Genomic DNA, 72,089 nt, shown 5'->3' with positions numbered 1-72,089 from the left:
AAATGGAATACATATACTAAGCGAGGAAGGATAATCGTAAAAAAATGATGGACCCTCAAAAGAGTTCATTACAAATGGTATCAGAGCCATGATCTTGCCATCCTGTGGAAAATAGTAAATGATCACAGAAGATAAAAGATACAAAAAACTTCAGAGCTTGCAATCTAACTACATTGGCATTGGTATTTAAAAAAGAATTTTTATATTACCATGGCGCTGCGCAAAGGCTTTTTGGTTAAGAATTTTAAGAGACAACGTGAGGTAAGAGCTTAGTTAACTAATATCAGTACAAAAGTTGTTTTAATGAACCATAAATTTAAACAGTATTATAACAATAAAGAAGATTAAAATTTGTAGACAAAATAAATACAAATCTGACTATATCTATATGCTATATACACAAAATAACCAGAAATGACTAAAAAGTTGATTAACTCCAAAATAGTGAAGGACCCATAGCAGATATGTTCTGAGAGCTTAAATTATATGTTCAACGCAGGAAAGTAATAAATATTCATATTCAAATTTAAGCTCTACTTGAAAAAGTTGTCAAACATCTTATCATGATGCTATTATTAACGGTTGGGCGCTCAGAACTGTAGGTTTCATTCTTACCTTTCTTTTTTGAACTGCTATTCTTTTTTAGAGTAACTCCAATCAATAAAAATAAGGCACCTTGATCATCGCCCATACAAAAAAGAAAAAGAAAAAAGTATCATGTACAGTGCTTTCAGAGAATTACCCTATTTTGGCAGCACCCTATTCAATAGGATTAAAAACTTTAGTTTAAGAAAGAAAGACCTATGCATTGTACCTCATCCAAAACCATGGAACCAGCAAAAAGATTATCTGGAACATATATACATTTGTACAGAATCAAGGAAATACAACTTGAGTGGTAGATTTCATCAAATCACTTCCTGTACATGAAATATCCACTATAATGAAAATTGCTTTTAGAACATCAATTTAAAGCATCAAAGTTACCCTAGTAGAATAAAACGTTGAAGATTTTTTTGGCATATGATCACAAAATCGTGATAGTGTACATAACTAAAGGGAAATATAAGATGTTTGCAAATCGATCTCCTCCCATCAATTTTTTAAAATAAAAACTCACAATCGCAATCCCTCTGCAAAGGTTCATATAAAGATCAAAGGCTGGATAGAGTGCTGACAACATTCATAAGAAGTTGTATTTCATTGGTCTGAAAAACAAAGTAAAATTTCTACATAATGATACAGCTACAAGCTTGAGAATGCTCATCTTTTTCATCATCGAAGTCCGAGTCAGTAACCAAAAAATGAAAAACAGACATTAGTGCCAAATGGTTACGTCTGAGATGAGAAAATGGAAGCACTACGCAGACTGTTTTGTAAGTTAATATTTTATGACAATTTATAACAAGATTTTTATCAATTACAATTTTGTTTAAAGTTTCCAAATGTTGAAAAGAGTGGAATAATGTGGCAACAATCTAAATGAACATTTAAGTTGCATTAAAATGATTTTTAAGTTGTTCTAAGCATCTATGTTGAAGATCAAACCCTAGAGGCCAATGATTGTAGCTTCGATGTTGTTTGTGCATAGTTAGTGTCCAATACCTTCAGCAGCTAGAGAAAGTTTTTGCAGAGATTTATCACATCCTTAGACCTGCTTGTGGTGCAGTATTTTCAATGTGTCACAGGCTTCAGTCACCCAGAGAGTTATTTGGGGAATGTTTTTGTGAATGAGCAAAAGACCAAAAATATAGGAAGAAGATGCATAAAAAGATAGTGAAACAATATTACTCCCAAAACTTGTTGCCTTAACAAACACAAGGAGAGAAGTCTTTATCATGTAGGAATGAAAACAAGCATTACTGTGGAAAATGGGCATGTCAAATACTCAAACTTATCAAGCATTGTGAATCGGTACTCTTAGTGCTGACAATGTGATTAACAGGGAACTATGAACATTCAAGGTATCTTTATATCTAAAGCCGACATAAGTAATATAGCATTTAAAGAAAAATCCCTTACATCCATGGCAAATCTACAATTGCTTTGGATTGATGGAGAACGTGTTGATGGGCACTACCTAAATTTAGGTCCCAGTTGAGTTGGAATTCATGTTCATTAAAATGTTTGCCATCGGAATGGTCTACAAAATGTCTCACTGTAGTGGATTTGAATCCCAATATAAAGGGATCTCTTAGTGAGTTAAGAGAATACTGAAGTGGAGAGGGAAGCCAATGGAGCTTTGAGGGAGTTCAACCATAGTTAAAATATGAAATTGTAAGTTTTCTTAATTAATGTAATCATAAAGGTGTAAAATTGATTATTTAAGAAATGATTTAGGGATTTCAAGTAGCTTTCCTATGGAGTCTACGATCAAGGAAGGTCTATAAGATGTCTTATTGTAGTACTAGTTAAGGGAAAGACTATATAGAAACCCTACTATATATAACTTTCCTATGGAGTCTGCAATTAAGGGAGGTCTGTTACGACACCTTATTGTAGTGCTAGTTAAGGGAAAAGCCATATTTAACTTTCCTATGGAGTTTACAATTAAGGGAGGTCTGTTACGACACCTTATTGTAGTGCTAGTTAAGGGAAAGGCCATATTTAACTTTCCTATGGAGTTTGCAATTAAGGGAGGTCTGTTAAGACACCTTATTGTAGTACTAGTTAAAGGAAAGACTATAAGGGCATCTATCCTTCCTATGGGGTCTACAATTGGGGAAGAGCTGCTATGATACCCTATTGCAATACTAGTTAAGGGGAAGATAGTAAGGGAATCCTACCACTTTCCTATGGAGTTTGCAATCAGGGGAGAACACCCTATTGTAGTACTAGTTAAGGGGAAGATAGTAAGGGCACCCTACCAACTTTCCTATGGAGTCTGCAATCAAGGGAGAGCGGTTAGGACACCCTATTGTAGTGCTAGTTAAGGGAAAGATATTAATGGCTCCTTTTCACAATAACATTTCTAGCCAAACAAGCAATCCACTAAGTAGACCACCTCGTGTGGATTCCTAACACCTACCACTGGGGCCAAGGGGGCCAAAGTCTGCTCTTGGGCTTAGTATGGAATTGGCTTGGATTGACTTATTATTATTCGAATTTCTTTGAAGTTTATATATATTTATATGCATGTACTGATGCTCATTTTGTGGTTGCAAGGTTCATAAGCCTAATGAAGAAGTATAGTCATTGTGCATTGTCAATTTTAGGATCTAATCAAGGTTATGTATGATGTTTCTACATCGTGTCTACTTTGTGTCTTCATGCATCAATGTGTATGCCTCATGTTTTCTTTGTGTCTTCATACATTCATATGTATACTTTGCATTCAAATGCATACTACATGTGTGGCTCTTTTATAGAATAGAATGAAGTAATATTACAAGTAAAAAATTGAATGGGATCTAGTAGTCAATTTCGTTATATAAAGTGAAACAAATATGAAAATGTTTATTGCTTGAGGACAAGCAAATTCGAGAGGGGTGGACTGTCATGACCCCTCCTAAAGAGAATCCTATAATTATAATTGGATAGGATTTAATAATAATTCATATACTATTATCAATTATTTCCATAAGAAATAATATTGATATAGATCAATATCTATGATCTATTTTTAATAATATAAATTATTATTATTCATAATAACTCTACTTAATTATTCACAATAGTATAAATTACCATTCATAATAAGTTATTATCATTCATAATTATTTATATTATTCATTATCATTCATAATAATATATATGAATTTATTACTATATATGAATTTATTATTATATATATATGAATTCATAATAATAATATATATATGAATTTACTTATTATCATCCATAATAATAGTATACATATCTAACCGATGAGACTTACATATAGGTATTTAAATATAAATTTAATAAAATACTTATAATTCATTTATTTATAATTATTCATAACAATAATTATATTTCATCACTAATATTATTCACAATAAAAATATTTGATTAAATACATTAGTTATGTAACATAAATACATAAATATTGATACAATTAGTTTAATTATAATAATCAAACTTATTTAATTATAAATTGATCAAATTAATATTGATCATCTTTCCTTATAAATAACTTATAAGAATATACTAGTTATTAACTACAAATACTTTTAACTCTTATATAATTATATTATAAACACCCTTATATTCAAACACACATATATACATATGCAGCAAGTATATTAATAAATCGATGAAACATTACATAATATAAATTGCCATAAATCGTGTGAAGGAACATGTTTGATCGCGTGCAAAGCAATGGTATTTATGGAAGGATCGAGTGGCTTTGGAAGGCAACAGGAAATGGATTACATATACCAAGCGAGGAAGGATAAGTTTATACACCATCAAATTGCACTAAAGGAGAAGATGTGTTGTGAAAGAGCAGATAAAAGGAAAGTCGTAAAAAAATGATGGACCCTAAAAGGGTTCATTACAAAAGGAGTTCCTACTCAACAACAAGCACATGAAATGGGTAGAATATCTACAAGCCTACACTTTTAACATCAAGCACAAGAAAGGAGTGCAGAATAAGATAGTTAATGCCCTAAGTAGGAGACTCCTAATAGTGCAAGAGGTTTAGTTGTACATAGAATTAGGATTGATAGCTTTAAGGACCTATATGTTGATGATGAAGATTTTGCAAACATCTACAAGGTACGCAAGAAGTATAAGAATAATTTCCATGGTGAGTTTTATGAATACACTGCAAAATGATATGTTGTTTAAGGGCAGTCAACTATGTGTTCCTAAGGGATCAATGAGGGATAACTCGATTCAAGAAAAGCATAATATGTGTTCCTTTATTGATTTTATATGATATTTCAAGCCTCTAATCAGATTTTTAAGATCAAACAACCAATCTTTCAAAGATCCACCAATTTCTCAATAAACCCCAAATCGGGTATGTCCGAAATAGTGCCAAAAACTTCACAACTTCACATATTCTTAATAAATCTGAAAATGAACATTTTTACAAAAATTTCAGCAGCATAACGGCCTGCAAAATGACATTTCTTGATATGTATAGCATCTACAGAATAGCTCACAAACATAGGACAAAAACTATGCTCATCAGACTCTCGAAAACAACACAAAAATGCCCGAAAACACCACAAAAACACTAATAAACTATCTCAAAAGTTTAACCACGTCCCAATACATATATTCAGCTCTATTTTAACATCTCAAAGTCTGAAATACAGCAGCAACCCAAACTGATATGAAATACTCAACTGAAAACACCAAACTGAAATGGACCATGTTGGACCTACTTGGAAAGTTCCACTTGTGATAAATGTCCAAGATTACAAAAATGCAAAAGTTGTTATCAACTTTGAAAAGTTGCATGACAACATTTAAGTAGTAATTGGACATGTCATGAATATGAGGTTGATGGTTACTTTAATTGTCTGAAACCTCTTGGGAAACATATAAAACCATGAAATGAACCCATTCCAAGGGTTGGAGTTGGTAAGAAGTGAAGTTTTGATAATAAAGCCATGAAATACAATTGTAGAGTTACAATTTTGTGTCTACTTGATTGCAAGAATGCATTGATGGATTGAAAATCTCATTTTTGCTTTGGATTCTTATAATTCTTGCTATTTCAATACTTTTTAGTTTAGATTTCAGGTTTTTTAGAATTCATTTGTTCATAATTTTTAAATCTTTTGTTTCTAGTTTGTTCGTTGGTTCAATTTTGACAACTTTTGGAAGAATGGCTCCCCCATTAATCCTCACTGTGGAATCATCATGGTTCTTAGGGATATGGAAGAGGAGCCCTTGCACAATATACATAGCAATGGAGAAGCCTAGGAAATAATGGTTGTTAGTTTTAATGTGATGCCCTAGGAGAGCCTTTGGTGCATGACTAGGTGATCATAGTGCTAGCATGTTGATTTGGGTGGATTCACTATGTTAAGTAGTTCAATATAAGTGTTGGAGAAGGAGGAGGGATGTGTGTGGAAACCACATGCGAGAGGAGAGGTTCCCAAGAAAATATTTTCTAGGGTATTCACTAAACCCTTATTGATGCTAACAAGAATGATTCAAAACTCTTTTTTTTAGACACCTATATAGGAAGGAAGTGTACAGACAGGTTGAGGACCTAAGACCCACAAAATATTATAGGATTTCCAAAAGGGTATCCATAATGGAGGTTATTGTAACACCTTGTTAAGTAAAATTTGGAATTGTGGCCAAAAAACCAACTTTGGAGGCCTAATTCTACTAGGTCTAATTAGGACAATTTTGTCAAGTTTGAATAAAATGATAAATGAATCTTGAGTCCAAGAGGTAAGGGGAGGATTAAAATCCATCAAGTTACATTCCTCACTCCATGTTGAAGGCATAATGTCCATTTTTGGTACAGTTGTGATCTTCATGAGGAATAGGTGGGAATATCCTTAGGATGAGTGCAAGTTGTAAAATTAGTAGTGTAGTTGGATGGTGAAGTGTGGAGGGTAGGATAGATATCCTCTTGAAGTTAGGGTGAAAAATGGGAACTCTAATAGGCTAAAAGAGAGCCTAGGTGAGTCCTTAGACAAGGAAAAGACTAGTAAGGAATCCAACTTACATCAAAAGGTAAGCATGGAAAATTTTATACTATCTAGTTGGGCCCTTATCTAATCCATGACATGTGGGGACAAGAGGACTACTTAAATGATGAAGAAACAAGTTTTGATCAAGACCAAGATTCCTTTATCCCCTTTAAAATCTTCCAAGATCTCGTGCCTCCATCTCAAGAGCACATAGTCCTCCATCTCCCATGTCATGCACCTCTACTAAGCAAGATAAAGATATTCCTTCCACCATCCCTAAGAAGATTATTAAAGACCAAGAGAAGGATACTTTTCCTATGCTACCTAAAATTCCTTTTGAGAATAAAAGTGTTCCCTCACCCTCTTGTTCTACCTCACTACATTAACTTCAAAACTATGCTCAAGCTTTAAATACTCTTGTCAAAAGTATTGCTTATATAACAGTTACTCATAAATCTATTAATGACTTTGGTCATGTTGCTCACTCTAAAGATGCTAATATCCCTACTCATGGTCCATTCACATCTTTAAAATATATCCTTGGTCCCTATCCATCTAAGTTAAAACCTTCAAGTCTTCCATCCATATTGGGACCTTATGTTCCTCTATCTCCTACTTCCACTCTCAGCTCATTACACGTTCCTCCTACCCTGCCTCAAGATCAACAAAGATACACATACTTGAACTCTTCACATTCACCTTTCCATCTAAAGCAGTCATACTGGCCTCATTCATCCACAAGTCCCAAGTCCTTTGGAAGCAATTTGGATGATCAACTCAACCACAAGTGCATGAATCCATCTTCAAAAGTTTACTATGTCTCCTTTAATCGACATGTGAATGTTTGGAAGAAAAATATGCAAAAGAGACCACAAAGGTCCACTATTCAAAGAGCTCAACCAAAGAAAGTGTGGGTTCTTAAATCTGTTATTGAAGAAATGTGTTCCACAACATCTAATGAAAAATTAAAAGCTATATGGATTCCCAAGTATCTTTTGAAGGACTTGAATATTGAAAACAACTCAAATTTGACATTCAAGCTTCCAAAGGCTTCCACTCCATCTTCTTCCCAACATCTTCCTAAAAAGGTTTCAAAACCTTCTACTCCACCTTCCTCCAAAATGGCTCTACTGCCTCATATATCTAAGCCTCAATCTATTTTGTCCATGATTTCCCCATCATTCCATCACCCTTTAAGGTTTATGTCAATGTTGATCTTGCCTAATATCTCATCCACCCTCATGAAATCCTCTAAATCTTATGCCTACTTGCTATCCTTTCTTGTTTCAGTCTTCCAAAACCAACAACCTTATCCTCTATCTACCTCTTATTTGCCTTGGCTTATCATAACTCATCTTTCTTATAGGCATGTTGTCTAACTTGAGAAAGCTTGAGCTCTTTCTGAAAATAAAGAAGAAGAAGAAATGCCTTGGTGAAAAGCACTTCTTATGGCACCTTGGTAGTAAAAGTAAAAGAAAAATAAATCCATCCTATGGTAAAAACACTTCTTGTGGCACCTTGGATAAATACCCTGATGAAAACCTAGTAAAATAGCTTCATGTGTAGTTCTTCCATCCATGAAATCCTATCATGATCTTGCTTATCCTTTAGATGTCCTCGTTCCCAAAGTCATTCACTCATAACCTCCATAACAAACTTTGCTATCATATTTAGTAACCCTTTGGTCTTGATCAATGAAAAAAAGAAGACAACTCAGTTCTTAGCAATCTCTTGACATGGTCATTTTCTTGGATTACATATGTGATATCCTTCATTACACCATGAGCTTATATTTCTATAGCCTTTTTCCCTAGCTTGGGTACTTTTGGAGAGCTAGTTCTTGAGGATCACTTTCACTCACTTCATACTCCTTGCCTTTCCATCTCTACTTATCTACCAACTTGCTACTACATCTTTTCCTACACCTTGCTAGACACTAGAACAAAATGATATGATCCTACTTGAGAGCTAGTAATCTCTAAAAAAGTTCTAAAATTTTGAAAATATCCTGAAAAAGTCTAAAAATTGCAAAAAGTCCTGAAAAAATCCATTATCTTGGTGAAAACCTAGCAATAGGTGCCTTGGTAATACCAAAAACATTCAAAGATGTCAAAAATACCAAAAAAAAAAAAGAGAAAAATGCAAAAAAATCAAAAAGAGAAAAATACAAAAAAATTGAAAAAGAAAAAAAGTGCCATTGATGAAAACCTGGCAAATGGGCATCATGGTAGCAAAAAAAAAATCTCTGCCAAGAAGGTGAAAACTTGGTAAACAGGTGCCTCTTGTTTCCAATGCTATATCTTCCAGTGCATCTTCTAGCTCCTGTACAGTTGCTTTCCTACTTTAGTTTGTTTCTTTTGCTCATGTATCCATGGATTGAATCTTTTCATAACTTAGGGGCAACACCTTACAATATCATAAGAATCTCTTAAGCTCCAGTCACCAATTGTTCTAACTGTGTCTGCCTACTATTGCTCATGTCACTTTTTAGATTCCTTTGATAGAAGATCTCTTGCGTCAGTCACCAGTTGTTCTATCTATGTTTTCCTATTGTCGCTTGTGTCACTTTTGAGATTCCACTCACAGAAGATCTCTCACATCAGTCATTAGTTGTTCTAACTGTGTCTGCCTATTGTTGCTTGTGACACTTTTCAAATTCCTCTCATAGAAGATCTCTCATGTTACTCACCAATTGTTCTAACTACATCTACCTACTATTGCTCATGTCACTTTTTGAGATCCCTCTCATGGAGGATCTCTCTCACACCAATCACCAATTGTCCTATCTATGTTTGTCTACTATCACTTAGTTTCCTGCTAAGGTTCTTCTTACTGAATATTCCTCTTTGACTTCACTCACCAATTTTTCTAACTGCATCTTTCTACTATTGTCACCCTACTAAAGAGATTTCTTTCATATATGTTCTGAACATTGACACTTGAAATCAATCTTATAAAACAAAAAAAGAACTCAAAACGATGAATTTGTTTGGGATATGCTAAGCTTTTTCTTTGTTTGTTTTTCTTTTGCTTTATCATGTCTCTTTGAGAAACTTGATGATGTCACTTTCAACTAGAGAAGCAAGGACTAAGGGCATGATCTTTTCTTTGTTTTTTGTTTGATGGTTTAGTTCCAATGATATGAAGCATCCATATAAAAGGGGTGTCCACTATAAGAGCCTCTATCTCGTATTGGATGGTTGTGTGTACCTTGATTCATTTTATATGGACTCTTCATTGAGGTTGGTTCTTCTCCTTGCTTTTTGGAGTTAACTCTTTATGCTACAGTAAATACTGATAGTCATCCTGCTAAGTGAACGTACGGTCACTATGAGTATACCTAGCACACTTGTGTCATTGTAGACAAAATAATTATTGATTACTTAACATAAGAAGGATATATTGTGTGTCTGGTGTGTCTACATGCAAGAAACATTATGGCCATCCTAGCATTTATGCTCTTATGCTTATGTTAGCTTGCTACATTAAAGGGACAAATGTTCTGGTCATTCTGACTTCTTGTGCCTTGAATGCTTACATTTAAGCTTGACAAAACTAGAACAGGTGTCATATTCATTTTCCCATGATTGCAATGTTAGTGGGAATTGTACAACACTTGGGATTTAGCTAAATGCTCAGTAATGATAATTTTCAAAGCTTGGTAACCAGACTTAAGGTTGCATCTAGCTTAGGGCTACATTGCATAAGCACATGATTTGATCATTGACTTACTTGCATCCTTTGTAATGAGGGATTGTTGGTTTCTTCAAAGTATCACATTTCTTCATGACTGCACATGCATTCAATTCTTTGATTCATCCTCTTAATCTTCATGGGATACCTGTCACTATCAACAAAATAGAACACTACATGAGATGTTAGTTCATTCATATTTTTCATTTCACATACATAATTTCTTGATTCATCTCATCTATACTACATTCATACATCATATCAAATTTGCATTCATACTCATAAGCATAAACATCTCATATACAACAAACTATAAAGAAAGAAAGATGACACGTGAAGATACTCAAACCAAAAATCTCATATATATATATATATATATATGTGTGTGTGTGTGTAGAGTCAACTATGTACATCAGTACAAAATTGCACGCTACTCAAGCATTGTTGATCTCAATATGATACAAAATAGTGCTGGCACACCAATCAATACATAGCCAGAGCAAAATTTGAACAAAGTAAGCTAACTCTATCACTCTCCCTCCTCTCTAGCTGGCAAAGGAGGAGGAGAAGGAGGCATATATGGTCTCGTCAGAGGCCATGCACCTCTTGATTCTCTAGCCTACTAAGAAAATTGAGGCACCTACTCTACCTCATCTGGTACTATTGCAACATATGCTACATAATAGTATGATGCTCTCGCTAACTACAATTGAATCTTGTCCTACTATTGCTCTGAATTGCGAGCCTCTCGCTCCAACTACTCTCATAAGTCATGGATCTCTCGCTCTTGCTCTGATATCCTAGTATCTCTCATAGAAAGCTACATAGTCATCTCTCCCAGCTATCACTATGCAGTCCTAACTCACTTTTAGGATCTCCTCAAGTCATCTTGGGTTTGTGCCAGGATATCTCCACCCTGTGGCTTAGAAACAAGTTGATCTTGCATCTCCACATCTCCCGTTACCTGCTCTTCCTGCTAGCCTAGCTGCTCCTCTGTATAAGACCTCTGTGTGTCTCCTCCAATGGCTCTTAGGGATCCCATCTCACTATGAGGGTGTATGTGTCTTGTCCCATTACAACCAACATCTGGATCTAATCCCATCTGTCGAGTCCTCTGTCTTAATCTCTCCTACTGTGGTTGCTATAGTGGTAGTTGTGGTGCCTACACTAGCTGTATGGGTATGACCATCCCCATTGGGTTTGAATTGAGGGCAAGGATGACTCAAAAAGTGTGCTTGATATGTTGGAGTCATCCCCCCATCTACTATAGTTGGCACGTAGTCCCATTGGGTCACCACTAGGGTACGCACATCAATCATCGAATGACCCTGGTCTAATCAAAGTGACACCCACAATCTAAATATGTCACGAACCTCGCATATGAGCAGTTCTCCTATGAGATATCCTATGGTCGACCATACTATCACCAGACTCATGTTAGTGGGAATCTCTTAATGACTTGCATGGAGTGATCAATTAGTGGTCGAGATGCAAACATGTGTCCCAACTCTGTGGGTGCATCATCCCAGGCCTCTGTCTCCCTCCATGGTCTCCACACCACTTCTACTAAGTCATCTAGCCGACCTCTCCACTGCTCAGTCTTCCCTGGAGCTACCTAGGTCAATTGGCCTCGATATATATATGTGTGTGTGTGTGTGTGTGTGTGTGTGTGTTTGTGTGTGTGTGTGTGTGTGTGTGTGTGTGTGTGTGTGGCTCTAGAGGTAGTCTCTCATCTACAAAAATGGGTCTCGTAATGGGAAAATGCTCCCATGCCCACACTTGAAGAACATAGACCCTAGTGGCCATGCTCCTCCTCTCATGATATACGATCTCATGAATCTCTTGGAACATATGGGAGAGCATGCACTAACCCCATTAGTAGCACACTAGCTCATCTAGCATTTGCTACAACATCCAACCCCATCCACACTCAAGTTTGTGTTGGCCTTTATTCAACATCAGAAAGTAGCTGATAAATATGCCCAATACTGATGGCAACCTATGAGTGGGTCCGTATGTATGTACCATCTCATCCCATGTGATGGCTCTACCTATGATGAGGTCCTCCTGGAATATAGCCTCAATGTTGTTGTGCCTATCCATGGCACTGTGTCTTACACTACCCATGACCCATGGAACAAGATCTATAGTATCCTGTAAATGTCCTCTCGAGCGATATTCATCTCTCCCTGTGGCAAATGGAAGGCGTCTGTCTCCAAATGGAAATGCTCAACTAGTGCTATCAATAGGCTGTGATTCCCCAACAATGTGGGAATTTGACAAAGATATGATAGTCCAAGAGTGTCAATATGTGCCACGTTGACATCATCTAGCTATCATAGCAAGGTTTTGTAAGGTGAGTAATGTGATTTGAATCTAACATTCAGAAAGCTAACCTGCATACATGAAAACAACATGCACACAATCAGTCTCAAATAAGCAAAAATGAAAAATGAAAGCACAAAATATCGACAAATCAAATTTCCAACATTTAATTTTGCAAATTACACTAGATTATCAAATGAGATTTTATCATCTCACGTGAGCTTGCACTTTTTCATGTGAGGAAACACATTCTCACACAAGAAAGTTAAAAAGACTAAGTAAAAAACTTGCCAAGTTTAGGGTTTCTCACACGAAAAATGAGTATCTACCATGTGAGGAAACCCATTGTACCCAACAAAGAAGTACTAGTTTGGTACTTCTTCGTGTGAGGAACAACATCCTCACATGAAAAATGACATGACAATGTTGAAACGTCCTAAAAAAATGCTAAAAAGACTTGAAATGCATGAAATTTGAAATGAGAAGCTAGATTATTGATGACTCACTGCAAGTCCATACTCTACTAGTTGACTGTGTCATTTGGAGTGCTCGAATCAATGCATATGCACTGGGACCACCATCTTTTCCTCAGAGCTCTCTTCTTCACAAAGACAAATGCATAAATGAATTGAAAATGAACCTTTGGGCCCTTATATAGGTTTTGACCTAATTTTTCAAAGTGCTCTGATTGATGTGAAATCATCCCCCTAGCTAATTTGGCTGCTCTGAACCCATTTTTGATATCCAATTCGAAATCTAACACACAAACAACTTAAAATTGCATTTTAAAATTTTGGGACTGATGTGATTGAACGCTTGTGTAGTCTATTTTTCTAATACTTTGTGAATCTCGAAATCTTTTCAAATCATATTTTCTTTAAATTTACCAAAAATTTTGGAAAAAGTCAACTTTGGTCAAATTTGGTCAAACTCGGTATTTTGGACCTCGAAATCACTTCAAATCAACTCCAAATTTTCTTCAGACTCTTCTGATCTATCCTACATTCTTTTAAATCTTAGATTTCTTCAATATCTATCAATATACTACTCTACATCACTGTTTTGGTGTGTCATCTTTTGGTTTTGCTCCCGATGGGGCAGGATGATTACACCATTGAATCTTTGAAAATTGGCTTCAACTTTACCTAGATCTTATATCCTTATCACTCAGGGCATCTCATTAATCGAGGGATCTTTTTTCTCTCTATTTGACATCTATGTCATCTATCTCATCTTTTGATCAGCTGATTAATCTTATAATAGTTCTTGTCAGAGTTTGATGGACAGGTATCGAGACAGTCTAACCCTGACTCCTGAGGATCAAGCCTCATTTTGGGAATGATTCTACGACTCATGATAGGTTGTGTTATCTCTTTCATGGACCATTATTCAGGTGTTCTATCTGGACTCTAGGGGATTAAGCTTCATTCTTGAGATAATTCAAAATTCTTGATGAGGATTAAGCTCCATTCTAGAGATAATCCTAACTCTTGCTAAGAATTAAACTTCGTTCTAGAGATAATTCTAAGTTCTTACTTTCAATTACTATTCAACGGACATGTATCAAGATAATTTAACCCTAATTCCTAAGGATTAAGCCTCATTCTTGGGATAATTGTATGAATTGTGATTAATCTTGTCATCTTCTAATGGACATGTTTTGGGACAATCTAACCCCAACTCCTGAGAATTGAGTCTTGTTCTGGGAAAAATTCTATGAAGTTTGATAATATTTGTCCTTTCATATCGGTATCTAGGTGTTCTATCTAGATTCCCTAAGGTTAAGCTTTGTTCTGGAAATAACCTTTAAAAACTTATCAATCTCGGTATCTAGGTGTTCTATCTAGATTCCCTAAGGTTAAGCTCCATTCTGGAGATAACCTTAAAAAATCTTATTAATCTCAATATCTAGGTGTTCTATCTGGATTCCTAAGGTTAAGCTTCATTATGGAGATAACCTTAAAAAGCTTATCAATTGGTCTTTGTATCATCAATTTCGGGACCAATCTCATTTCTTGATCTATGCTTCATACTTCTGATTTCTTTGAATCAAATGTGTTGCTCGCACATTCATTCAAAGAGGAGCGAATGTAATACCCCAAAATTGGCACATTGCCATGCTAAACCAATTTTGGTCTATTTAATCAATCCTAAGTCCTATTTTACTAGGCAATTCTAATTTTGATAATCACTACTTGACCTAAGTGTCAAATGCAGAAAATCCCTAATCTATATTAATTACACTCTTTATTTAATTCCTAAGAATTGACTCAAATTAGCTATATTAAACCTATTAATCAAGTTTAATTTAATTATAAGTCTTCATACTTTAATTAAATTAAAATTACCTTTTTAGCTAATGTACAAGGGAATTAAATGTATTTGATTTAATAAGATATATTCTCATTTTAATTTATTGAATTTTATTACTCAATCAATTAAGATTATGCATTTATGAGATCATATTTAATTTCTTTAAATCAAATATCTTCTCCAATATCTTCTCTTTAGTTTAGAAATGGAAACTTTGAATGAACTAGAATTGGAAATGGAATTAACTCAGTTAACTCTTTCTCACACTTAGAAGTGAATCAATTAACTTCATTTGCACAAGGAAATTTCCACTCTAACTAAATGTCATTTCTAATCTCGGTCGTTCATTCCAATTGATCTTGGCCATTGATCAATTTTTGGGATTCTATTTAAAAAGCCTTCAATTCCTCGTTAAGAGGTTGAAAAAGTGAATTATATCAAATTTATGTTGAATTGTTGACTCAATTATTCGTGCATTCTTAGTTATTACATACATATTATATCTTTCATAGTAGATTAATATGCATTCATATAGATTAATTGCTCTCTTTTATTTCTAGATTAATTGCATACATTTAGCTGTAATATTGCATCTCATTTAGCTTTACAAAATCCTTCATTCTAGATGTCTAGTTGCTAGCTTCTTGATTTGAGAGCAATAACATAATCATTCTAGTTAGAAGGCAACGGATCAGCTTGTTGAATTGTTTTCGATAAACAACACAATATTCATTCTGGGATGATTCTGCATATAATGATTGTGTTGAAGTGTGTGTGAAGATTGAGGCCCACATTTTCTGTATACAGGGACAAGATTATATATCATCAGAGAACTATTAGAAGGTATTCTAGAATTTCTAGTTCATGGAAAATTCTTGAAGAAGTACTTCTACTGAAGGTACTTTTCTTTCCATGGCAATAATCTAGGGTTTTCTATACAACATATGTAGATACTATACATTTTCTAAATATGTCATGTTTTTCCTATTATTTGATCAGATATTTTTCTCTAAGTTGTAATTTTGTCAAGTGTGTGGTCTGTTCTTCTAGAATTTCTAGATCCTTATATGGATGCAAGCTATCCATTTTCCCTAGACAGAGCCACTAATGGTGTACATTTTCACCATTCTGAATTTTCTAGAAATTAGTGTGAAAATCCAGATGAAATGTGTGAGATTGGAGCTTGCATTCTTGTTGTAGAGATTTTGGTAGAAAAACCCTAGAAAAATTTCACCTGTGCCCTAACTTGGGTATGTTTCTAAATCATCTTTTGTAAACCCATGATTATTATGAAAATGCTTTAAAAGATTACAAGACTTAATCAAATTTTTTTTGTCCATGGTATGATTATAACTCTCCTAAGTCTCATGTCCTAGCAAGAGTTTTTAAACCAAGTAAGAATATTCTATATTCTCTCCCAATCTCATGATCAAAGGTTGAGCATAGTGTTGTAGAAGAACTTTCAAACTATTTTGATCTTATGCCTACATTTGAAATTGTAAGATCGCAAGGATATGTGCTTGAAGTTAAAATGTGTCCCAAACATACATTTTAAGTGTTGAACGTAAATCTGTAAGATTATTCCTCAAACTTCAATTTTCCTCCTGATCTTACATTTTCAAGGTCAAGCGTATGTTTGTAAGATAAAATGCTAATGGTTCATAAGGAGTTACGATGATATTCTAAAAGGGGAAATCATAAAGGTGAAAGGTATGTTGAAAAGTCATTCAGAGATATGACCAAAGCATTGAGCATAAGTTCATAAAGGATTTTATGTTAAGGTTTTTCTCTCCCAAACTTACATCCTAAAGGAAAGCATATGATCACAAGTGTAACTTAAGGGTTGTCATGATGTTACATCTAAAGGGGAAGCATAAAGGCACAAGTCCATTTTCAAAGATGTTTGATGGAGAGTTAAGCATAACATCGAAGGGTCAATTCTAAAGCTCTCTAGAGTTATGGTTGAAGATCAAAGTATGGGTGGAGGATTATTTCAAAAGGGTTACGATGTAACAACAAAGTTTAAAAACTACCAAGTGTAAGAGCGAAAATCTCCAGTAGTTAAGCTTGTGAACCTACAGTCCAAGTGGAATTCAATTGAGCATAAAGACATATCCCTAAAAGATTAAAAAAATGCAAAAATAGAATTCACACAGATGTATAAAGGATAAGAGATTTGACCAATCAGAATTTTTACATAAAATAAGAATTGCTAAGCTGGATGCTAATGTCACCAAATTTTTGAAATGACATCCTGACTATAAATTTGAATCCTCGTGCATGCAAGCATTAAATGGAATAAGTGAAGTTGATGGGGTGTATTCTTACATAAAGACATTCTTTGTAATAAAAAGTACCAGTAGCCAAAAGCCAAAAGAGTCATTGAGTTGCAGAGCGCTTGAATTTCTAGATTTACAAAGATTTTCTTGGTATTTCCAGAGTTTAGTTACAGAAGGAAAAATGTCAGAACTAGGAGGTGATGAAGCTCAGTCACAAGAGGTGGAGGTTGTCTAGACATCATCTTCAATGACTATAAAAATAAGGTAGAGAAAGCTAAATAAATATGATGATGAGTGGTGTAAACTTTTGCTAGGATCGTTAAATGCTATCTCTACAAACAACCATAGCTTTAGTGATCCTTATATATAATGCAGAGATTCCATCTTCCTGAATACAAACAAGTATGATCTTTTTCATGTTCTTTTATAGAAATAGATTTAAGAAGCCACCAACTTCAAATCCATGGAGAAGAGATCTGACGAAGCTTATTTTCCCCAAAGTGTATGTGGATGTAGATTTGTTGAAAGCCTTAATAGTAGCTTATAACCTTACTACCAAGTCATTCCATAAGAAGGATGGTAGCATTTTATGCACATTGGATCACACATCTTTGGACTTGAGGGGAAAATGAGTGTGGAGGTTGATATTCAGGACCTCTTGGAGAAGTTTGAAAGGAATGTTAGATTCTACACTGGTAAAGTGATGATTCACCACATCCCTTATGAGTTAAAATTGATAAGAGAGATTTTGAAGAAGGAAGATAAGATGCTACTAGTTGATAAGTTTAAGAACGACATGCAAAACAAATTCAATGATTTGCATAAGGCTTTGGGAATTGATGGATCAGATATGGTGTATGGAAGGTCTTACCTCATGGCTTTCAATATCTAAGACCAATTTGCCAATATGGAATATGATTATGTAAAATAAATTATTGAGAAGATGCAAGAATAAGTTGTTTCTTCTTAGAAGGGAGAGTTTGGAAACTTTAATTCTCATCACTTCTCATTTTTAATGCATCTCATTCTGTACAAAAATATTGGCTGCTTCAATATTGATTTCATTGATCAGACTTGAGATTTAGATGGAGACTTGCTAGTGCAACCATGGACTCAAGTATGGGATAGGCACTACCCTTATTCTTCTTCTATTTCATTCTTTAATAATTTTATTTTTTTTCTTCATGAGAATGTTAGGTGCCCTACCAGATAGGCTCCCTAAGATTTTGAGGAGGATAAGGCCAACATGGTTTAAAGATGATGCCAAATTGGACCACAACTGGGGGAATAACTTTTTGCTTCAAAATGTTTCAATTATGAGAGTATATTCATGCCCACAACCCCCACATATTCTACCAAAGTATATACCACTTAGGTTGGGGATTATCGAGTTTTTATGGCAACTAATCATGATGGACCAAGAGTATCTAGGCCCTAAATTGTATAAAGGGACATTCTTGTGTAGATGTTTTAAGATAGGAGATTTCACAAATGGAAAGGAGTCAATTGACCAAATCCATGAATATCTCAGACATTACAACCTATCCTCTGCACCAAACAATATCTATGATACTGAGAGTGTTGTTAGAAATGTATTAAAAGAAATTAGAAATTACAATTTGCCTAACAACAAGGAATTACCTCAAGAAGACATCATTAGAAACAATTTTATTGAAAGTGGGGTAGAGGATAGACTAAATAAATTTGAGGATATCCAAAGGGTAAAGAGAGAGATGAAGAAAAGTAATCCCAGTTTTGAAGGTTTTTGCACATAGGTTGCCTATCTCCTTAGGCTTGAAAAGATGTCAATTACCACATGATATGGGAGAAGAGGATAGGGTGAATCTAGATTCCCCTAAACCTGATGTGGAATTAGAAGAAGAAGAAGAAGAAGATCACCCTAAGGCCTCTACATGGGTATCAAAAGGAAATAAGAGACAAAAAGTTGTCCATATGCCTAAAAAGGTGAAGGAAAGGACACTGTAACTAATGCCTAACATAAGTTAGTACTTTGCTAATATGAGGTAGAATTTCATTTAGGAAAGGGTTAAGGTAGCATAGATCTCCTTAACTAAATCACAGTTAACTACAACAAGATTGGATGACAAGAAAAGCTGAGAAATTCTTGGAAGATGATGACTTTGTGAAAACTCTAGAATTTTAAATATTCTTATATAAGGTAAAATAGAGTGAATTAACTCTGATGCTCAAACCTAGAGAAAGTGAGAATAAAACAAAGGATCTCATTGAAAAGCTCTTGGCTTATGACCCTAACAATGAAACTATGACTATCAGTGAAGTTAGAGATCTTGTACAAAGAAGTAGAATGCTTCTAGTACCCGGATGTGATTTGGGGATAACATTTGTGTTAGACCAAATTAGAAGACAAGACAAGGCAATGTCTTATGAAGCCTTTGGTTCTCAAGGTCTACAAAGAGGCTTAGGATTCAGTATAGACAGTAAAATATTGGTTGTATGGAGCTTTTCTCCTTAAAAAAAATGCCTAGGATCATGGATGTCTAGGACATTGCTCAAGGAAGCGCTATAATATGGACTTTGGATTCTACCACTAGTAGTGATATTTCAAGTGCTTTGAAGCACTTTTCATTTATGAATGAGGCCAAAGTAGGCCAAATTAAGGATCAACTAGCTCAAACTTTCAAGGAATACATAGACACTAGAAAGTTGTATGAGGAAGACCATAAAATGAGCTATGTATTTGAGAAAAGGGTCAATGAGCTAGAAGAGAAGGTACATGGGTTTGAGAATGAAGTTGCCTCCTTAAAAGAACAAATCAAGGAGATGGAGTAGAACAAATAAGAAGTAAGGGTTGATTCTAGAGAAGATTCCACTAAACAAATGCCACAATGGACAAAGGATAAATCAGTTGACATTGATCAAGAAATTATTGCCATGGAGACTAAGACTCCTACTCAAGATAACCAACTCAAGGTCAATGCACTGAAAGGAATGTTGAGTCAAAGGGTGGAAGTGATAAAAAGGATGTCCCAAAATGTTCATAGCATTTTCATATCCTTACAAGTTGTAGAGAATACATGCAATGAAGCACTCACATGGCTAACCCCTATTTTTAATCAGTGTGGCCCATTTATTCAATTCTTTGACAGATTGATTATTTTGACGGCTAAGAAGCCAGGGCTACCAGATCATTTTTTTAATTGTGAAAGAGGATCTAGAGTTAGTTAAAGAATTTGTTGGATTTTTTACAAGCAAATTACAAGTAATATAGGAAAAGATGAAAATGACGAATAAAGGTATGGATAGATTTATCTGCTCAATTGTTGATAGTGATATTAAATTAAAAGACTGGCAGGAATAGTCAGGATCTTTTTATCACAATTTTTAGATTGGAAAGTGTTATAGCAATTCTTGATGGAAATGTTGATGAGGTGGCTTTTGCTCAATTGTTGATCGTGATAATAAATTAAAAGACTGGCAGGAATGATCAGGATCTTTTTATCACATTTTCATATTGGAAAGTGTTATAGCAATTCTTGATGGAAATGTTGATGAGGTGGCCTTCTATGAATTGGTTGATGCTTTGTTCAAAGTTGAGGTTGACACATGAACAACTAGTTTGTAGTTGAGTCAAGAGCCATTATAGATGCTAGGTGGAATAAGTTTGTTGGTGACTTGGAGACTACTAGAGGCACTAATTGGCCTACCAAGAGAGAGATATATGTGTGGGAGGTAGTTGGAGAAATCAAGGCCCTACACATGGGAAGTAGTTAGAAGACAACTATTGAAGGAAATGAAGATAAAATAGAGGAAGGACAAAATCACAATATGGTGTCTTATCTTTGCATGTACTTGTTGTGGACACACCTGCACTTCAAAAAAAGATTGTATCTGAATACTAGAATGATTGTTGTTAATTTTGAATTCTTTCCCATATCTCTCAGACGAAGAGAATGTTGTAACTATTTTTGCATTCTCTTTATCTTTTCGGTGTCATTTTTGACATGTGTCTCCCCAATCCATAGCTCGTTGCAATCCTTATTCTATAAAATGATTTTAAAGACTAGGGAGAAGGGTCTGAATTCTAATCTTGTAATTCACATCAATTTGAGTCGGTCCTCAGTTTTGTGCTAAGTCTTTGATGTATTTAGCTTGTTTTTTAGAAGTCTAGAAATTAATGAAAGTCTAGTTGTAGTCATACATCTTTGTCAACTTTCATATTAGAACTATGTATTACTTTCAAGGAAATTAATACAAGAAAGTTTTGCAGAATATTTGTCTTATAGTTCTGTCTCCTATTTCATGTCTTTGTGATTTTGAGAATGAATGAGCGAGTTTCATTTTATTCAAATGCAAATTGATGAATTGTAGGTCATTTTAGAAGTTGTTTTTAATTCAAAGAATTAAGTAAATGCTTCTATCGAGTGATAGGACCATGTGGGATATGAAAGGAATTTGATAACTATAGGATTTAAAGGTTTCAACTGATACATTTAATTGCAAGTCAATTAAATAGATCTAGAAGATAGTTGATATAACCTTGTTTGACAATGGATTAAGGCACTGGTCTTTAAGTTGAAGACATCAAGCAATATTAATCTTGTCTTAGCATGGACACATTTTATAAATCAAAATCATCAAGGTCACTATCATAATGGAATGTAAAGTTGGTCAATACTTATTGCATAATTCTGTCAAGTTCATTATTAGCTCTAATTAGCTTCTCAATTGTCTTGCAATCACAAGAAGTCTTCAAGACCAAATTTGTTGCGTAGAGTTTGAATTACTGACTGTCATTCTTAAAAGGTTTTCAAATCCTTAGGTTAACCTGTTGTGGCTTAGTAGAACCTAAAGTGTAGAAAGCAGTATTGCTTTGTTAAGTTGGTCCAGGGCTGAATAGGGTATGGCAATAACGGGAAGCCGCTAAATCCTAGGTAATACACTATTTGTTGCTTTTCCCAGTTTTATATGCAAATCTGTTAAATTAGAAACCAACACAACCTTTGATCTTAATATTTTATTTTTCATCTTGAACTTTTCCTTATCTCAATTTGATCAAATCTATAGTATTTCTACATCTCCTCTACTCCATTTTGATTTTGATCTTGAAGGGGAAGGAATCCTCTAAAATATCTATCTGATCTATCTCTTTTCTTTGGAATTTTTAGTCATCTTGGATTTTGATATGTCTTAACTTGATCTATCTACTTTCTTTTGACTACTTATCTTAGACATATTAGCACCTATCTTACTTCTTTGGGTATTGATATTGTCTTATCTATTTCTCTCCCAATGTTCTATTCCACAACTTATAGATTGTGCATTCAGGATCATCTACCTCTATGTGCTTAGTTCGATTAGGTTCAGACTCAAATATATATATTAGCTTGAAATATTTAATTTTTGACTGAATGTGTGCCTAGATCAATCACACATTAACCAAAGAGGGGCAAATCTAACCATCTAAAAATGGCCCTCTAGACTATGAGCCCACCTTTCTAGCAATTTTGCATAATTTACCCATCACTTATTTTTTATCAAATCATCACTTTATTATTTATTCAATTATAACCTATGGTTTAGCCACCTTATCCTAAGTCTTTTATTTAATTGAAAGAATCAAGTCCCCTTTTAATTAAATAAAACTCCCAATGTCCCTCTTGTCCTATGTGTGTAGATGAAAAGGATTATTGCTATTTTAACAATAATAAGAAAGACATTTTTGTCTACACATGAGGGACACACTTTTCTATGTGAGAGGAATCTTTATTTTCAAAATAACTTTAATTCTGTCCCCACATTTATTTCCTCTTAAACATGAGCGTTGATCTTTCTTAGTTGAGATTTTTTTGTACCAAAGTCAACTTGAGATTCATTCTCCACCCTTGATTTTTCCTCTTAATCTCTACCATTCATTTCACTTTAAAAGGAGTCTCTCTCCTCACTCACTCATACCTTATGCTTGTACTATATTGTTATGTTGTCATTTTTCTTTTTCACTCTCGAGGACATTTGCACTCACTTTCTTTACTTGCATTGTTAAATTATATTCCTTTTATGCAATAGATTAGCTCACATAGTCTAATTAGGGGTTTTGTAACTCTTTGCTAGATTAGATCTTGCATCTCATTCAGGTTAGTTTGAATTTGCATTGCATACTTGATGCTTGGATATTGGCACTCTTGCCTCTACTCCTTTGCATCTTCCATTGTATGGTGCACATTACAAAGGTTGCTTAACTAGGTTCATTTGAGAGTCACCATACTATCATTGCACTCTTGCACATTATAGATAGGAAGCTATAGGCTGCCTCTTGAGATTCTCTTCCTCATCGGTATTCTCAAGAATAATGCTCTATAGAAGTGTGTTCACCTTCTGAACATACAAACGTGCTAATATGCAAGAGGTAAAGGTGGTTATAAGTGACCAACCTAATAACTTGTAGGTAGTTTTGAAACTATTAGGTGCTCATCACTAACATTCTTAATTGAAATTATTTCACAACTTAAGATATATAATTTTGATGTCCATAAGTATAGTTAAACATAGCCTAATTAGACTCGAAGGTTACTTTTTTTCCAATTTTATTCAGTATAACTTCCTTCCAGACTTTACTATGTGGGTTTGGTGATAGTGCCCCCATGCTCTAGGGGTAGTGCCCCCGGGTTCTAGGGGTCAACGGGAAACGACCCTTGTGGGGTCCTGGGGTAGTGCCCTAGGCGAGGTGAAGGGGCAACACCACTTGTGGGGTCCTAGGGTAAGCGACTCAAGGCGCTCTCCTTGTCGTGATATAGGGTGGGCGTAAGGGGCAGCACACTTGAAGCCAAAAATGAATTTACTATTGTAAAAGGAATCACAAATTTTATTTATTTTATTTGGTCAGTTTATACTAGCCCTAATTTTGTAAGCGGCAAAAAACTTGTATAAAATAGCTTAGGGTTAGGGATTTCATCAAATATGATAATACTGAAGCTTCTTGCAACATTATTGAGATGTAAGAGATTACATGTTGTAATTAGGTTGTAAACACTGGATACTAAGAATATTGAACTTAGTGTTTGGTTGACGTAGCCCAGGGATTGGGTGAACCATGTTAGATCTTTGTGTCTTGTGTTCTCTTTAACTTTGAGATCTAACACAAAACAAACTTTGACTTTAGCCTTTGAAATTTTCGAACATTCTTTATTTTCATCATGAGTCATCCTCATATTTCAATCTTTCTTAACTTGTTCTTCTAGCTCATACTTTGTGAACATTACCACTTCACTCAGGTAACACTGCACTCAATTAACACTGAACTCCATTTGTACGTTCCTAGGTGCTTAGTTAATACTTTAATAGCTCAGGCAATACTCTATTTCTTCTTTCACTTGGTGTATCTAGTGTAGCCTAGTGAATACATGAGCTTCATTACAACTTTACATGATTGCAAAACAATCTAACCAACATTACATTGTCAGGGTCTAATGCATTCAAGTGCCCATTGAATACTTGTAGTTATCAACTCTGTCATCATCATACTTTCTTCAAATCCTTTTCATTAATTAAATGATATTACACTCTATTGAATTAGCATAATGTCTAACCAACTAAGGCTTGACATCAATGACAACATAATAACTAATATGACTCTTTTTCATACAATAATAGCATTCTCAGTTACATTATTAGTTTGACACAGAGCAAGGTAGGAGAATCCCCAAAGGAGATGTCCTAGCCCCCAACAAATAACCACATAGAAGATACACAATAACAATGCAAGATCTAATACCAAATCATGACTTTATTTATAAAATTATTGTTACATGCAATGTGTCGAGCTGTAAGGCCTTCCTGGCTACGACTAAATACAAAGCAAGTTATTACAGTAATAGTTCCACAAGATCCCTCAAGATCTAACCCAAACACTAGCTAGTCTAGCTACATACTATGGTAGAAACCTCCAAGATCTCAACTTGTGCTCGCAAGCCACCAAACAACCTCCTTGTTTCTAAACCGCAACCACTAGCTCTTCTCACTAACTCGCAACTCCACCACAATCCTGTTGTAAACTACCTCACATTCGGCGCTCTGTCCACAGACTCAGGAAAACTCGCTCCTCGCTTCCTCCTCTCCAAGCTTCTACTAAGAAGAGATCACACCTCCCAACTTGATTAAAAATGCTCATATGCCTTGCTTAAATAGGCACTTACTACCCAAGATGTTACCAACACAACCAATGTCGGATAAAAGGTAAATGCAACTACCTTTCAACAAATATTTAATTCCCACCCAAATAAAACTAAGCACCACCACGTGGCCCAACAAATATTAAATGCATGATTTAATAAAATGTCCACAAACTTCTAAAATTCCGCCTACACACCTCGATAAATGGAATGACAGCCATTCTTATTTAGTTTTCTATTTACGCCACCTATGCACTTCGAAAATAGAAATTCCCTTTTTTTTTCTTTTTTTTTCATTTTATTATTATTTTTCCTCTATTTTTAGTCACTTTCTCTCTCCAAATTTTCTTTTTCTCTTTTTCCTGACGCAAGATGCTCTTGCATCACAGTTGGGGCTAACATAGGTCTTATTTTGTTTATTTGTAGCTCACCTTATTATTTTTTGACCTCTTTTAATTCTCTTTGCTTTTATTATTTTTATTGGTTTGTTGATCTTTGTTTTTAGTTTTCTATCTGGATCTACATGCATATAGGCCTACATATGTACAATGGGTTTTCTTTGCTTTCCCCTTTCAAAATCTTGTCTCCTCTTGTTGATTCATTGGTGGTTGTTCCTTAGATTTTGCTTATTCCATGCTCTCTTTGGCTTTGAGTTTATGGTACCTATTTTCATAACATGCTCGCTTGGATTATTTCATTTCGTTTTGTTGTTAATCTTCTTTGAATAATAGCTTTATTTTATTTATTTGTTATCTTTTGTGTGCTTTGCTTGGTGTTGGCTTTCTTTCTTCTTCTTCTTCTTCTTATTATTATTATTTTCATTGATTTGTTTTTCATATTCTTTTGGTCTTGTATATTTATTTTTATTTTTAGGAACTTTTTTATCATTTTTTTGGTTTGTGGTGCTTTGTTAGTTTACATTTTTTATTCCTCTGACCTTTTTGGTGGTTCCCTAATTCATCTTGATGATTGTTACCCCTCCCCCATAATTTTACTTGTCCTTTTTACTATTTCTAATCGTGCTGCTCTTTTCTCATGATAATGATTAAAAATGCATACAATCAAATCCATAAAAGAACACTTTAGAAATGGTGTGGAAATCTGATAATGTTAATAAAATATTGTTCAATCTCTATATTCCCAAAATTACAATAAAATATCATTCAATCTGCATATTCATGCCAATTCTATCTTCTCAAGCCTCTTTTGACCTCTTTAGACAATAAGAATTTTAACTCTAGAATAAATTTATCACATGTGAAATTGATGATTTTTTGCCCAAATTTCTCTTCTAAAATTTATCCACAGCAAAACGTAAAGTCAATCAAAAGTTCATAAAGTGGACAGCATGATCAGCAACTAACCGGCTCTAAAGAGCTACAACCAATCAGCAACTAACCAGCTCTAAAGAGCTATGACCAAACAAAGAACTTACCCTAAAGAGCTACAACCAATCAGCAACTAACCGGCTCTAAAGAGCTACAACCAATCAGCAACTAACCGGCTCTAATGGAAGTAACATACTCTTCCCATCTTTCTCCTCTTTCGTATTTTTCATTGTTAAACCTGCACTCTCTACCGGTTTTTAATTTTCAATCCATGCCAGTAAAAGGTTTTGTTTATTTGAATTTGGCGAGTGAATGCGACCCGCATACCATGTTAACGCCTTATACAGTCCTACATCTCATCGATTGATCATCTGTACAGCACATCATTAAGTTGGGTAAGTTCAATTTTGCTGATCAGTTTGGAAAGCAAGCATAATGCATCAGATTTACAGATAACGCTTTTAAATTTTATTAGTCTGCACCTGGAAGAAATATCCCAGATATGACATATCGATCCTTAACTGGTTCTAAGATGGATTACAATTATGTGTAGAGCCTGAAATATGAGTGAGTAATATTATAAAATACAAACTGCATCTAAGCGTTACAATTGAGTTTCTGCCAACCTTACTAGCCTACTCAATGAAGACTGACAACATATATGTTCTATTTTAAGCAGCCATTAGGAATTGTAACAAGGCAGAGAAGTTAGAACATCTGTGTGCAATGGATAGAACGATTTTGCCATATCTTCTGAAGAAAAGTACTCATAATTTTCTTAATCTGCTCAACGAGGGCACCTTCCTTACTTTCGTTGCTTGTTCGAAAGAGTAGGCAATCTCAATGAGAGTGAGCTCTGAGCCTCGGCCTCCTCCAAAAAATATGCCAAAGGGAACCCCGCTTGTATTGTAGCCTGCAGGCACACTGATACCAGGATATCCTGCAATGGCTAGAACGCTTTTAATCTGAATATCTATGGTCACCAGGGCATGTAGATTGTAGCTTTTTAAAACCCTATGAATTCCAGTTTTTGTTAGCATGTGATCTGTTTTTAGGGATTTTTTATATTCTTGTGCTTTTAAACCAGATGTGTTCTGGGACTGAAGAAATTTCCCTTGTCCATACTCAAAGAGTTTTTCCTGATAGAAAAGTAGATTTAGTGTTATAAACATTTTAGGATACAAAACAAACCACGCAGAAAACAAAGTGAGAAAGAGCTATTCTACCTCCATAGCATGTTGTGTATTGAAGGAGATGATGTCAGCTAATGTGCGAACGGGAGATTGCAGAAGCTGTGAAAGGTAGATGTTAACATCATGTTTGAATTCGTACTTTAGCACAATTTGCTCATTATCGATGCTTAAATTCAGAAAATTACTGAACATGTGATTTTCCACTAAAATTGCTCCTTTTTCCCTGAAAAGCAGACATAAAGAGGTGTCATATAGTTTTCTCTAAAGCAGAATATGCATTTTTTCATTATATTGCTTCATTACTTGTTCTAATCTGTGGAACCACATCCTGTTGTTAATGTAGCTTTATAAGAGGATTATTGGTGAAGGGAGACCTTCTCTCAAACAATGACACATTTGCTTGCCCCTATAAACATTAGGATTACCTCATAGTTGCCAGATGCTTCTCAAAGGTTACTGCTTCAGCAGATCCAGGTGGTAAATCTGGGTTTCGAACAATACCCAGCCTCTTTCCCTGCAGCCCATCTGTCTTGAGGAATTGTTTATATCCACCTTTTGGAATGAACTGAGCTGCACTTTTTGTAGCTTTGTGATCATATACGTCATAGCCAACAATCACATCTAACAGGTAAACTGCATCTGTTACTGTTCTGCAAATTGGTCTGTTATCAACAGATTCAAGTTATCTCAGAATCTTGTTCTATCTCTAGGAAAATGTGAACTTGTAAAAAGCAGCATTCATTTATCGCATTTGCGTCCTTAACCAAAAGACTTGCCGCAGATTTTCAGAGTGGTGACCACATTCTTTATTATTGATTCACTTAAGCACACAAATATATGTTAGCTTGCTATAAGTACTTTCAGCTAATGAGAATAATGCCTTGGATTACTGGTTTGGTGGACGACATGTTATACTGTTGATAATGGCTTCGAAGGATAATGAACATTAATTGATATTATTAGTTATTTGTTGGCAGTTGTGTATTAATATATACAATGATGCATTATGAGAATGCATAGAAAAAATTAATGTATAAAAATAATTTTAAGTTCAGTAATTTTTTTATACTAAACTTCAAATTATTTTATTGCATTAATATTTTTACATTATCATATTACATTATTGTATTCATATATTTAATGATATAATTGCAAACTATAACTGTCTATAAGCAAACGACGACTTATATCAATTAATGTTCATTAGTCTTTATTCTTCAAAAATTCTTCAAAAATTCTTCATTATTTTATTATTTCTCCACCATAATGAACAATTTGAAGAATATCTTCAAAACATATGCTGCAGCACTATCTTGACTTAAGAACTCTCTTTAGCTCCTTTTCAAGAATTGTGAATGTGCATTCTTCAATCACTGATGCAATCACATCGTCACTCTTCTGGTGCTCACTACATTCAAAGATGATAAAATTATAAATGATCATCATTAGTCATTTGTTAGTGCTCACACCAATCATGACCACTAGATTCTGCAATCTTTAGGACCAAGCAATGTTTAAATCTATCACCAACAATTTGTACAAAATCTGAAATAAACCAACAATGCCATCGTATCAACAAATTTACAACAACATGAAGCATATCACTCATCTTCGTGGAATTTCTACTCAAATCAATTATGCACATGCTAATAAACATCTCCTTTGCAATAAAAATGTCATCAATGTAACATCCGCTTTTCCCAGGTCTTAATCAACAACTAACATATCCAAGAACTTTAGATATTACTTCATTTCATAGGGAAAACAGTTAAATCAGTTTGGTTCATATGAATGAGATTAGCGGTTAAAATCAGTTAAACAAAATTTCTTAATTAAGAATTGAAAACACCATCAATGAATTTACTATGGAAATTAAAATCTACATACCATGGAATTCAAGACCGAAATCAATCTAGGAATGCTTTTGCAACCACCCAGGTTAGTCCATAAATACCACTATCAAATGACGACTACCATCCAATACTGCTATTTCAAAATCAAATGACGATTACCATTAAATACCACTATATCAATTAGGGCATCACATACCACTGTATCAATTAGGGCATCAATTACCATTGGATCATTTAGGGCATTAGATACCATTGTATCACTTAGGGCTTCAGATACCACTGTATCATTTAGGGCATCAATTACCATTGGATCTTTTAGGGCATCAAATACCACTGTATCATTCCTTGCTTTCCGATTTGCTAAATTGTGGCATTATCATAAGATTAGAAGATATGCTCATAATCATTATTCTTATATATGGAAAACTAAAATAACAATCCTATAGATATATTCCATATTCTGTTAGAAGATCAACCGATCTAATTGGTTGCCAATTATATTGACGATAATAATTGCTTTCATTCAAAGAAATAACTGTAATGATGATACAACTCAATTAATCTTACCTTCTACTTGAACATACATCATAAAAGTAAAAATACTTGTTTCTGGCAATTGTTTGAATTGCTCAACTTATCTTTATTTGATGGCCGTCTGACATATTGTGGAGAAGGGAAACATTGTCAGGGGCTTAACCACCCAACCTTGGACCATAATTTATCCTCACACAATCTCTAACAAGAAAGACCCTCCTTACTTGGAATAGACATGGAACATTTTGTCATTGACTGAGTATCTTGGTATCAAATCACACCACTTGACTTGACAATAGGAGAATACAATAAACATGATCATGCATGAGTTGTTAAATGATTCCTTTTAAAAATGATAAATATTGTTGTGTTATAACTGATTTTGTTTCATGTTATTGCAGATTCCCCTCTCTCACCTCTTCACCCCTTTTCCTTGTCTATACAACTGGGTGAATCCTAGGTGTTTGAATCTCAGAGCAACCTGCTCTCTCTATTGAATCTCAACTGTTTCACGAATAATATATGTTCCAACTTATCACAATTTGTGATTTGAAGATTGTGTTCTCTAAGACTAGTAGAGAATGTTATTTGAATTTTAATCTCCAATGGCATAATAAATCATGATTTCATAACATGGTTACTTGGCATTTACTTGCCATAAACAATTCTAATTAGTGAAGGTCAATGATATGATGTTAAGTAAAATGATTTGCATCATGTTGTAAACTATAGCTTACTGCTGTAAAGTCAGAATGCAGTAACAACTGATAAAGGAAAACATAATACAATACTTGGATTTCCGGTTATCCATATAACCTGATATAATATGGAGGAGTGATGATGTCTTGCTGAATGCTTACTCATTCTGCCTTACTCCTTGCAGGATAGATCTTGAACACAAAATACCAGTATAGAGATTGCTCACATTTTATTACAGAGAAACTATATAATTAAGAAATCGTGGAAAGGATCACGACAATGGTTAAAAATGATATCCGCAGCGATATCGGTACTAAGAGCAACATAATCAGATTAATGGAAAAGGATGGGCAATAATACATATGAATGTCTTCCAAGCGTAACATACGAATGTCTTCCAAGCGTAACCATAGCGTGTAAATACAACTCAATCCTTAGCATAGAAAGGAACACATACGGCAGACTGCATTAAGAACGACATTGCTAAGGAAGGTAAAGGTTTTCAAATGAAAGTGCAGAAAATTTGACTGATTTAGCATAGCATCAGTTATGGATGTAAGCCACAATGATCAAGGAGAAAGCGATAATAATTTATGGAAGTCAGGAATGTGACTTCTTGAATATCCCGTCTCTCCCAACCCATAATATAAATATTAAAGGTTAAGGACTCTTTGGCTTCCGTAACTTAAAGAACATTTGTCAAATAAAAATACGAAATGTTTAATCGGTTACAAACAAGGAAAAGAATAAAAGATGGAAAAAGAGTTGGAAGGTTATAATTCGAATATTATTCTAATTTATATTTATATCTGTACATGTAAATATGTTAGTGAAATGACATTGTTTTATTATAGAAAATAATATAATGGTGCCACTTCATTTTTATATCTATATGTACGTAAATATATATATTATAATAATATGGTGAAAGATCATTTTAAATCCTTTGAGGTACGTATTATATTTTTATTTATTTATTTTAATTAATTATTTTATGTTTTGAATTATTTATTTAATAGCTCATGCATTTTCATCGATTGTATCCTGATGTTCAAGTCATTAAATCCTCAACCATGGTGATTCCCGATTCATACCCATTTGCTCAGTGATGGTGATGCTCTTGTGTCCACTTCTTTTTTGACAATGCTTCCTCCCATTTGACGTGCTTCCTACAAGGAAATTCTCCGCAGTTAAATCATATTACTATAACAAGTTATTTAGTCATAAATAATCATAATGGCTAACCGCCTATTCAAAATAATTATAACGACTATCCATTTTACAATTTCGTAGGATTATAACAAATTTAACTATCAACTGACTTCATGTGAACCACAACGGCTATATTTTAAATTATGTCAAAAATTGGGATGTAACAATCAACATGATCAAAATAAATCATATAAATTGCTTTTTTCAATATCACTTTTTGTAGTTATCTTGCAAGTCAATGATTTTTTTTTTCATACATTAATATTTATGCTTGAATAAATTTTTGACCTTGTGTATTATTTTTTGCCAAATTGATCCATAATAGAATCTAAAATTCATTTTTATGCATCTTGACATAGATTTATTCTTCAATTCCTTGTTCTTCAATTTGTCTTTTCACAAAGATATGTCAATTCACATAGGATTCAATTGACTTTCTCATTCCTTGTTCATGATTTCCTAATCTTTGACCTTTGTATCTCATTTATTTTTTCATGATTTTCAAATCGATATTGTCTTCAAAACAAAATTAGCATCATTTGCACAAGTAAATACACTATCATCAAATTTAATCATCTTGCTCACAAACAACTTCGTGCAGTAAGGGTTGAACTTAACTGAACAGAGTGAAGGTAAGGCCCTTACTATCTATAGGCCTTAGAATAGTAGGAACCTGCAATTATTAGAAAAAAGGGGCAATATACAGGGCCCAACCTATAGCAGCGGGAGGGATAACTATAACCCAACCCAACTGCACTGGCCCTTGCGGGGCCATAGAATAGTAGGGGCCTACGCTTGAGAACCCATCCCCATCTCCAACTATTAGTCTAGCTTCCGAATAATATGCCCGCCCAACCAAAAATAAAAATAAAAGTATCCGTTTGGGCCCCTTGCTTCAGCACCAACTAATCTACCCTCCGGCCCCTATTATTCTATTATTCCGGCACAATAGGCCTGGTGAAAGGGGGTAGGCATGTGAATGCACATGACGCTGCTGACATGGTAGGGGCTCAGCAAATGACAACACAAATCTTTTGCACCACATGAAATATTGCAAACCAATGGCTTCATCTTTATTCATAAATAAATGCAGAAAATATCAGTAGGATTATGTCTAAAGGAAGATATTCACAAAGAGAGAAGATCAACTTTTCAACATAGGTCAAGGTGAGAGTCTACATCTAAGGTAGAACATTCAAATAATGATAGAGGTGAGTATTAAAGGAAACTTGAATGGAGGAGGTAGAGAATAAAACCAAAGAAGAAGATGACATGGTTGGTGTCCAACAAGGACGCAATTATGTTCTAGCTGTTAGGAGTTCAAACAATCTTTGAAGGACTAGAAAGACATTGAAAAAATGAATTGAGAAATAATTTAACACAAGGAGAACAACATTAGAGGAATAAATTTTGCTTTCAAAAGAGACATTTTGATGGTAAGAAGAGTTCATCCTATTCAAAAAAACAAGTAGCATGAAGATGGAGAGAGATGGCCAAGGAAGAAATTTTTTCCATACACCATGCAAGTTGAAAGTTAAGTGTTATAAACTATAATTGACAATGGCAGTACTGAGAATACAATGTTTGAAGGAAAGAAAAACATAATTTGAGGTGCCAAAAGACTCTAGACCATATAGTTGTCATGGTTTCAAAAGGTAATGAGGTGACTATAGATAGAAAATCTTTAGTCTTTTTAAATATTGGGCACCATGTAAAGTATTTAACCAATACTTTTGATTATTTTACAAATATCAGATGAAATGCATAAATTTTCATGGTTTTTGATCACCTAAATCCTGATATGGAGAAGGTGAGAGTATACAGTAATTTGAATACTAACTAATTGGTGGTAAAACCAATACTTTCTAAATTTTACAAATATTCTAAGTTACCAATTCGGGTTCGGGGATAGATTTGAGTTTGAGTTTGGGTTCGTAGGTTCGGGCAATTTATTTTTATCTCATTTGGGTTCATGGGTGGGTTCATGAGTATATATATATCCATATATATGCTAAAAATAAAAAAAGGGTGCATAATTGCAAAACTTAGTCATTTCGTAGTATGAATATATGTTGCTTGATCATTGATCAATGCCAAATGTCAAAGATATACATTAAATACCCACTCATTAATCTATGTTCATGATTGTAAAAAAAATCATACATTGAATTACTAAATTGCAAAATGAAATTTCAAAAACATAGTGTAGTTCATCAAATAATAAAGTTTGAAACATAATGATAAATGGCAAGTGTTTAATAGTTTATCAATGATCATAGTATCAAATACCCTTCAAGGGTCAAATGGGTCATCAAACAATGAGGGATCAATGGCTTCATCCCCGGCTGCAACTATATCTAGATCCTCATCACTGAAACAAACAATCTCTACAACCTTCTCTTAAAACTTGCAAAATGGGCACACCAAAATGAGATAGCAAATGAGAGATTAGATGAGTGAAATGTTTTTTATTAGGCTCCTTTTAGGGTTACATAAAAAAGATTTTTTTTAAAAATAAAACATTATTTTAAGTTGTTTTATTTCATTTTTCGGACCCTACTGCTATGGGTCCTCCTGGGGTCGCCCGGATTCATGCTAGCAAGGACCTGGGCAGACCCACAGTCCGAAATCCAGACCCGCGCGAACCCGGACCCAAATCTGGGCTGCAGGGTGTGAACCCGGCTTCGTAGCAAACATTGGATGAAATGCTTAAATTTTTATGGTTTTTGATCACCTGAATCCTGATATGGACAAGGTGAGAGTATACAGTAATTTGAACACAAACTAATTGGTGGTAAGCCACACAGTTCTACAATGTAAGCAGAATGGACATTCAAATAATTAAGTGGCATTGCTATCTAGACTTACATTCTACTATACTTTGCGGGTAAGTCACACAGATATTTACAATATGAACGATAAAGCATTATGTACTTTTCTATTTTGATTTTGAGAATTATAACAAGCAGTTGCCCAACAATAAATTTTTTTTGACAGATAGTTGAAGTAAACTACATAAAATATAAAACATCTAGAATAGGAGCCGATATATGATGCCAAATCTCTGAATAAAGCCCATTGACAAACCCTCAAACAGCTGCCCAATATATTAGCATAGGAGCTGATATATATCATGGTACATATGAAGCATGAACTAGTGCTGCAAAGTGAGCACAAGCTATACCTGGTAAAAAAAACCTGTGATTGTTTTTGACAATAGGCACAACACAAATAATATTTTTCTTCAAATTAGCTACGGCTGTAAAACCACATACATTAAAATTCCCTACTATTCCCAATGTGACATCTATGCAATAATATTTGGATTGAATAAACTTCATTGCGGCAACATTCAATTCTCCCCGCATACTTCCAACAGTCCTAAACAACAATATTAAAGATTGATTACTAATTTCCTTACAGAAGGGAGTATGGTAGCACAGTAGACCAGTGCATAATATTTAATAATTTTAACCTAGTAGAAGAGACAAGTGTTCTTATGTTAGAATTCTGTTCCCATCTTGGATGGCAGCATCCAACACCTAGCACTATACTCCTGTACTCCACTAGAATGCCATGCTCCAACAATCCCCTACAACATTCAAAAATACTGCAACTGCACTATGGGCTACAACTAGTGGATCTCAAAAGTTGTTCTTTAAATGGGAACACTAATCCTACGACAAAGGTCATAGAAGATTTGACAAATTAAAGTCTTCTATTCACAGCTTCCTGAAAGATTGCAGGTTGCATGAGATGATGGTTGCCTTTCTTTGCTACAAGAAAAAAGTGTGGCCAAAGAAATTGTCTCCTTTTCGTATGGTACCCTTGAGAATTATGAATGGTGTCTCCCTTTGGTCTGCCAAATTAGCATCTATTTGGTAGTCAGCCAATAATATTTTTGAATTTTTCACTATAGCCTTGTATAATAAATAGTTGATTTCTGAAATCCAGCCAAATAAATATCACTTTCACAAATAAAATATTCTAAGATCAAACAACGATTCTGCATGTAAAATGAACTCATTGTCAACTGAAAATAACTGAATCTGAATCAATTTTATTTTGAAAGTTCTTCATTCTTCATCATAATGTCTGAAATCTTTAACATGAATCTAAAATAATCTTTCTGCGTGATGCAATCACCTTGGATGGATATCAGGTTTTTTTGCCGAGATCCAATTGAGAAACTAAGAGGGTTTTCATCCTTTGATTTCAAAACCAAAAAAGTTTTTTTTTTGCTCAAGCCAAAAAATGAACATTGATGCTCAATTTTCAAAAAAGGTAGATGATCTTCCTCACATTCAACTCCTTTTATTATCACTTCTTTTTAATTTTTAGCCACCTGAAGGAGTCTCTTGAATTTCTTGTTTTTTTACTTTAATGTTTCAATTTGATCCCTTGTTCTAGTGTCACTCTTGACATCATTTTAAGCCCTGTTTAAAAACACCTTATATTACTTTTGGCTACTTCATATTTTGATAATAATGAATTATAAGTTGTCTTTATAAGATTAAATACTTTTTTGGTAACTTAATTTAAGTTACTCAGTCTCTTAAGAGCACTAAGTGAAAAAACTGCCAAGAAGTGTATTTAGATTCAAATGTAATTACTTGAGTTAGATGAGTGGAAACTAGCTTTGCTAGGGTTTTTCTTATTTCTGCATGCTTTGGTTTGTCACTTTCGTCCTCCCTTGCATCATATCAAATTAATTGTGGGAGCTTTAGTTTTAAAATGGCCTCAACCAACTTCAACCTAGTAGTCGCTATATTGGTGTTGGTGATAGTTGCTCCTTCAAACAAGTACCTATAGAAATTCACATCAAAAGTGTTTCACAAGGTATGGCATTGCATACTCTTTTGTGTAGTTTTACCCATTCCAGAATTTGATTCTACATGTTAATGATTAAAGAAGTTCCCCTGGAAAGCATGCTATGAAATTGGGATGCCAAGTCATGGGCTACTTATAGGGTTTGTTTTTATGGAATCCAAAACCTCAGCAAAGGTTTTTTTTTCTTTTCCTTTTCGTTGAAATTAGTCATGTTCAGAGCATTTTTCAGCATGACCCCTATTATGTCAGTTCATTTTTGTTAGTCTTCTAGCTTTGGTCTCAAGACTTTTCCATCTCTAATGACAAGAAGCTCCATGTCTTTGGTAGAATAGAGTTTCCTTCTAGCTATTGCTTCCTCATTGGGGACAGTTCTTTATGTTGAAGCCAACCTTTATCTCATGTTCAACCCCAAAAATAGTCTCTGGAAGTGGATTTGTCACATGACCTCAAAGACGTGATGAAATTCAAGTAGGAGTTGTTTTTCATTTTGAGTGTGTGCTCTATTTGTATTTCCCGAATACATGCATCTAGTGTCAACCCTCGGAGTTTAAAATTAAGGATTGACTATTGGTTTCTCCAAGGGTTAAGATCTTGCCAAAATTTGCATGCTCTCGAGGATTCTAAACTAGAGGAGAAATGGACGAAAGTGACTCATGAGGGAAGTCTAAACCATCTAGTAGTGCACCAAGCGAATCCAAGAGCTTGTTGCTATACAACCAAAACATGTTGATGTAGACTCTTCTTTGAAGGGGAAAGACACTACCATTTCCACTGACACTGATGTCCCTTTTTGTCCAAAATTTGTGCGAACCCCTCAAACTAGCTTTGATTCTCTCTTCTTAGATGCACAGTTCGCACTACTCTCACAACCCTTTTGGGTGCGAGAATGAAAGCAAGATTGTTCCAAAAAAAAAAAAGGACTTACATGCCTAGTTTTCAAAAGGCTTCAAACTTGTAGAATCTATACTTATCTTTAAGGGACGAGGATGGTATGCAAAACTTCCAATCATGAATTTTCTCTCATGCAATGTTTGAGGTCCAACTACCCTTGGTAGGAAGTATTTGTGTGTGATACTTGATAGAATTATCCTGGTATTGATTTGTTATGTCTTATACAAATTAAGATTGCTTTTTTAGTGCTTTATGTAGATGTTGGGTTTCTCGGCTTGCTGGCCTAGTTTGTGCCTCCAATCATGAGGCTGGTTGTAGAGGGGTTGTTACCCTTCTTACAACACAATGACATTCTTGTGTGATTGACCATGAGTTGGATTCTACATAGCAACTTATTTGGATCCTTGTGTCAATCGATAATCATTCTCTTAGGATCATTAATGTTTCTATTTTTGCTGATGTTGTTGAGAGTTTTCTCTCTAACAACAGATGACAGATTCAATGTCTCTTGCCACTTGGGTTTTGTGCGAAAATTGTAATTTAGTTGAGGTGGCTTTTTACAAAGAGAGGTTTGTGCCTTGTCACTGAACAACTAGTAATTGAGAGACATGGTTTTGCATTCACAATCAATTGGGTCTTTATGACCCCATTATATTCCACTACCACTCTTAGGTTGTTTGCATACGTGGAGTAATTTCCAAGTGGGAAATGACAAATTCCTTAAACAACTGGATTACGCCATGATAACGACACAATATATTTTCCCATCAACCTACTATCAAGATCTTCTAGTGATGCCTCTTCTAGAGGTCATCTTTTCAAACCACTTTCCCATTAAGTTACACATTATTTGGCAAGTGAGTTTGGAACAACCCTCCAAAACCAATTTTTTTCGTTTTTATTGAGCCATTGAGCCCATGTTGGCCCACATTTGTAGGGCTTAGAACTTGAAGTTCCTTCCCAGTCAACAACTTGGGTGGATAGCTTAGTGAAACCATTTTGTTCAATGGATGTCCCCCTTTCATCATATCTATTGTGGTTGATTAGCAATTTTTGTCAACGGTCCTATGAGACTACTTCCTTGAATCTCATCTTTGTCAAGGAGGCTCTCTATGAGCCTATTCTCCTCGAGCTTGCAAGTTCATGTGGCTCAAGTTTTCCAATAGAAGTAGATTGTTGACTATCATGTGACTAGAGGGTCTTAAATCAAAGGCATTGGTTAAAGGTGGGTAACTTAGCCTCTAAGCTAATCTTCTCAATTCTTCATGCTCATCACTCTTCATAAGCCTAAAAAATTAAGGTCAGAAAGTGATCAAGCTACTAGACATTCTTCAACCTTTTTTTGCCATTATGAAAAAGTTTTCTTTGCTCGAATTGTTTCACCGAGGAAAGATGAAGCTCTTCAAGTGTGCCCCTGGGTTATCTTGTGTAGGTTTTTGGAGGTCCAACATTCATTTTGCTAGCAAGAAATGTCCATCAGGGAAAATATTCCTTAGGCATTGCATTTCTACTAGTTTTCCTACAAACTGGCCTTTTTGGAAGGGGGTTGGTTTTCAAACTCTTTTGGTCATGTAAGACGTGGTTCATATCAAGGGAACTTTTGTTGTCAAAAGCATTTGGCATACATGGGAAGTTGTCAAGCCTTGACTTTGGTGGGTTGGTTCTAGCTTTCAAGACCAGTTATCTTTAGCCTACACAAGCTTTGGTGGTCTCCACTTATTCAAATTCAAGGACTCCCTTTTGCTCGTTTTCTTTTTGTGCTAAGTTGCTAACTAGGGTTTGGATATGGGAACAATATGCCAATATTTTTCCTTGGGTATGGGTATGTTTGTGAATATACATGCATACATATATTTATATGTGTGTGTGTGTGTGTGTATATATAATATTATAAATGTTCAAACACGAAAGTTAGAATATTTTAAAAGAAGAGTGATACTCATAAATTTATGATTGCCAATAAAATTTTAAATAAAAGACCTTATATATCATATTCATAATTTGCAAAAAAAATAAGATTCAAGCCTTAGAATATCATTTCTTGCTGCCTCTTTTGTCGATCTAAGCTTTTAAACTTCCATCTAGGAAAGATGGTGCGACATCATGGTGGAATGGGCCCATGGATTGGTCTTGGAGAGAGGGATGGAGATAAGAACCTAGTGACATCATTTGAGAAGTGTAGGCTTCTTCCTTAGCATTCCTTAGAGCCCTTGACACACGTACACAACTTGTATTTGGCTGGAACATCATCTAATTTGGCTAGAACATCATCTAGAGTGGACTCCAAATTTTTTTTGACCTCTTTCGACCATTCTTTTGAAATCAGTTTTATATCAACTATTATGCAGGAAAAGAAGTGAAGGTTGCAAGTTCGACTTGGTACTAATCCTTTTTCTTTAGTTGGCACCACTGAGACATGAATTATCCAAATCTAAATCTATGAGAGAGAAGAGGGATGGGAAACCATTGATTAGTGCAATTTCCAATAGAAATCAGGCTAGATAGAAACCACTGAAGATATGCAAAAATTCTCCCAAATCATACAACTTTGCAGAGGGTCTTAAATCAAAGGCATTGGTTAAAGGTGGGTAACTTAGCCTCTAAGCTAATCTTCTCAATTCTTCGTGCTCATCACTCTTCATAAGCCTAAAAAATTAAGGTCAGAAAGTGATCAAGCTACTAGACATTCTTCAACCTTTTTTTGCCATTATGAAAAAGTTTTCTTTGCTCGAATTGTTTCACCGAGGAAAGATGAAGCTCTTCAAGTGTGCCCCTGGGTTATCTTGTGTAGGTTTTTCGAGTCCAACATTCATTTTGCTAGCAAGAAATGCCCATCAGGGAAAATATTCCTTAAACATTGCATTTCTACTAGTTTTCCTACAAACTGGCCTTTTTGGAAGGGGGTTGGTTTTCAAACTCTTTTGGTCATGTAAGACGTGGTTCATATCAAGGGAACTTTTGTTGTCAAAAGTATTTGGTGTACATGGGAAGTTGTCAAGCCTTGACTTTGGTGGGTTGGTTCCGGCTTTCAAGACAGTTATCTTTAGCCTACACAAGCTTTGGTGGTCTCCACTTATTCAGATTCAAGGACTCCCTTTCACTCGTTTTCTTTTTGTGCTAAGTTGCTAACTAGGGTTTGGATATGGGTACAATATACCAATATTTTTCCTTGGGTATGGGTATGTTTGTAAATATACATACATATATATATTTATGTGTATATATACATACATATATATATTTATGTGTATGTATATATAATATTATAAATGTTCAAACACGAAAGTTAGAATATTTTAAAAGAAGAGTGATACTCATAAATTTATGATTGCCAATAAAATTTCAAATAAAATACCTTATATATCAAATTCATAATTTGCAAAAAAATGTAAGATTCAAGCCTTAGAATATCATTTCTTGCTCCCTCTTTTGTCGATCTAAGCTTTTAAACTTCCATCTAGGAAAGATGGTGTGACATCAAGGTGGAATGGGCCCATGGATTGGTCTTGGAGAGAGGGATGGAGATAAGAACCTAGTGACATCATTTGAGAAGTGTAGGCTTCTTCCTTAGCATTCCCTAGAGCCCTTGACACACGTACACAACTTGTATTTTGCTGGAACATCATCTAATTTGGCTGGAACATCATCTAGAGTGGACTCCAGAAATTTTTTGACCTCTTCCGACCATTCTTTTGAAATCAGTTTTATATCAACTATTATGTAGGAAAAGAAGTGAAGGTTGCGAGTTCGACTTGGTACTAATCCTTTTTCTTCAGTTGGCACCAATGAGACATGAATTATCCAAATCTAAATCTATGAGTGAGAAGAGGGATGGGAAACCATTGATTAGTGCAATTTCCAATAGAAATCAGGCCAAATAGAAACCACTGAAGATATGCAAAAATAATCCCAAATCATACAACTTTGCAGATAGAAATACAAAACGCCACATGATTCAAATTGCATTCGTTGACGAAAAAAGAATCGCAAATGTTTAGCACAAAGGAAATGGTAAAGTTTCACAGACATGGTTGCTCCTTGTGTTGGTGTCATTGAAAACATAGTGGTAGTGAGTTTTGCAACTTAGTGGGTTTTGTTGATAGAAGATTAAAAATATTCAGTTCTACACAAAATATGATACAAGCTTTTGCAAAACACTTTTGTTGTGAGGTTCTCACACCATCGCTCCAAATTTTGGGGACCCCCCCTTTTCTCGATTGCCTTAGCAATTTTTTGGTCCAGAGGGTTCAAATTTGAAGATTTTGAGCCTTGGACACCTTCAGGCCAAATGTGGGAAAGACTTAGCTTATTTTCACCCGATTTCGCTTGATTTTCCAGAGCAACCAATTTCATCCTTAGGCCGGACAAAATTCGATAGGCAACATTTGGTAGGATAAAATTATAAATTTGTACTTAGATGTTTTCTTTTGAAAATCCAGATATAACTGTGTGAATTTGAATAATCTTTCAAAAGAGAAATTTTGTTAGACTTGGTTTTGGAAAATCTCAAATTTTGCTTTGGTGAAAATTCTAATTTTGTAGAAATGAGGCTAAATTGCAAAAATCGATTTTTGACCCTAGAGGCAATTTTATTTTATTTTGGTAAAAAAAATTCTAAATAGCCTAGCAAAATTGATTTGGAGAAAATTGCAAAAAAATTGGCTTTAATAGATTAAAATTGCCTTGAAAACTTTTGTCTTAAATGAAATTGGTAATTTAATATTTTTAAATGGCTTTTGGTTAGCCAAAATCCAATTTTAATGACGTATTAATCACTAAATCCTCATTAAATGGAAATATTTAACATCTCCAAGGCACCATTTAATTTCTTTTTGCAATTTAGAACTAATTGGCAATTTAGAAGGGCAATTTTCCTTTTGGCAAAATTAAATTTTAGCTAAGTATTTAATTGTGGGCCTTGACTTTGATTTAATTTTGTTTTTTTCTCTCCTCCAGGACCAAGTCGACTGGCTTAGAGGGAGTGAGAAGTTGGGTATAAGAGGAGGCCTTTCTCCCACTTCTTCCTCACTTTTCATTTTTCCTCTCCATGCTTTGGCAAATTTCATTGAGGAGCAGATTTTGGTGTTTGGCGAATTTGTTTCAAGGCAGATCTTCTCCATTCCTTGGCGATTTTCCTCTTGGGACAGAATTCTCATTGTTAGAAGACTTTGCAAAGGGCAGATTTCCTCCATTGTTTGGCAATTTTTGCTAGGACAGATCTGATTTATGTGCCATGGGCAATTTGTGTGAAGGTCTGATTTTCTCCATTTAGGACTGCACTTTTTATATCAGACTTAGGCAATTTTTGTTGGGAGAAAGGGATACATGAGAAAGTCTGATTCTTTCTTTGAGGACAAGTGGTGGATAGCTTTAGATGTTTAAATTTCTGATTTGCAAAGGATTTGAAGTTCTTGAGGTCTAGTCCTAATTCCGAAAAGTTGTTGTACGATTATTGGTTAAGGTGAATTTTAATCATTTAGAGTTGAAAGGGGTCCTTAAGTTGACATCCTTCTTTCGTTCTAGTCTAAGGATTGCTTCCTTTAGTTCTACTTGCCTTCTAGTCCACCACTCTACCATCCCATAATAGGGCGACGAGCATGGAGGATGTTAGTGCAAGTAAGAATCCCAAGCGAACAAACACTAAGAAAGACAAAGAGGATATGATGCCCAAAACACCCTTCTTCTCGAAAATGAAGAGAATAACTGACACCAATATCGGTACAGTAGACATGATATGGATGAAGGACAGACTAAAGGAAGGACAATCCCCCTTGGCAAAGAAGATATATAGAAGCAAAATTGTACCCATAGCAAGCAGCGTGGTGAAGTCAGCGGAACTTAGGGTGAAGCACACACCTTGTCTTCCTATGGAAGAAGATAATGGAAGGCTAGCTAAGTTCATTGCCTTAGCTAAGAAAATGAAAGAAAAGGGAAGATTTATATTAGAAGATCATTTGATGTAAGCCCAAGTGGCAATTTCTCTTTCTTCTAGAATAGGACAAGTGTCTATTTCTGATTGCCACTATTTTGGTACCTTCTCATTGGTTGCCACTCTTTGCACTTTTTTCATTGTTTCATTGATGAGGTGGCAGCTTCTCATTGGCCGATGGGGTGGCAACCCTAATTAGGGTTTTGAGGATCCAATCTGGATCGTTGATCTTGTTTGATCTCCACCATCCGTTGTATTTTTAGCCCCTATAAAAGGCCATTTGCTCTCATTTTTAAAGTGTTAAAGAAATTGTTGCTAAAATAATACCAAAATCGCTCTCTTCTTCATTGTTGTGACTTGCATGGTGATTAAGAACATTGGGTATTATTGCATGTTTTCTACTTCCACATAGTTAGATTTCCTTTCAAGTTGTTAAAGTTGGTTGCATTTGAAGTTGTTTAAGTGAGGTTAAAGTAGATGGATAGTTGTATGGTAGCATTTGTAGATGTTTGATAGGGATCAGTACTAGACCACTAGCATCCTAGCGGCTGGTTGGGAAGCTTTGTGTGGCAAACTAGTTTATTATTCCTTTGAATCATTGCACCTGTGGAAGTGAGGCCATTGGTCAACTCTCATTAGGTTCAATCCCCATCCATTTTTTAACCTTCCATTCGTAGGAATAGGAGTAGAATAGTGAGTAGCTAGGTAGTCAAAGTTTAGAGAGAGGGAAGTTAGAGAAGTAAGCCAAGTAACAGAACACATCCATTCACCTTCCACCATCACCGCTTTCCCACGAACATCGTCCTCGGCAGACACATCCTCCATCATCATCACCATCAACATTATCTGCCTCCGCACATTTCACAAACCGAACCACCATCACCTTCATCCCACCAAAGTCCAAGTCATCCTCAACAATTTGCGTAAGGCTGCCTATGTGATTACCAGCAAATCACATCGATAAACTGAGCGAGTATCCAATGGTGTAAGGAACATTGGAGTTATTGCTTATGTCTTCATGAGTAATAACTTTTTAAGAGAGGAGTTGCATGTTTGATATCCCATATTGAATATTCAAATCCTAATATGTTATGTAAGTGATACAAAACTCGCATCAACATTATCTGGCGCTAGAAGGAGGGCCTGAAAATTTCATTTTGAGGATTTATTGGCATTCAATTATGAAGAAGAATGGTGTTCCCTAGAACAAATCAGCCTAGAGCAACTTGGAGAACACTTTAAGATCACATTGTAGCTAGTTTGTGCTCAACTGCTTGGGAAGAAAGTGAGAACACTAGAGAGTACTTGGACACCGTTGATGTGCTAAATCAAGAAGAAAGAAAAGCAAGAGCTATTGAAAGGAGAATTCAAAGGAGATTAGAATGTCAAAGGGAATTGGAAAGGAAGCTTGAGAGAGAAAGGAAAGCACAAAGACAAGCTCAAGCTATCGTTGAAGAGAACTCAAATTAGAGAGTCAATCAAGTTGGGATTATTTTCAAGCTGGATAGAAAGATTGAGTCTTTTTCCCCTGAAAGATTTGAGAGACTGATATCTGATAGAAGGCAGAGGATATTGAGAAATACACCACACCAAGAAGAGGACTTACTTGTGTTAGAATCTCCCAAGAAACCAAAGAATCGTCGGGTAGCTGATACCTCAAACTTAGCTAGCCCCCCAAGTAATCCACCAGTTCAGACTCAAGTCAATCCACCAATTCAGACCCCAGTCAATCAGCCAGTACAAGCTTAGATCAATCCACCAACGATCGCTCAACCACCATGGATCCAAAACAACGCCTCACCATTCTTATTCCAACAATACCATGATCTATTGAAGAATCCAGCGGTATTCTGCTTCAAGTTTTTTGTCAATGACCCTAATCGTACGGCAGAAGAGCATATCAAAGTGTTTCAAGAGGCACTGTGCAATAGAAGAATTCAAGAGGAGGATGTTGCGTGTAGGCTTTTTCCTTATTCACTGGGGGAAGAACCTTATTACTGGTTTGTCAATTTACTGGCATCATCAATAACGGGATGGGTTCAACTCAAAGAAGCCTTTGTTGCAAAGTTTGGTATGCCCACCACACCACTGGAGTTACATAGAAGGTTTGTGGACATAAGGAGACATGATAGAGAGACAATAAGTTCCTTCAACGATCATTTCCATAAGGCTTACATGAGACTACAAGCCCCTTACACAATGACAGAAGCTGGTGCATTGGAAGTATACTACAGTGCCTTAGACAACTAGACTCCTATGTTCACAAGAATGGCGAATCCTACTCCCACAATGTTGACTGAGGCCTACACTAAAGAAGTTGAGATAGGAAGGCAATTAGGCCAACAAGGAATGGAACCTCAAGGTGTAAGATATCCAAACAATCCAGTTCCACAACTTCATACCAAGCACCTGCAAATCAGTTAGTAGTACATCCGGGGCCTCTATTATCTCAAGCACCGCCATCAGTACCAGTTTATCTACAAGGTGCAAGTTCCTCCACAAGAATGCAAGAAGCAAAGGATGAAATGAAAGAGTTGATTGACCAAGTCAAGAAGCTATCTACGAAAGTCAACTATTTGAGAAACCAAAACAATCAACTCCAAAGTTCCCAAAGAAATAATAAAGGGAATAATTACAAGAATCAAGGTGGAGGTTATCAAGGAGGATATCAAAGGAACCATCAAGAAGGAGGATACTAGAGGAATTATCAAGACAGAGACTACCAAAGGAATAACCAAGGTGGCGGTTATCAAAGGAACTATCAAAACAACTACCAAGGTAACAATCAGTCACAAGACCAAGGATATAACAATCAATCCAACCAGAGGATAACTTGGAATATAGGTCCAAACAATGGAAATGTGGTGTTGCCACTTGATAATCAAGCTTCAGCAGATAGTAGACTAGTAGACAGGATATTCTTAGCTGAGTTCGCCATGTCCAAGTATTGCAGATTCCATGAGACGGATCAACATTCGGAGTTAGGGTGTGCATAATTCAAGAGAGCATCTAATTTGTTTCAAAACATAATAGATGAGTCGAATAACTAGGAATATGTTAAGGTTACAGGGTATGAGATTGTCCCTTCCCTGGGATATGATCAGTGTCTAACTTTTGAGGAGTTTTCATTCCCACCAGAATTTGAAGCTTATGAAGAGCCCCAAGGGAGATTTCCTCCCAAGTCAGCAAATGGGCTAGTTGATGAAGAAATAGATCAGAAAGGGTATAATGATGGGTCGGATTTTTCTTTCCCAACTTTGGAAGATACTATTCTAGTTCAAGGAACAGGTGGGAACCAAACATTTCAACAACCAGTTAGCAATGCAAGGTTCTATCAGAGGAACAATAGGAGAAATGATGGACCCTTCACATCTTCCATACCCCCAAATAATTTCAATATGCCTCCACACCCCGATGCGAGTAATATACCAAATCCTTCAAGGGATGCACTTGAATACAGACAAGGTAACCACAATAGTGGGAATGGACAACCAAGCTTTCAACAAGAAACACAGCAAAACAATCAAGGTACTCAAAGAGCGCAAAATGTCGAGTCAACACAAGAAGCAAATAGAGAAAGAATTGGAAGCAATGTCATGAACAATGAAGAGTTGAAGAGATTAGGACAAAGCGTGACAGAGGAGATGAAGAAGGTCAAAATCAGTCTCCCTTCAAATTATTGAAGGTAGCAGAGATTAGAGATATGTTCCTTGATAGTTTGAAAGATAATAAATCGCAAGGATCTTACACTCAAGGTGCAACAACACAGACTCAAGGGAGGCCTCCTAATTTGGTGCATGTAATCCAAGACGCTTTAGGAGTGAATATAACAAACTCGTCTCAAGACACTCCATCTAGAGAGATAGGAAGTCCTACACAGGAGATTGCATATGGTGATATCAGTGAATTCAACAGACAACCAGGACCTCAACCCATTTACGTGGCTCAAGGATCAACGCCAACGGAGCAACAAACTCAAAGGAGTCAAGACCCGCTAAATAATAAAGAAAAAGTGAAGAAGGAAGAGGTTGCTAAACCACCAAATTTCGGAGTGAAGCCAAAGCAAGTACGTAAGACACCTGCAGTGTAGTATCAAGGGAAGGATGAGCTAGCCACATTTTTGCTATCAGTAAGGATGTTCGGGAAGTTGCTTCACAATTGCCTAATAGATTCAGGAGCATCAAGTAACGTCATGCCTTTGAACATTTGTAGAAGATTAGGAATCACGCCTTTGGGATCAAACATAAGAGTTACTCAATTGGATAAAATAGAAGTACCAGTAGTGGGTGAGCTACACAACATACACATGCAATTGGCTTCTGATCCAAGGATGGAACACATGGTAGACATTTCCGTGGTAGATGTGGCCGATACCTATGGATTGATTCTAGGTAGAGACTAGGCTAGAAGATTGAATGGATATATGGCAACGGACTTCTCTCATATGTGGCTCCCGTGGAAAGGACTAGCCAATCAAATCAGAATCGATAGTACCCCAAGGTTGAGATTAACAATCATAGAAAATGAGGAACCAAATGAAATATTGTTTGTCGAAACAAATATGAGCACCTACAAACCAAAGAAAGTAGAAGTATTGACTATGAACATCATGAGCGAAGGAAAGGATTCCACTAAGATCCTAATTGAGTCAGATCCAAATGCTTCATCCGACGAAGGTGAAGGCATGTTTGAGAGCTTCAAGAACTTTGTGACAAGAACTGTACAACAAGGAATGGAGTCAGGTGACCGAACACCAGTAGAGAACTTAGTATTACCCAATTGGTGCAAAATTCACAATGCGTTCCACTCGGAATTATCTTGTTCTTTGTGTACAATGGCCTTGGAACAAGTGGAAAGGAGAATCCCAAGGGCCCTGAAATGAGGAGATCAACATGGCAAACGGAAGGTTGAGATTCAACAAGTTGATGAAGCAAAAAGTAGCATGGTGTGGGAAACGAAGAACCAAGTTACAGCACCCGATAAAGAAATAAAAGAAGATGAGGAAGCAGATGAGTCGAAGAATCTACAAGAGGAGAAGTATCAAGAAAGTAATGAAGCATGGACTCTAAGGTTCGATGGCTCCAAAACCAAGTAAGGAGCTGGAGCTAGATTCGAGTTAGTCAGTTGAACAGGGGCAACATATTTGGAGGCACACAGATTGCAATTCCCATGCACCAACAATATGGCAGAATATGAAGCATTGATTCTAGGCTTGTGTGCTATTCAGAAAGGTGCCAAAATACTTCATGTACTCGGGGACTCATATTTAATAATTGAACAAATAAAGAAGAAGTTCGCTTGCCATGACAAGAGGTTGAAGAGTTATAGAAACCGAGTCTGAGATTTGATAGAAAACTTTGATGGCTTCAACATCAAGTTCAGCTATAGAGCAAACAATCAGGTGGCAAATGCCCTCGCACAGACTGCAAACTCGCTAGCACTAATTAAGTTGGATAGCTTGAAGAAGTTTAGAGTTGAGTTGGCATCGATTCCATCAGTACCAAACAATGTCAAGAATTTCTAGGTGTTCAAAGATGATAGGCATGTTCTCAAATTCTTGACCAATTTAGATGTCTTCACAGCACAAATCATAGATGGTGAAGTGGATGAAGAAGCGGAGATCGACACAGAAGGAATTATGAGCTTAAAGACCAACACCATTCCAAAGGGGATGATTGAATTGGAATGAATATTTGACATGGACCAGTTCCATAAAAAGCAGTATCAACCTACAGGAGGTGATGAGTGTGGAAAAGTTAATTTGGGAATAGAGGATTGTCCCAAGATTGTCCACATTGGAAAAGTTTGTACACCTAAAGAGAGGGCGGACATATTAAATTTGATGAGGGAATTCCCTGACGTGATTGCTTGGGGATATGAAGATTTGAAAACATACGATCCCACCATCATTACACACACGATTCCACTGAAGGGAGTAAGCCATTCAAGTAGCGACAAAGGCTAGTCAACCCTTTGTTGGAACCATTGATATATCAAGAAGTGAAAAAGTTACCGGATGCGTGAATCATCTTCCCAGTGAGACATTCAACGTGGGTCGCCAATCTTGTCCCAGTTAGGAAGAAGAATGGAGAGATAAGGTTGTGTGTTGATTTCAGAAACCTGAATAGAGCATCAGAAAAGGACAATTACCCATTGCCATCATTGGATGAGGTTTTGCAAATTGTAAACAGAGCTAAAATGATGTCATTTATGGATGGATACTCAGGATACAATCAAGTGATAGTGAAAGAGGAAGATAGATTGAAAATGGCCTTCACCACAAAGTGGGAAACATTTGCATACAGAAGAATGCCTTTTGGCCTGATCAATGCAGGCGCAACTGGACTATGCCTTTAAGGACTTAAAAGATAAATGCATTATCATTTACATGGATGACATAACGGTATTTTCGAAGAACAGAGAGGATCACATAATGGACTTGAGGAAAGTTTTCACAAGATGTAGAAGGTTTGGGATCTCTTTGAATCCGAAGAAATACATGTTTGGAGTTACTGAAGGCAAGCTTCTGGGACGTGATTTCAAAGAAGGGTATAATGATAGATCCAGAGAGAGTGGAGGCAATTTCCAAACTTGGCATGCCAAGTAGCAAAAAGGAGCTCAAATCGTTCTTTGGAAAGATCAACTTCATGAGGAAGTTCATATGTGCATTTGCTGAGATTGTGAAACCAATGAATGACATGTTGAAGAAGGATGCAAAAGTAGATTGGACTCCAGCAATGAAAAGGGCATTTGAGAAAATAAAACATGCTATTATCAATGCACCAGTCCTAGTAAGCCCAGATTATGAGAGGCCATTCAACATATATTCTTTCGCCTTTGATCACGCATGTGCGGCCATTCTAACACAAAAGAACAAGGAAGGTGAAGAGCATCCGATTGCATTCATGAGTGCACCTTTCAAGGAGACCGAATTGAACTACCCAAATGTAGAGAAACAAGCCTATGCCTTGGTGAAAGCAGTAAAGAAATTCAGGCATTATATCTTGAGAAGCAAAGTACATGCAATCGTGCCTGACATAGAAGTAAAGACTCTCTTGATGCAAAGCGAGCTTGGAGAAAGAAGAGGCAAATGGGTCGCCATTATTCAAGAATATGACATAGAGATCCAACCGATGAAACTGGTCAGAGGACAACAATTGGTGCAAACCATGGCATTAGAAGGACCTGGACTTGTACAACAAGTTTATGAAGTGGAGGAGGTACATCCCAACGAATGGTATCAGGGCATAATCAACTATCTTTTAAATCACCAATGTCCTTCACATTTGAACCCAATGCAGAAACGGGCGCTGAGATTCAATAGCGAAAGATATATGCTACAAGGAGCAGTGTTGTACAAGCAGAATCATGAAGGGGTATATTTGTGGTGCGTCGAAAAGGAAGAATCCAGGAACATATTGGAACATTTTCATGACAAATGGCGAATAGGACATGGATCAAATTTGGCCACAACACATTGGATACTAAGAGTCGGATATTAATGGCCAACTTTGTTCAAAGACACCCACGAGCATGTGAAGACTTGTCATGTTTGCCAAACTGCGGCAAAGAGATGGAGGAACCCAATGATGCCTTTGCGGCCAATCATCGAGGTGAGACCTTTTGCGATGTGGGGACTTGACTTCATTGGTCCCATCAATCCACCTTCCTCAGCACAACACAAGTATATTCTAACCGCAACTGACTACTGTACTCGGTGGTCAGAAGGCCAAGCTTTCAAGAATTGCACTGCTGAGAGCCTAAGACTGTCATTAAGTTCTAAGAGGAAAAGATCACTACCAGGTTTGGTTGTCCTTTTGCTTTTGTATGTACTAATGGTTTTGCTTTTACTTCTTTAAAATTTCATACTTGGGCATTTGACCATGAGATAATTTAAAAATTTTCATCAGGATACTATCCCCAGGGTAATGGCCTAGCGGAATCCACAAATAAAAACTTTTTGACCGTGATTGGAAAACTCTTGGATAGGAACCCAAGAGATTGGCACACACAATTGAGATACGCCTTGTGGGTAGACAAAACTAGAGTGAAAGAGTCCATAAGAATCACACCTTATCATTTAGTTTATGGACAGGACCCTGTATTCCCGATTCAATTGAAAATTCCAACTTTGAGGTTCATACAGGAATACTATGATGAGAACAAAGACAGAGTCCAAGTTAGGTTGGCTCAGCTGATGTAGTTAGATGAGAAAAGAGATGAAGCCCTAGATAAATTTGCAAAACATCAAGGGGTAGTTAAATGTCGGTTTGATAGAAGAGTACAAAATAAGGCCTTTAGGATCTTAGACTTGGTCTTATATTGGGACAAAGCCCATGAAAGAAAGGGACAACATGACAAATCCGATAAACTATGGAAGGGTGCTTTCTAGATATCTGAGATCATTGGAGATAATGCGTTTAGGCTTAAGACACTCACTGGCGAGGATGTCCCATTGCCTGTCAATGGGCAATTCCTCAAACATTATTTCCAAGCCTAGGACTCCACCCGGAGCCCTTTTGTACATAGTTAGAATAGGTGTGCTTTCAATTGTTTAGAGTAGTTTTCTTTTAGTTGTTTAGTTTAGGTGTTGTGAGAAAGTTTGAGTTTAGTTTGCATCGAGTCATTTGACTTGAAATCTTTTAGCTTCCTTCAGTAGTGAGTTTTGGTTTTGGGCCTTTGCAAGTGCGAAGGGGGGGTCCATGTTATCACTCGTGGGCGAGATGTGTAAATTTTACTTTTTTGGTGACAAAATGGAGTCTGTCTTGTTCATTTCTTGAATGTATTTAACAAGGTTCAAAGATTAAAGGATCTGTTTAATCGTTGGTCTATGGTAGGACTTGTACTAAATTTGGGTTAGACTCGATAGAGGTTCTTAAGTTATCTCTGACATGGTTACGACATTCTACTCACACTTAATTGCTCTGAGTTCTTGATGTTTCGAAGTGAAAGTGGACTTAGTAAAAATCATACACCCGCTTCAGTGCCACTATGGTCTTCCAAACCCTCCGCAAGCTTCATTGCCTACAAACCAAACAAAAGATTGAAAAGAAAAGAAGAAAAGAGAAAATATCATGAGAAAAGAGAAAAAGCAGTATAAAAATGAAAATAAAGATAAAATTTGGTTCAAGGGTTTGCAATCATCTCTACCGGTGCTATAAAAATAATCACTAAAGGTAGAACCATGATTGTGGTGCCACAGCGATAACTCTGTCAGGGCTATAGACGCTTGGCTGGCAATGGGGCTCTATCCAGGTTGCTTTTGAAGTAAGGATATTATAATAAGCTAAGTTTGATGGATCTGAGAAATTATCAAGTTCTTGTCGAGTGGGGAATAAATCATTTGTACACACGTGGGTAACATATGGTCAAGATGCTTAAGTTCAACCTGAGAGTGCTTTCCTTTGTTGAGTACTTGTCCTTAAGTAGACTTACGAATAGGCAATCCTGAGAGTTCTATTCTAAGTTATTTTATTCTTGAAACATTCAGGAACATTTCACCTGTGGAGTCGCCAAATGTTGTGAGGTTCTCACACCATCGCCCCAAAATTTGGGGACCCCCCCTTTTTTCAATTGCCTTAGCAATTTTTCAGTCCAGAGGTTTCAAATTTGAAGATTTTGAGCCTTGGACACCTTCATGCCAAATGTGGGAAAGACTTAGCTTATTTTCACTTGGTTTGCTTGATTTTCCAGAGCAACCAATTTCATCCTTAGGCCGGACAAAATTCGATGGGCAACATTTGGTAGGATAAAATTGTAAATTTGTACTTAGACATTTTCTTTTGAAAATCCGGATATAACTATGTAAATTTGAATAATCTTTCAAAAGAGAAATTTTGTTAGACTTGGGTTTTGGAAAATCTCAAATTTTGCTTTGGTGAAAATTTTAATTTTTTAGAAATGAGGCTAAATTGCAAAAATCGATTTTTGACCCTAGAGGCAATTTTATTTTATTTTGGTCAAAAAAAAATTCTAAAGAACCTAGCAAAATCGATTTGGAGAAAATTGCAAAAAATTTGGCTTTAATAGATTAAAACTACCTTGAAAACTTTTGCCTTTAATGAAATTGGTAATTTGATATTGAAAATGGGCTTTTGGTTAGCCAAAATCCAATTGTAATGACGTATTAATTACTAAATCCTCATTAAATGGAAATATTTTACATCTCCAAGGCACCATTTAATTTCTTTTTGCAATTTAGAACTAATTGGCAATTTAAAAGGGCAATTTTCCTTTTGGCAAAATTAAATTTTAGCTAAGTATTTAATTGTGGGCCTTGACTTTGATTTAATTTTTTTTTTCTCTCCTCCAGGACCAAGTCAGCTGGCTTAGAGGGAGTGAGAAGTTGGGCATAAGAGGAGGCCTCTCTCCCAGTTCTTCCTTTTCATTTTTCCTCTCCATGCTTTGGCGAATTTCATTGAGTAGATTTTGGTGTTTGGTGAATTTGTCTCAAGGCAGATCTCCTCCATTCCTTGGCGATTTTCCTCTTGGGACAGAATTCTCATTGTTAGAAGACTTTGCAAAAGGCAGATTTCCTCCATTGTTTGGCGATTTTTGCTAGGACAGATCTGATTTATGTGCCATGGGCAATTTGTGTGAAGGTCTGATTTTCTCCATTTAGGACTGCACTTTTTATATCAGACTTAGGCGATTTTTGTTGGGAGAAAGGGATACATGAGAAAGTTTGATTCTTTCTTTGAGGACAAGTGATGGATAGCTTTAGATGTTTAAATTTCTGATTTGCAAAGGATTTGAAGTTATTGAGGTCTAGTCCTAATTCTGAAAAGTCGCTGTACGATTATTGGTTAAGGTGAATTTTAATCATTTAGAGTTGAAAGGGGTCCTTAAGATGACATCCTTCTTTCGTTCTAGTCTAAGGATTGCTTCCCTTGGTTCTACTTGCCTTCTGGTCCAGCACTCTACCATCTCATAATAGGGTGACGAGTATGGAGGATGTTAGTGCAAGTAAGAATCCCAAGCGGACAAACACTAAGAAAGACAAAGAGGATATGATGCCCAAAACACCCTTCTTCTCGAAAATGAAGAGAATAACCGACACCAATATCGGTATAGTAGACATGATATGGATGAAGGACAAACTAAAGAAAGGACAACCCCCCTTGGCAAAGAAGATATATAGAAGCAGAATTGTACATGCAACAAGCAGCGTGGTGAAGTCAGCGGAACTCAGGGCGAAGCACACACCTTGTCTTCCTATGGAAGAAGTTAATGGAAGGCTAGCTAAGTTCATTGCCTTAGTTAGGAAAATGAAAGAAAAGGGAAGATTTATATTAGAAGATCATTTGATTTAAGCCCAAGTGGCAATTTCTCTTTCTTCTAGAATAGGACAAGTGTCTATTTCTGATTGCCACTATTTTGGTGCCTTCTCATTGGTTGCCACTCTTTGCACTTTTTTCATTGGTCCATTGACGAGGTGCCAGCTTCTCATTAGCCGATGGGGTGGCAACCCTAATTAGGGTTTTGAGGATCCAATCTGGATCGTTGATCTTGTTTTGATCTCCACCCTCCATTGTATTTTTGGCCCCTATAAAAGGTCATTTGCTCTCATTTCTAAAGTGTTGGAGAAATTGTTGCTAAAATAATACCAAAATCACTCTCTTCTTCATTGTTGTGACTTGCATGGTGATTAAGAACATTGGGTATTATTGCATCTTTTCTGCTTCCACATAGTTAAATTTCCTTTCAAGTTGTTAAAGTTGGTTGCATTTGAAGTTGTTTAAGTGAGGTTAAAGTAGATGGATAGTTGTATAGTAGCATTGGTAGATGTTTGATAGGGATTAGTACTAGACCACTAGCATCCTAGGGGCTGGTTGGAAAGCTTTGTGTGGAAAACTAGTTTATTATTCCTTCGAATCATTGCACCTATGGAAGTGAGGCCACTAGTCAGCTCTCATTAGGTTTGATCCCCGTCTATTTGCTAACCTTCCATTCGTAGGAGTAGGAGTAGAATAGTGAGTAGCTAGGTAGTCGAAGTTTAGAGAGAGGGAAGTTAAAGAAGTAAGTCAAGTAACAGAACACATCCATTCACCTTCCACCATCACTGCTTTCCCACCAACATCGTCCCTGGCAGACACATCCTCCATCATCATCACCATCAACATTATCTGCCTCCGCACATTTCACAAACCGAACCACCATCACCTTCATCCCACCAAAGTCCAAGTCATCCTCAACAATTTGCATAAGGCCACCTACGTGATTACCAACAAATCACATCGATAAACTGAGCGAGTATCCAATGGTGTAAGGAGCATTGGAGTTATTGCTTATGTCTTCATGAGTAATAACTTTTCAAGAGAGGAGTTGCATGTTTGATATCCCATATTGAATATTCAAATCCTAATATGTTATGTAAGTGATACAAAACTCGCATCAACAACTTTTTCAGGCATGCGCTAATATAATAATGTTGGCATCAAAATCAAATATGGCAAAGTAATGAATCTGTCTATCTTGAAATCAATCAAACACAAGAATGTGGTTTGTTGGGCGTTGGTGCCAACAACAAACCACAAAAAATATAGGTCTGAGCATTATCTCGTAACCATGTGGGACCTCAACAAAATTGGTGAAAGCTCTCAACGAAAGGAGATGTAGCTTGAAGGCCTTGATAACATGTTGGTGTTAACCACCTCTAAAGAGCACAATCTACAAACAATCACATTCACAATATGAGAGAAGCATGAGGCTATCTCGCCATTAAGAATAATGACAATTGAGATGTAACAAATAATATACACGACTTGCTTATAAAGGCAAGGAGAGAGTTGTTAAACATAACAAACTACCAACTACCAAAACTATTAAATGCACTAAAAATGCCAAAGTAAACTTAAGCATGTGTAAATGGTAAAAACTCATTTACTCCAACTCTTCCATCTTCAACTTTCACAATTTGTATTTGGCACTATTGAGCTTTTCTATGTCCAAATGGGAGGTAGAAGTCATTGTTTGCATTCCTTCCTTCAAATTACAAATTCACACAATACGTTAGCTCCCTTTGTACCAAAAGACCTTCAACTCTTAATGCAAAGGCATTCCTTTCTATGTAGAACCATTAGCTTTGATACCAAATGTTGATTTACGAGGTGAAACAATTATAGAAAATATTAGCGACATGTTTTCTCAGTCCATAATATCTGTTAAGCTTTTGGATTAAACCATGTGTAATCCTTTTACATCATCAACATCTTGGATCATGAAGTCAAGATGAGATGTCTAGAGAGCAAAAATCAATAAGATATATATAGAACAAAAATCAATTAAAAAGGATGAGATGTCTGTATAAAATATATAAAAAAAGTGGATGCAAATCTGAAATTTATTTAATTAGAAAGATTATTATATGATTAATACTTTTTTGATTTCAATGTCAGCAATGAGAGAAATCAACAAACCAGATAACACAAGATTTAACATGGATAGTTTTAAACTCCCATAAGATAAAGGACATGTATTAATGTTCAAAGAAGAGATATATCCATACACTAACACTGAACTTTGACGTCACCACAGTAGCCCCTGTATACGTGTAAAAAAATCTCATAAAACCAATGGCTTATGCCTCCAATTTATAGAGAAATAGGAGAGAAAAAAAACAGAGTTTTGCAAATCAATGTACTATTAAACCATAGTAAAATGTATAACCTCTCAAGTTCAAATGAAGAGGCTCTTTTAAGAATAGTAAATATACTTCATAATGAGCCATGAATAGAAAACATTACTTTCTCACTAGTCATACATGAGATTCCTGACTTTTTGCTCTCCCATAATGGCCCATATCCTAAGGTAGGCATCTAAAATCATCACCCAGCTCATATGGGATGCACCAAGAGCATTCAAGATGCTACACTAAATTCTCATGCCCATGTGAATAGAATTGCTTAAAAAAAAGGTTTGCAACCAGCAATCCCAACTCCACCTTCTTGATGAATGCCATAACTACTAACAAGAATCCTAGTATAATTTACAAATTATTTTTTCCAATACACCTTAGGAGTGCAACGGCACTTTACATAAATATTGAGGGAAGATGAATAATGCATAGGATTGCAAGGAAAATGATACCTAATACTAATTATCTCAACTAACCAAGTTATGGATACTTCAAGATCCATTTAGAGATCACAAACAGGTCCATGAATTAAACGAGTATTAACAAGGGAAGGATAAGGCATAGATGTGATAAAATGTGTAATGAGACCAACTGGCTAACACTACTGCAATGCTGGATAATATTGTTTTTGTTTTGAAATGTCTTGCAATCTTTCTCAGAATATATAATTTCTGTATTTTTAAATATAGAATGCAACAAATAACTTCCACTAATTACTTCAGCACAACAATGCCTATGCTCACAACTAAATATCAGTTAAGAGCTGCAAACTTTATTGTTTTTTTACATCATGTAAATTACAATAGATGAGGACCTGTGAAAAGCTTGCTGTGGTTCCGTTCACAGAAGATGGAGATCCCACATCCAATGCTTAGGGAATGGCACTGCCACTATAAGCCAGCGCCACAGGTAAAAAAGACCAAACATGACCTGCCCAGTTTTAGGTCCACATTGTGCTCCAACATTCTCCCAAACACCCAAATAGGGGCGTTAATGTTGCAACAGAAAAAACACCAGCAATGGTGTGATGTGCAGTTTGCCTTGGGCGATTCAGAGTCGGCAGACACCCACAGTTGCAAAGCCAGCCCCCAGCTGCCCAGCTAGGTGCAGTTTGCTGTACAAATTCAGTGCCTAATAATAGTAAAAATAAACGCTCAGCTGTGTAACTTCAACTAGTAAACCCATGCCAATATACAGTTGGAAATTGACACTAATAAGAAAAGGTATTTGACGCCCAAAAGCAGTAACAATTAATCACCAAACTTCAGCACTTAATCGCCTCCCAAGGCACTGTGAATACATTAAAGGAAGACTGAGTTAATTCATTAAAAATCCATCAACATGGATGCCCAATATTTGATAAGAAAACTCCAGTTCAATTCACGATACAACAGCAGTGAATTGGAATGCTCAATTCAGCTTCAGAACACAGATTCAGTTGCTTCACAACAACAATTGATGCACAAAATCAAGAGGAATGAGTCCTCAAGAAATTCAGAAAATATAAACCCTCACCAAGAAATATATCAAAAAGCAATAACCAAGAATGAATCTAATTGCTTCATGAAGCCTCTTTTATAAAGCACTTGGCTTCTCCAATACACCTCTCATTAAAGTTGCTTCATTAACACAACTAATTAGAAGCTTCCATCTAATTATTTTAAATAAATATCTCTCAAACACATAGCTTCATGAAGACACTATTAACTTAAGAGGCTTCTTCAACACACCATCGAATTATAATACTTAAATGATAAAGTCATTTGTTAAGATAATCTTAATAAACAACTTATAATACAAAGCTCCATTAATTTACTCAATCAATCATTGAAGAAGCCAAACACCCAATGCCTCAGCTGCACTCCTAAAAATAGTAATTGCCCACAATTGAGTTACTATAAATAGCAAGCCAATCAACAGAAACCCTCAAACACGCTGTCAGCTCACGAGGGTTGCAATGATGAACTGACTAAGCCTAGCTACAGGAGCCTGCTAAATGGAGAATTACAATCCTCCCTCCCCAAGATTGTTTGTCCTCAAGAATATGTAATCCGGTAACACATTGAGCCCCAACCTCCATCAGATCCCATAGAAAAATGCACGTAATGTCCTTGTCATAACTGAATAATCCCTGTAAATACAACACCATCAGAGTAAACAACCTAGTTGGTAGAACTGCACTCAACACGAGTGTTGATGTAGAGACTGAAACATCACAAGGAAGCAACTCAATAGGAAGTCTCAATTTGCCCCCTTTCTCTGCACCAACTGAGCTTCGATTCCAAACATCAGACTTGGGCATAGACAAACTCTGTACCTGGCAAATATCCTGTACATGTGGGTCAAATATGAAGCTGTATGCACTCCTCACTCTATATACCTCACTGAAATCTTGTTCATCACCATGTAAACCAACAGGCTGTTGTGAAGATTCAACCTTAACCTCATCATAGTACACCCACATAGTATGGTTTGTCCCTCCTTTCGAGCTCAAAGAACAAGTGTGTCCTTTACCATAAGGTCCTTTGCACCAAAAGTAAAGTTGTCTTCTTCTCAAGTCCTCACGTGATGCCTCATCATTCTTCATTGCTGATTTTTCATTTTCATCATTAATTGGTGGGTGTTCCTCATTTATGGGTGGACAGATAAAAAATCTTCGAAGAAAACTTGCCTCGAGATGTGGATGACTCAAGATCTCTAGCCTTTTTCATTGCCTCTTGCAAAGTAGGTGGGACCAATGACTTAACGCATCCTGTCTGTCTAGGCCTCTGTCTCTTAGATGTAGGCCTACCTCTAGTATGTTCTCACTTCTCTTTAGGGATCTATCAAAGTTAAGATTCTGCTTGATAGTTTGTGGAAGAACATCCCACTTTGCAGAACATGCCACAACATCATCTACAATAGGCATGGCCTCAATCTCAGTACTGATTGCGTTTGTTTTGGGTCTCAAAAAAGTATGTCATTGCATCCTATCATATGCACCAATATAACCTTGTCATCAATCCGGGACCTGTGTGAACTGACAGAATCATCCCTGCAAACTCTCTCTCTACTTCAATCTCTAGGAAGTGCAATGTGTTAGACAACTGCTGCAACAGATCGACAACATGATGGTAACCAGCTACAAGATCTTTAAAAGTCTCTCTGGCCTCTTTGTCAATGTCAGAACCAATGCCAACGTCTCTATATCATGTATCATCTGAACCTCCTGAATCACCAACACCCTTGTCATGGATACTACCAAACTGATCTCGGGTTTTCCATCACCAGGTGGAGGAGTGCAACCCCTACAGGTGTAATGTCTATCCAGAATAAACCTTTGAGCCATTCTGAAACCCGATTCCCTACAGGCTGGGAGGGAATCACTTTGATAACCTAACTGGCTCACACTACTGTAATGCTGTATAATTTTGTTTTTGTTTTGAAATGTCTTGCAATCTTGTGTTTTTTCTCAGAATATATGATTTTTGTATTTTTAAATATCTTAAATACTAGAATGCAACAAATAAATAACTTCCACTAGAAATGTCAAACAAATTACTTCAACCCAACAATGCCCATACTCGCAACTAAATATCAATTAAGTGCTGCAAACTTTTTTTTTTTTTTACATCATGTAAATTAAAATAGATGAGAACCTATGAAAAGCTTGTTTTAGTTCCATTTGCAGCAGATGGAGATACCATGTCCAATGCACAGGGAATAGCACTACCACTGTAAGCCAGCATCACAGGTAAAAAAAACCAAACGCAGCCTGTCCAGGTATAGGCCTGTGTTATGCTCCAACACACTCCCAAATGCTCAAACAGGGGTGTTGATGTTGTGGCAGATATAATGCCAGCAATGGTATAATGTGCAGTCTGCCTTGGGCAATTCAGATGCCCACAATTGCAAAGCTAGCCCCCACAAATTAGGCCACCCAGCTAGGTGTGGTTGGTTGTAGAAATTCAATGCCTAATAATAGTAAAAATAAATGCCCAACTATGTAACTTCAATCGGTAAACCCACGCCAATATACAGTTGGAAATTGACACTAATAAGCAGAGGTATTTGACACCCAAAAGCAGTAACGATTAATCACCAAACTTCCACACTTAATTGCCTCCCAAGGCACAATGAATACAGTAAAGGAAGACTCAGATAATTCACCAAAAAACCCTCATTACGGATGCCCAATATGTGATCAGAAAACTCCAGTACAATTCACTGTACAACAATAGTGAATTAGATTGCTAAATTCAGTTTTAGAACATAGATTCAATTGCTTTACAACAGCAGCAATTGATGCACAAATTCAAGAAAAATCAGTCAAGAAATTCAGAGAACACAAACCCTCACCAAGAAATATATCAAAAAGCAATAACCAAGAATGGAACTAATTGCTTCATGAACCCTCTTTTATAAAGCGCTTGGCTTCTCTAATACACCTTTCATTAAAGTTGCTTCATCAACACACCTTCCAATTTGAAGCTTCCATCAAACTATTTTAAATTATCATCTCTCAAACACATAGCTTCATGGAGACACTTAAGAAGCTTCTTCAACAAACCATCAAATTATAATACTTAAATGATAAAGTCATTTATTAAGATAATTTCAATAAGCAACTTATAATACAAAGCTCCACTAATTTACACAATCAATCACTGAAGAAGCCAACTACCCAATGCCTTAGTTGCACTACTAAAAATCTCAATTGCTAGATTCATCCTAGACAGGATAGATCTGGATTTGGATCCGAACTAGATCCGGACTCGTGCTTGGTTCCTTGAGGATTTGGGTAGGATCCTTGATTCTTCTTGTGGATATTTCAGGAACCATGGCCTGCAGATCTTGACGGATCCACAAGCAAAATCAAGGATCCTGCCTGGATCCTCAAGGATCTAAGCCATAGCCTAAGGATCCACAGGTAGAATCAAGGATCCTACATCCTCAAGGATCCAAGCCACAACCCGAGGATCCTCAAGGATCATAATTTCACTTTGTAATTCAGTAATTCAATGTGAATGTGTTGATTTTCTTTATAATCATGAAAATAAGTCAATTATCAAGTATACTAGATTCATAGATGCATACTAGAATTATAGATTCATGCTATGAAATGATTTAGTTTTAGAATTATGTATATTTCTCTCATTTGTTAGTGTGTGTGTGTATATATATATATATATATATATATATATATATATATATATATATATATACACACACAAATCCTCCACGAATCATAATTGGGAAAAATAAAAATCCGGAATCCACAGATCCGATTCATGTGCCTAAATCAGATTAGTTTCACGAATCAACAACTAAGCTAAAAATAGTAATTGTCCACAGTTGACTCACTATAAATACTAAATAGCAAGTTAATCAATGTAGACCCTCAAAACACACTATCAGCTCACAACAGCCACAATGATAACTGATTACGCTCAACTTTAGGAGCCTGCTAAAAGGGGGACATTACAAAATGGTTTAAATGAAGGACAAGTTTGGTGGGTTGAAGAGACCTTGCAAAAATATTGATTAGAAGTGAGGGATGAACTATGTTATATATAAGATAAAAAATGAAGGAAAACAATGAAATGAAAATCAAGGACATACTTAAGGAGTAAAGTTGCTAGAACAAGGGAAGGTTAAATGGATTCTATACAAGGAGAAAGTGATAGAGATAAAAGACAATGATAAACAAAATTGAAGTTCTTATTACAACTAATGAAGGGTATTGCCTTACTAATCCAAATGCAACAGAGTTTTAAACAAAAAATTGCAAAAACCAACACAATTGCAAGAACGAACACTTGCTTTCTATTATCTTAATGAAATGACATAACAATATTTAGAAAATAACATGCTACAACAACATGGGCATTTTCATTACAATAATCTACAAGCCAGAGCCATCATGTGCACCATTATAACTACTTATGATAACCCCTATTTATCTTCTTCATATTGGGAAATTTAACCACCATAGAAGTTTTTGGAAATTTGTTACCCCCCCTTATTTGAGGCTGATCGACTTTATATTACTTCCCCTACATTAGAATATGCCAAGAATATTCCCCAAATGGGTTTCAACAATCATAGGAGTATTTGAAGGGATTTTACTTTTTGTCCTAAAGTAGTGCAACTTCTGGAGGTTGTATCTTGTAAACTATGCATTGGATTGGCCATTATAACCACGTTTTGAAAACCTCTCAAAGTGCTCTACAGCTTTCCATTGTGAAGAACTACTTGATCAAAGTTTGACCCCCTTTCGAAGTGTCTAAGGCCTTCAACACTGAGTTCAAAGTTTTTGTACCACCCTACCAAAAAAATTTATAAATTCAATATCATCAAACTGGACTTGATCTTGCAATGACCTGTTTACATATCCAAAATAAACCTCCAAGGAAGTAATTGGAGCAATCTGTGTTCAAATGAAAATTTACTAAAATTAGTAAACTTGTAGAAAATAGTAAGCTTTCCCAAAATAGTCCTTATTGGAAAACTCAACATTATTTTTGGGTGATGCAAGATTTCTTTTACACCTTGGATGTTCCTACATCAACAACTAACCAAGAGGTACAACATTGTAAGATTCCCATTCTAATTTGTATGTGGTCAAAGCTATTGATTTGTGCATAGGTAAGGAAGATGTAGTGAGGATAATAGCAATATAGTAGAACATATTGAGAAAAGTCTACATAAAATTGTCTTCTTTAGAAAGAATCATCACATTCTAGGAGAAGTACAAAGCAGAATATGTTGTAGACAACCTGAAAAAGGTAAGAACTAGAGTTAAGGAGAGGAGCATGATGCAGATGATATAAATCTTTTAGCAGGTGAAAAGCTATCTTTGAAACATAGGAATAATGTAGATGCAAATGAACTTCTTGGAGAAATGTAATTGACTCACCAATATATGAAAGCACAGTAGATATGCAAATGAGATGAATGAAATTTGCTTAAGTGTAACATCCATCTTTTCTACCCCGAGTTCTCTATATTCAAAATAAACTAACTACTTATTCACATGCATGGAATTAACAGTTATAATGAATAAACTGATTCACATGAAAGGTCTTAACTAGCAATTGGTGGTTTACTTCATTCATTCAATTAAATAGTAAGGTATTAAATTGCATGAGAGAGAAAAATAGATCATTAACTAACTAATATGCTTTAAGTATTCCTTCATGTAACTGCAACCATAACTGAATACATAACTAGCTAGAAATCTTGAAATGAAACATGAAGAAACACAAGTACCCGCTAAATTGCATTAAGGTAAGAATGCAGACCCAATTTGTCTCATGCAAGCCTTCGCATTGGTGGGGAGGAGAAGCATTGCCAGAGGCTTAACCACCCAACCATGGACCTAGTGTACCCGTACTCACTCTCTCAGCTGAGAATGACCCTACCCTCCATGGGAAGACCATCTCGTTCTGCCACCTGAGCATCTTGGTGCTAGAGTGTCAATTGCTCAGCCGTTTAGAGCGTGGAACCTTCCTATCAGTCTATCTATGTGACTGCTAGTTATCCTGACCTCTAGGGATCATAGCAGCAGTATTTGCCACCAAACCTACCATTCCAAGGACTTATGTGGACATTGTGTGCCTGATCACCCACTGCTTAGCATTGACAAACAAGACAATACCCCATATTTCCACTATGAGCTAGCTAGTTCTCTATTTTAAGCTTATAAATTTCTGGTCTGATTCTGATATACATTTTGTTTATAATTTGCAGATGATTGCACAACCATCTTATGTGGTTTACACCACTCATCTCAGCCTTGCATGACCTTCTTTGATATTTCTTGGTGTAATTACCAATGTATACTAAGCTGGTTGTACAATGCAAAAGTTTGTGAAATTCTTTCACGAGCAACCTTACTAATAAAAGTATGTAAACAGTGACCTTCTCAGCCACTCAACATCTAGTGAAGAAAATTTTCCATACTCGGCCGCACATAGAAGGGTGCAACTGTAGCATGTAAAGTGCGATCACACATGGTTTGTCTCTTATTGATGCTTTATGGAAACAAATAAAAAGTAGAGAAAAATAATCCACTTAAGCCAATGGCTCATCCCATGGCAATCATGACTATGCCAAGTTTCAAGCTCTGCTTTATGATCATACTTGTCCGTTCGGACCAACTGAACAGGAATGACTTTGGTGCAATTATTCAGAATATTAATGTACGACAGTAAAGGCATGGAAGAGTTAACAATTATAATCTGACAGGGCTGGGCTGATGTATGAAAGAGATGCCTTTCTTGGCTGCAATCGTGAGCCTTATTGTATGACTTACTAACTGCTACTTAGTGCTTATGGCAGTGATTCACTTCTGATAAAAACTTCGAATGGAATAGCAGAAACTTTCAAAGAGAAAAATGAGAGCAACCTCAAGAGAAAGTTCTATTCAAAGAGAAAAATGAGAGCAACCTCAAGAGAGAGTACTATTAGCCAACTTATAGAAGTTACGTGCATGAGAGATTGTGAGGTGGCGGAGATGAGTTACAATCTTGGAACAAAATACAAAGGCCGACTACTAAAAATGATAAGAGGCCGAAAATATTAAAGAATTATAAGGGGCTGCTGGACTTAATGAGATAATTTAATTTCCTTGCCAAAGGTCAATCGAAACTATTATGAATAATACTCATATACCTATATATATATTTGTACGGGTTTTCTTATACACATGTATATGCATATGCATTACATTGCCTGTATGTACGTACGCATTTAAAGTATACATATGCACATATGTGCTACTTCAAGGTATACATATACACATATATATACAATAAAGCATGTATAAATGTACCTAGGTACCATGGGAATTATTTATAACGTAGCACATCCGGCATCACATGTTGCAGAATTTCCAAGTTATTTTTTAAGGTAATGTTTTCATTTCTCTATTACATGTTTATGCGAATAAAAGAAGAATAACAATGTGAAAGCATGCTTCCTCATCATTCAAATGAAATTTAGTTATTATAACTAATAACCATATTAACTATCCAATTCCAATTCATGTAATCAAATAGCATTAACCCATCTTCCATTTCATATGAAACATAAGAATGAACCAATAATCCCATTCATAGGAATCAAAATGAGAAACTAATTTGATCAACCAATTCGGTTTATTTTGAAATATCAACGGTTAAATGAAATTTCCTAAATCAACATAACAGAGGACGTAACATCAAGTCACTTGATGTTGAGGAGGAAGCAAACAGAAAAATGGTTAACAACAGGAATATAAACATTCTTGAAGATGATAATGTATTGATTAAAAGAATTATTCGAAGAGGAAATAGTAAAATTTTGAGGATTGATTTGATAGGTCAAACAAGAGAATGACTAATAATATTGAGCTAGTGGGTTCAGAAGTTTCTTCCTACTAGAGGAAGAGCATATGGGATTCAAAATTTTCTTCCTACTTCAGGGTGAGCATATGATGGTTATTTTCTTTTAATTATTTAAGGAACATATACAATCAGAACTTTTGTTTGTTCATAGAAATTTAAGCAATAAATTTTTTCCTAGTGAATTAATTATTCCCAGCAATTCACAAAAAGCATCTCTATCCTTTGGAAAGCTTAAAAAACAAGTAAGAAAATATGGTCTTCTATATTAGTAGATGAAAAGTAATTGCGTGGATAGCGAAATCTTGTATTTGATAAGGTCCATCTCTTGAATTTATTGCAGCTTCTTGCTACTTACTAATTTATGATTCCAACCCAAGAACGAAAGAATCAAACCGGTAAAAAATTTAACGCTCACAAACAACGAAAATAGTGAACTGTGAAATTCAGCAAGCTTACAATGAAAGAATTAGCAGCCCATAGAACTGTAAGAATATGGCTAGCATGGAAAAGAGAACAGTAACCTGCATTGCATTTCCAATGAGATAAGAAAATCTAGCTTTGTAAAGTTCGAGAGTTCCCCACAGTATCTTGCGTGTGTGAAACTGGAATGACTCCAGCCCTGCTTGTAAGTCCAACTGTAGGCCTTATTCCCACAACACTGTTGGCACCAGATGGACAAAGAATCGAACCAGCAGTGTCAGTGCCTAATGACATTGCTACCATATTTGTTGACACTCCAACTGCTGATCCAGTACTTGATCCACACGGATCAGCTGTGAGAACATAAGGATTCTGCACCACGAATGTATCTTCAGATTAATCTATTAATTTGATTCTATTCAAACTTTAAAATTGACTAATGTCCAAAGGGTAAATATCATTGAAAGTAGTATGAACAAATTATATAACAGAATTGTCTATTGCATCTCCTCTCATATCATTCACAACTGAAATAAAATGAAATCATGAAGCACTTGAAACTAAAATGAAACAGAAACAATATGGCAGAGCAACAATACCTTGAGTTGGCAATCATTCATTCATAACTCAAAATTATGCTAAATGTTAAAGGATTATAGACTTCTAGTTGGTGAGGATGATGGTATGTGATATAAAAGCTATTCACTAAGGTTCAAACTCCAGAGGCGTGTTTAGGTCAGTTTTGACCCCTGGGTGAATTTGATGGACTGCAGCTCCTCGCATGTGGCTGCTTAGTCAAGATGACATGTGGTCTAGATGTATGCTTTCTCAAACGGTTGTAATCCATTAGATGAAGACAGAGATGCTATATGTATGTGTTCTGACTTGTTTCTCTCTCTCGAAAATATGAAAAGGACAAACCTGAAAAAAGAGTATAATTATTTTATCAATCACAAAGTCATACGATACTTTTCATCATGATGATCTGTAGCAGAATATAATTCAAAATGTTGATAATTTTTTTCCTGTAAGCATTGTTTTCTTATTTTTATGGGCGATGAAAACCTTATTTATGCCTTTAAACAAGACTACGTGAGTAGTCACCCTCCTAGGGTTGGATGTCGGGATAAAGTTGGGGACAGAGTTCAGTTCAATCATAAGTTGTTTCGAGGAACAAATTATTAGCTATCCTAAATAAGGTAAGAAGCACAGGACCTTAGCTTGACCTCCTCTAGCGCTCCATCCTTTGGGTATGTTGAGAGACCTGGCACCTGCCCATTCACTCAAGCTGGCCTTGCCCAGTATTATAGCTCCTGCCTTCTTGAGCTTCCGTACAACACCTGCATCCCTTGGTACCTTCGATCCCAAAAGAGCAAACGACCCTGTAGTGGTATTGAGTTTATCCTTGGAAGCAATGTTGTCCTTGATTAGTACAGGGATTCCATGGAGATCACCAAGAGGCAGTCCTGCTTCTAGTTTCTCCGCATCTGCTTTTTCAGCCAGCAGGAAAGCATCAGGGTTCACTTCAATGACGGCATGAAGTTGTGGGTTAAGTTTCTGAATGTGGTTGAGATAGAACTGTACAAGGCTTGTGGAGTTGAGCCTGCCTGCCTTGAATTCTGATTGAATTTGTGGAATGGTTGCTTCTTCTATTGGGAAAGGAGGATGATTGAGAGCATTAGCATTCTGGCAAGTTTTATGAGAGAAAAACAGTATCAGAAAATATAACTTAAAGAAGAGGTGGCACATCCTTTCTTTGTAATTGGGTATGTTCTACCCTTACTGAGGCCTAGTCAAGACTTGAGCTCAGATCATCCGGGGGCTTCAATGGATACAAAGCCTTAGCAGCCATTCATTGGTTTCATTGTGAGGAAAGCGAACTTATGGGATCCGAAGTAATGACAAACAAGCAAGATTGGCACCAAATGTTAACCATACAACCCGCCACTAAAAACAAACGTTTTTTTCTCAACTCAACGCAGATGGTAATAGTATATATTTGAATTGTAATATTCTGTAGTATTAACTATTATTATAGTTAGGGATAGCTGATTTATTTATTAATTGATTTATTTGAATTTTTGTTAATTAAATGATCCCAACTCATTTGTTATATCTTGTTTCTGAAATTTTAAATTTTGATGGACGATACGATTCTTTCATCACCCTCATCAACTGTATTATATAAATTGCGATACATTTATTCTCATTAATATTTATTGATCATTTTCTGCTAGCAACTGTTCGGTAAATGTCATTGTAGTTTTAAACCCTTACAGAGGAAATTTAAAACAATTTTTTTTTTTTTGCGCAGGAAATTTATATTACGAGACTTGTTTCCTCCGGAATTTGGATTTGTTTTAAAAAATTTCTATATAGGCAGATTGTTGTTTCTTTTCTTGCGCGGCACATTATTTGTGCGTCCGTACTGTGGTTGCATTTCTTTACCAGAAAACAATTCTGTCGGCATCGGATCTTCGATTTTCCGAACAATATTCATAAATGGTTTAACAGAGGCCATAGAAACTATTCGCTTGAGAACATTCTGACATTTAACCTTTTCCTATCAATTTCTCCAAAATACTCTCCAAGTTTGGTTTGTCCAAGAATACATTTTTGGAAATTGTAGGTTCATTTAAGTGGCTCGAATTTCCAATTGATGGAAGGTGTAGATTCATTGAGAACGCTTGGAGCTTGGACTGTGAAGAAATCAGAGTCGTAGTTTCCATGCATCTAGGTAACAACAATTTATTATTTTGATTAATTTGATGTAAATATGCAGTCTATTTTTGTTGTTGGAAGGTTTATGAATTTCATACGCCCACATTTGCACTTCTTCAACTTAGAGTCAAGGAGTGAGGGGTTTCCACATGATCGTGGCCTCATTCCTTATGATCCCTAGTGGGCTCTTTGTGAATATGCAGTTTTTAAAGTAGCAACATATAAATATATCATTTTTATTTTTATTTGCAAGTCTATTAAAGTAGGATTTTTATTTATTTTTAATAATTATTTTTATTTTCTGCCTTTTATATTTTTTATTTGAAAAAATGTCAAGGCAGCAGTCAACCTTAGTGAGCCAAATCCAGATTTTTTTACTATCAATGTAATTTTTTCCCTACAACATTAAAAATCACTTTAATAAAAACTTTGAATTACTTTAATATTGTTCTAATTATTTAAAATATTTCAAATGAGATATATGTCATTATAATTATTTAATTTTTTAGAAACAATAATGTTATTCTAATTAAGTAGATAGTCTTTATGTAGGAATGGGAAATTACTTTTTTGCTACTCTCTTTCATAAAAGATTTATTTTCCTCCTATAAACATCAATTATTTTCTTATATTTAAAAAAAAAAAAAATTTTGCACGGGGACAATCATCCACTCAAAGTACATAAAATAATATAAGGGCATCTCTCCATTTATACATATATGAAGTTATGAGGACAATTCCTCATGTACACACTTTGCTTACATCATGAGCCTTCTTCATTATATTATGATATTTAGATCTTCACTTTCTTCATTATATTACAATCTTTAGATCTTTGCTTTCTTCATTATATTACAATAATTAGATCTTCACTTTCTTCATTATATGACAATCTTTAGATCTTTCCCGTATTAGTCAGTCCCCTTGTTGCTTTGAATTCATGTTTTTATTGACTACTTAATTTAGCCTGCAGGCATTACTTCTTGGCCAAGATCATTGTTAGATTTTAATCAACAAAATACCTTGATATTATTTATTAGAATTCCTTAATCACTTTGCATTTATGAATCCTTTAATTACATTTGCATCATCATATTAAGAGAGGAAATTTCCTATAGAGATCGAAGTTAACAACCAACACACATTCAACTTCAATGATGATACTTCCTATATGGTTTGATAGTAATAGTTGACTTAAGCATGTTCTAGCCAACTTAATTTGTTGTAATGAGTGATCCACCCTCTCTTCTATTCAAAACTAATAATGTAAATAATTCTTTGGAAGTCATATAAACATCATAGTGTACCAATGCCCAAACTTTGTTACCTATGGAATAATTGATTTATCTTAATGAGAATCTTATATCTATTTCTTAGATTGATTTGTTATTTTCTGTGAAATAGTAATTATGGGCTAGTTATTAGTTTAATTTTTTCTCTTTCAATTTTGAAATTGTAAGATATAATTGAATTTATTTTGTTTAAGTTGGTTTAAATTCATATTCATTCTATCTAAAGTGAAGGTAGATTGTGATTTTATAAATTTTTGTGATATGGCTTTGTATTAGGGTTGTTTATAAACTATTTGTTATGGAAGTTGATCATTAACTTCAAGAAAACATTATCTAATTTCTAGTCCATCAATTCTTTGATTAGATAATTTATTTGCCTATTTGTTGCCTTCCCTATATATGTGTTTGAATTCAATCATTGAGAAATAGTTTGTCAATTGTAAGGTTCGTTGTAGATTGAATTCGATTTCTAATTTGTTGTGTCTTGTCCTTGTTGCACAACAATTATTTATGAATCACCTTCCGCTATCAACCATTTGATGCCTGGTTCCTTACTAAGTTGAACTCCTTCAGACAGTGTTGTAATTTCTGCTAAATTATTAGTGGTGTCTCTTAGTGGTTTTGCCAATTTACCTATAACCTAACATTTATTATCATGAATAATACAACCTATGCTTGTTTCTCCTAGATTGCCTCTTGATGCCCCATCAAAATTCATTTTACACCATCCTACTCTTGGAGGTTCCCATTTACAATTTTTCCTAGCATCTTTGCTACTATTTCCCCTTGTTCTAAATTGCCCAATTTTGACGGATCAAACCATCCCATTTGAAAAAAAA

The 72,089-nt window shown here is 35.6% G+C and overlaps 1 protein-coding gene and 1 long non-coding RNA gene across 3 annotated transcripts; one reads left to right on the top strand and one right to left on the bottom strand.

Annotated features, from left to right (window-relative positions):
* The first annotated feature begins 26,829 nt into the window (after positions 1–26,829).
* On the top strand, positions 26,830–70,205 carry LOC149564629 (uncharacterized). 2 transcript variants are annotated; one of them, XR_016361871.1, is made up of 2 exons: positions 26,830–27,067; positions 69,552–70,205. It is a non-coding gene; the product is annotated as an uncharacterized LOC149564629 (long non-coding RNA). The 2 variants fall into 2 exon arrangements; XR_016361870.1 differs by lacking the exon at positions 26,830–27,067 and adding an exon at positions 27,849–27,973.
* Positions 27,118–69,001, bottom strand: LOC149564630 (putative amidase At4g34880). The gene is made up of 6 exons (XM_089818171.1): positions 68,453–69,001; positions 67,400–67,609; positions 30,419–30,423; positions 28,291–28,527; positions 27,899–28,088; positions 27,118–27,811 (listed from the first exon to the last, which is right to left on the bottom strand). Exons 1-6 carry the CDS (start codon positions 68,984–68,986, stop codon positions 27,440–27,442), a joined length of 1,548 nt encoding a protein of 515 aa, XP_089674297.1. The 5' UTR covers positions 68,987–69,001; the 3' UTR covers positions 27,118–27,439.
* Positions 70,206–72,089: the final 1,884 nt, after the last annotated feature.

Source organism: Cupressus sempervirens, chromosome 3 (genome assembly GCF_028749045.1).
Source record: "Cupressus sempervirens isolate cs-2001-9-10 chromosome 3, ASM2874904v1, whole genome shotgun sequence".
Lineage (NCBI taxonomy): Eukaryota > Viridiplantae > Streptophyta > Pinopsida > Cupressales > Cupressaceae > Cupressus > Cupressus sempervirens.
This window is presented reverse-complemented; position numbering and strand designations above follow the sequence as displayed.

Bases quoted from the DNA above. Each gene is read 5' to 3' on its own strand.
- LOC149564630 (XM_089818171.1), bottom strand. From the start codon at position 68,986: ATGTGCCACCTCTTCTTTAAGTTATATTTTCTGATACTGTTTTTCTCT. The intron at 28,089-28,290 runs GTAATCCTAATG...TCTGCTTTTCAG, and splicing joins AAGCATCTGGCAACTATGAG to GGAAAAAGGAGCAATTTTAG. The intron at 27,812-27,898 runs GTAGAATAGCTC...CTTTTCTATCAG, and splicing joins ATACACAACATGCTATGGAG to GAAAAACTCTTTGAGTATGG.